A 72089-nucleotide genomic window follows, 5' to 3' on the forward strand; every position below is an offset into this window, starting at 1 on the left:
TCCCAACAACACATATTCTGAAAGGTGCACCTAGAACTTTCCAAATTAAAATAATTTGGTTCTGGATTGTAATTTCACCACTTTGAGTTTTTAGAAGAATGAGGACATGATATTGCTATTCCCAGTGAATAAACTGATAAATACTTATGTAGAGGATTGATGAGATTTTATCATGAAACAAATTAAATATGTCTAATTCTATACAAATAACTCCCATAGAAAGATTATCTTGTCTCTTCCTATGTAGGTAGCAAATAAAGTCACAGGTCATTAATTGGTATACTTTTTATTTTGTATTGAACTCATTATTTAATAGTAAAATTTAAGTAAACATAAGACTGCCATTGTTGAGAAGATAATGAGAATGTAAAGTGAGGTAGGATTTATGATTAGTCTAGTCTTCCTGACAATTTCAATTTAAAAAGACTAACTCCCAGCCTGCCAATGTTGCTCAGTGGTTGAGTGACGATCCATGAACCAGAAGGTCACTGCTTGATTCCAGGTCATGGCACATGTCGGGTTGAGCTTGATCCCCAGTGGGAAGGGGTATGCAGGAGGCAGCCAATCAATGATTCTCTCTGATCATTGCTTTTCTGTCTCCCAGTCCCTCTCCCTTACTCTGTCTGAAATCAATGAAAACCTATTAGAAATAATAAAAAGGCGAACTCTGTCTTCATTTTAAAATATAGGCTATTATTTTCCCTTTATAGAATGAATACCACTGATTTAATCATTTTCTGATGGTGAAGACCCCTGGCTGTCATTTCTGGGACCAAGGGGTATAAAGACCGATGTAAATAAACACCAGTTCTAATCATAGATGGGGTGCCCACAAAAGGATTTCCATAAAATAAATAGTTATATGATCTATGGAATTAAGGAATATCAGCCATGCACCCATGATTTGAATGTAGCATGAACTGACACTAATGATTAATTCTGACTCAGCCCCACTAAGGGTTATCAGGAAAGTGATGGGGGAGGCATTTCAGACTTTTTGAAAGCAGTTTAACTTCTCAAAGTTCTTGTCACATTTGCATCCCTTCACCTATAAAGATCTCAGTTGTTAAGTTGTTAAGTTGAGGCTAGATTCCCGTCCCAGATAGCAGCTGTCAGTTTTGTCATTTCTGGGCTAAGCTAACAGACAGGTCTGTGGTTATTGATTACACCAACTCCAATATATGGATAAATCTCGTGAGAGGGGCAGGTGGACACTAGTCCTAAGTAAGGATCTGGCCTGAAGGCGGGGCTGGCCAACCTCTGTGAATAGTGGTGGTCAATTTGCTGTATGTGGACAAGGGCAAGGAATAGATCTTGGTTGCATTTAAGGCTTTCGTTCTCACTTTTGTGTCATTAGAGTTCATTGATCATATAATTATTATTATTATTCATGAATCCATGGATGTATGAGCCAGTTAAAAGAGGCCTGAGTGAGAGAAGCAGTAGAAAGCTGTTCCTGGATCAATGATGAATATTGGTACAGGTATCTGAGTCAACACACCCCTTTCATTAAGTCTCCGACTCTGAGGTCCCTCATAGAAAAAGGAACTAGTCAATATTCCCTGTAGAAATTAGCTAAGAGTAGGAGTTAGGAAAATTCAATATACTTGAGTCCGGGCTTTTGTGACTCATGGGTGTCAGTTGTATTCTTTCCGGTAGAATCAATACATAAATAAGCACAGAAATGTATATATGAAAGACAAAGAGCCTTATTCATGGGACAATTGGGACATTGCAGTAAAATAACTTAATATAATTCTGAAGGAAAATGAACAGGTTTAGTCTATAATCCTCTTTCACATGGAACATATTAGCATCTGTAGTTAGGCAGTTTTTGAGTTTTAGCCATTTGCTGGGTATTTTTTCCCCCTAATATTAAAGAAAGGGAAAGGGTTTGAGTCAATCAGTAGTCCATTACATAACCACCTAATTAATAGACGTTCATATAGCGGGAGATTTGTGAACATTACACATCTTAATCTTGGACTAGGTGGCGGATGTAATAGTGTTTCTTATATTATTTAAAGCTAAGACTTTCATACTGGGTTAATTTTTGAGCCAAAATTGATTGTTACCCAGTTCTGCCCAAACGCCAGCCTTTGAACAGAATCTAAATCTAGTCTAAACCTGCTGTTTCCCCGCCGGAGTGAACAGCGGACAGCTGAATTGTCCTCGAGAGCACGGTGCACAAAGTAATATAAGTGAGTTCCCTTAGTTTACATTCTCTGTTTGGAGTGTTTGTTCATGGGCGTTATCTGAAGAAATTTAAAGTAAATCATTTCTGTACTACATACATGAAATAAATAAAACACTCCAAGTGCAGGCCCGCCATGGGAATGGATTATAATCCAAATGTTATGTTTCATCTAAATCAATACCACTGAGGCCATTTGAAAAGAGGGAGAAGTTATTGGATTCATTCTCGGTGCGGTTTAATATAGCCAGGGTTATGCAGAGAGCTGGTGGGTAGCTCTTTGGGGGCAGTGACTTGCAGGAGGTGGTTTCATTATTTTTAATGGAAACATCTTTTGACATATGGGCACATTAAATGAAAGAGGGCCATTCTTTAAACAGGAAGAATGCCGAATGTAAACGCAGGGATGCTGTCCCATCCCCACGTGCAGCTTGAGTCTGAGGCCCGTGACACAGAGATGGAGTTTATTAGTTCTTTGTGACAAGAGCCTGAAATTCAAGGATCTTGTTTTGGAATTTGTAATTATATTATTATTTGTGAACCACGAAGGTCATCACCATTTTTTTTTTCTTGCTTCAAAATTCCCAGCATGGGCCAGTGATGAATGTCATGGGGTTTCTGAAGCAAGAATTTTGATTAAAACCCTAAGGCTGAGGTCCGTTGCAATGACACACCTCATTATCTTCTAATGAGCCTACAGAACCTTTTTCTTGGGCTTTGGGGTGTGAATGCATTATTCTAATAAAATTAACACACACATAAAGAGATATGTCAGCTAATGAAAAGTAAGAGAGAGATGTGTACACTACCTTTTATCACATTTAATGAAACATGGAAAATTATTAAAAGGCAATTTTGAAATTCTCCATTCCAATGAATGAGTAGTCAAGGCTCTTATCACCTTAGTGACGAGCATATGGTCCTCTGTGGAGAGGCAATGTTTTGGTTCTGTGTTGAGGCAGATTGCCAATTGGTCATTTTATTAAGGAAAGGGAAATGCATTTACATAAATCCTTGATTGAATAAACTATGGAATTGAGGGAGGGAGCATGGAGCAATGATGAGACTGTTTTATACAAACACAGTAATGATTAATGCGACCTTTTAATGCAATTTTGTGTAAGCAAACCTTCCTTAAAGGAACCAGTGTGCTAATCTTTTGGCTAAGGACATAAGGACATATGTAAATATTATTGAGGTACTTATCCAGTGTGGGTGGTCTCACATACGTTGAAGTATAATTATAAGTGAGCAAATGTATACATTGGTATTTCAATCGGCCAACAATACATCAATGGAAAGCATGGAAATGGGTGTAAACATCATGCTTCATCATGTTTTATACAACTGGATACCCATAGGAAGACACAGGTTCTAGGGCTTTCCAATGGGGCATTAAACATTGGCAAATAGCAATGTTCCAGTTCTATGTAGATGGTTGTTTATACTTTTTGGAATTCTTTTAGGAAAATGTCTTCTTACCCCATAGTAATTAAGTAAAGCAAGTGACTGAATAAGGATATTCAGTAGGGTTAAACTTGGACCGTTGGTGAGATTGTGCCATGCATTTAATCATCCATATATCCCATTCTGCACACAGTTCAACATAAAAGAGGATCTTGGCTGTTATCTATGTGGTTTGCAAGTACAGACTGATATTCTTAATAATAATAGTTTGTTTCTTTTTAATGTTAGTAACACCAGTGCTCATTGTATTACTTAAAATATAAAGTTGCACATGTTGCCCAGACAGTGTTGCTCAGTGGTGGAGCCTTGACTTATGAACCAGGAGGTCACGGTTCCATTCTTGGTCAGGGCACAGGCCTGGTTTGCAGGCTGGATCCTCAGTGTGGGCCATGCAGGAAGCAGTCGATTAATGCCTCTCTCTCATTATTGATATTTCTCTCTCTCCCCCTCCTTTCCTTTCTCTGAAATCAGTAAGATACATAAAAAAAAAATAAATAAAATTGTACATGTTAATAAATATAAGGTAGTGGATGCTCTCTCTTTCCAAATGTTAGAATAGGATTTAAGTATTTGATTAATTGATTATTGATCCTTTAAAATAGCTCAAGGTAGATTGATTCTTTTGAAACTTTGTTGTTTACTCCTCAGAATGAACGCTATCAGATTGTATTATTATCTCGTGACGATGATCTTGCTTTCCCCCTCTTTGGAGGGAAGAGTGGAGATGAATGCTTTGTCCTCTCAGGATGATCGGTCCCTGCAGATGTAATCATCCTTTATGTCCAGAAGCTCCATGTGTTAGGAGCATGGCCACCCACGTGAGTATAATCAACGACTTTGTCTTGATTTGGGTAGATAGCAGACCATGGCCCAATGACACATGTGACATTCTCATGATGTCATAGTAACATATGCCAAGTGAACATTGGGCTGTAAAGATGTACTCAAGCTGACAAATGATCAAATGGCTATTATAGAAACTTAAATTTTTTTAAAAAAGTTTTTGTGACTTATCTATTTATTAGTGAAATGATAAATCATTTAACAAAGAAAATTAGAAAGGAATGGAGAAGAAAAGGGACAATTTTGGACCAATGATGAGCAATCTTGGATTATGAGTGAGGGACGATGAATGCTAGGTGTCAGGATTCTGAGGTCCAGCACAATAAGAAGCCTGGTCTGTCCCCTCTGTGGGACATGGCCGCAGTGATAGATGTTAGGAACATGCCAATCTGTCCTTCACTTTTTGTGTTCATGTCTCATGGTTCTATGAGCGAAAGAACTAAAAAAACAAACACAAGTAAATTAATATAAACATGTGAAGCAATGTAAGTTATGAAAAGGAGTAAATAATTTGCTGAGTAAATTAAATGTAAAAAGCAAAGTTAGTGCAGACAAAGTCTCACCTTTTCACTTCCCTCTGTGCTTGCAATTCACAGAATGGATGCACTGGACCTGAACTACAGATTCTCCCATGGTCTCAAGACGTCTGGCTGTGTGTTTGGTGCATAGAAACAAATGTGAGTTTTGTGACGAACATATATTCTGTATTTGCAAAGTGTGTATTCCTCAGAATGACGCACTTGAGCAGATGGAAGCATCATCCGTGGTCACATGTTCTATGGTTGCCTGTTTGTGTAGTGAGTAGAGATCAATGTGAGTAATACATTGGAACAGTTCATGTCTTTGAGATTTTTTTCTCTCAAATATTCATATGTCATCAGAATGTGAAATATAGTCCAAGATGCCAACTATCATGAATTATAAATATGGGATTGTTCTGAAGATTATCTTAATTATGTATGAAACATTGATGATAATTAAAGAGATATATCAATATGGCAAATGGTCCTATATGTAGAATATTTATTACTCTTATTCTTGTTTTATATGAATCATACAGTTTTAAATTTTAATGTTACTAAATCCAATGAATTAATGAATGAGCTTATGCAGATAAGAATGATAAAAACGATGAGCATTAAAAATACTGAAGTTCATTAAGTTGTCATCTTAGACTGCATTATTTGTTTAAGCATATTTATTGAGTTATTAAAAATATTAAACATTATAAAAAATTAACTATGGTCAAATGATAAGAAACATTATATTATTAATCACTAATGTCCAGTATTGTGGTTGATTAATGAAAAAGAATTTGTCTAATGGGAAATGATTCTATGGACAAATGGGAGAGACATTCAACAATCTTATCCTTGAATATTGTGAGTCATGTTTTCACTTAATTATTATTAATGAATTAATGACTTATTTGATACAGATATAGAAATGAATGGATTTTTATTATTTTGTTATAAGTGGATCAATCTCAGACTTAATGTACAAATTTTAAAAATCAGAGATGAATGACATACACTCTTTAAAAAATTTTTAAAATCGATTTCAGAGAGGATGGGAGAGAAAGATAGACACATCAATGATGAGAGAGAAAAATTAATTGGCTGCCTCCTGCATACCCCCCACTGGGGACTAAGCCCACAACCTGAGCATGTGCCCTGATCAGGAATCAAATCTCAGGCTCCTGATTCAGAGGTCAACGCCAACCACTGAGCCACACCAGGCACGCATCATACACTTTTAATCTCTGGTGAAGGAATAAAAATGTTTCCAGTTTATTTAAAATAGTGTATTCCGTAACCAAAAGAAAATGGTTCCAGTACCTCTGTCTTTGATAAAGTTCTTATTCTGGCCACTGAAAGTATGATATTAAGTGTTAGCCCACATCACTGTATTCTAAATGATTGACTAAATGTAAGATGCAGTAATGTTCCCGTCTTGTCATTGTCTGTCTCCTTTGCTTTGCACTTCTCAGAACGAAAGCACCTGAAGGAGCTTCGGCATCTGTCGTGTTCAGAAGCTCCATGGAGGGGCATGAAGGCCAGTGTGAGTAATAAGCAAAGTTTTTGTCTTGGTCAGGGAAGTGTGTTTATGATATCAGCGTAGTCACTTAAAAAGTGGAAAAAAGACCAGCCCACGGCCCCACGATTAAACTGGAAATGTACAAAACATTATGTTGATTAGTTTACCTTTGGAATAATGGGGATGATTAATGAAAAGAGGTATAATCCATAAGCCATTGGTCCTAAAGGAGTGTGACAACAATCTTGAGGCTCTTGTCCTTGCATTTCTGTGATTCACAGAATGTGTGTTTAATTAGCAGTAGATTGACCCCTTAGCAACTGTAGGTAAGAATGAGGAAGAAGAGGCCCATGCCTGGACCAATGATGATCACCGATGGCATATGAAGGAGGGACTATGATTGCTATGTGTCTGGAAGTCTGAGGTCCACATACCAAGCAAAGTCTAGTCTGTTTCCTCTCTCATTAGGAAGATGCAAGGAAACTGTTGTCATGTTGAGATTCATGGGTTTCTAGCATATTACTATTAATATCAATGAATCCATGATAGAACCCATGAACAAATATATCACTAAATGAAACTGGGATGAAGACTTATCAAGTGTATGTACAATATATAGTGATGCAAGAAATCCAATGAACATAAATTGAAAATCTGATGTGAAAAAATGGACCAAGGGCCTTACCTCTTTTCTAAGGATTATATAAACACTGACACTGAGAATTAATATACAGTTTTATTGGCCTGTGTCAGTCTTGAGTGGAGGATGCTAATTTTTAATATGTATATTTATATTTTCTATGTACATATAGTCTGAAGAAGTAGATACCTAAGTAACTGATAAAATGAAATGAAAAAGAATATGACTAATGGAGAAAAGGTTTCCATTTTTAATGATCTGCTCTGTCTTGTACTCCTCAGAATCAACATGCTCAAGCTGATTTAAGTGTTTTCCATGGCAACAAGATCTCTGCGTAAAGCCTTGAGATGAAATGTGAGTAAAGGTTACAGTTCTTGTGTTGGTTGAAGAATTTTTTAAAAGGGTATTCATTGTATTGCTCAAAGTGTAGAATGGAAGCCCCACATGATACATATGAGGTATTATGAAGCATTATATTTACTAATGCATATTTGAAGTATTGATGATAATTGACAAGAGAAAACAATGAAAATGAAGACGAACGGGGCGCAGTATGGACCGGTGATGACATGGCCTGGAATAAGAGTCACAGAGATGATGAATACGATGTCTGCAACTCTGAGGTCCACTAGAGAGAGAGAGACATAGTCTAGTTAGTGCCTTAGGGAATGAAAAAGGACCATTTTCTTGGTTCGTTTTCATGAGTTTTTGACTCTATTTTCATAAATGGTTCCAAAAGAACCCATGTACAAGAGTAAGATGAAGAGGGTGAGACAATAAACGTTTCTAATGCTTATTGAAAATACTGACACTCATTAAGAAGTGTGAATGCTTCCATTGTCTTCCCTCTTTGGCTAAGAATGACACAGACAGTAAATAATACTAGTCAAGGTTGTTCATTCTTGGTCTGTGTCAAGTTGGATATTGTTTGGTTTGTTCATGAGTACAGATTATATTCCTGAGGGACGGGCTAAAGGGAAGGTGATCGTGTGCCTCCGTAGACTGCCTCTCAATTTCGTTGTCCTCTCTCTGCTTTGTGTTCCGCAGCATGAGCACACTGTGGATGCCCCAGCCCTTGGCCATCACCAGGAGCTCCACTGGTCGGCGTTCTGTCGAGGTACCTGTAAGTCACCGCCTAATTCTTCTCTTGGCTCAGGTTGTTTGTTCCGAGCATCCACTGTAATGATATAAATTCCTATTACATATGTTCAGAGAAGGCTAGTCGTACTCGCATAGTAAATATGGCATTGACATGAAACTTGATGTCCTTTCATGGGTATTTGCACCCATGAAGCTGATAAGTAACATAGGCATACGCATTGAGGCAAATGCTTCTAGAGATCAAGATTAGAGACATTAAGAATCTTGTCCTCACGTATTTATTAGTCACAGATATTTTTGTTATTATTAGTGAATTGATAACTTGACCAGTAAACAGGTATAGATGAGAATGAAGAAAGTGATGACGACTGGTGGCATATGAGTCAAATATGCACAGTAAAAACAAATGTGTCTGGGACTCTGAGGTCTAACACAAAGAAACCTAGTCCCCTCTTGGTGTTAGAAGTGATTGTATAGACAGGTGTCAGGAATTTACAAAGCTCTGGTTCTTCGTTTTGTGTTCATTAATTTTGTAAAATATTATTATAAAAGAATAAATGACAAAATAAATATGAGGGTGAGGCATTGTTCATTGTTAAAATGTATAGAAGAAAAATAGTACTAATGTATATTGCAATCAATATTAAATGGATCAAGTGTATTACATCTTTGACTACGAATGAGATATATAATAAGTAAGAGTTACTGCTCTGAGTCATTTACAATTCTGATGTTTAATCTATTAAGAGAAGAACAAATAAATCTGATCATTAACCAACAAATAATGAAATGTAGAAGTCAGGGAGCAATGGAGATTTGGTCTCATCTTTCTGTGTTGTTTTGTGCTCTGTACTCTTTTGAGATTGGATGCTCTGCAGCTGACTCCAGCGTTTTCCCTGGTCAGGAGTTCCCTGAGTGCCCCTATTTGTAAGTAAGTTCTTGTCTCAGTTCCAGCATTATTTTTAATGGGCATTCCCTGTAACATTAAAAAGTGTGAAATATAATCAAATAAAGCCAACTTAGCCCCATGACAAATGTGGGATTTCTTTTATGCATTGATATAACATTGATTATATCGATGAATCTGTATATATTATATATACACGGAGAATATACATTCTTCAATGAGAAAGATTAATGTGAGAACGATTAGATGCAAAGATTAGGGATATTAAGACTTTTTTTTGGAGTTTTTATGAATAATAGGACCTTAAAATTGTTTTGCTAAATGAATAAATTACTCTGCACACGATATAGAAAATATTAGAGGAGAGGAGGGACAGTGACACCGTGGATCAACGATGACTCCTGGTGGTGTGTGAGTTAATACGCCGAGCACGGGTCTGGGTTCCAGCTCAAATGCATTCTCGTCCATTGCCGCCCCGTATGAATGGATCCCCTAGGCGATTCATGAATATGTGAGGATTTCTGAAAATTTACATTCATGTATTAGCTTTCTATTTACAACTGGATCAATGAAATAATCAATAAAACATATATATAAAGATGAATATTTTTATAATTTAAAATTGCCCAAATACAAAGATATGCAGTTAGATAAGAATTACAATGTATGTATGTAGAAAAAAAAACACTGCCCATTAGGAAATAATGGCCCCCAGGTTCCCCCTTTGGCTAAAGATTTTATAGTCAGTGTTGATTGACAGGGACAAGGCTCATATTCTGTGTCCTTGGCAAGGTCGCTATTATTTGGTCACGTGAGAATTTAGACATTTTTCCACATTGCTAGTTTTCTTAGATGACTAATAAGAAGTTAAATGCAAGGGTCAGTAGAGAAGAGGTCTCGACCTTTTTTAACCACCTACTGTGTTCTTCCCTTCAGAATGGACCTGCCCTAGCTGACTTCAGGCTTCTGTGGTGATGGTCTCCACCATGGATCTCGGTGTCAGTGAGTAATATTCACGTTCTTGGGTGTTTTAAGGGTATTTTCTCTATTATTAAGAAGTGTGAAATATAATCAGTGCATGCCAACCAAAATGCAATTAATGTGAAACACTATGCTAATTAATTTACATACAAAACATTGAAGTTATTTAATCAAGGGGATGAGTTGCTGAGGGAAATAATTCTATAGACAGATGGTAGAGATTAGTCCATGCCAATCATGGATTAATAATAAAGAGGTTACACTGGAGAAAGTACATTGGCTAATCCATATATTCAACACTTGAGATTCATTAGCAAAACGGACCTCGCCTATTTGCTTGTTAGAAAGTGATTTTGTATCATATGTTTAGGGATATTAAAGCTACTTTCATAAACTAATTTACTATATGTTTATGATTAGTGATTTAATTATTTCTCTCTTCACAACATGACACTGAATAAAGAACAAGAGGGTGAATCACGGGGTCAGTGCGGTAGCCTGGCGGCAGGTAAGCCAAGGGCCAATACTGCTTAACCTTGAAGTCCAAGGTACAATGAAAAACAGATTTGATTTCTTATTAAAAATTCATGCAATAATAACTACACAAACGTATGAACAAGTGAAGGATAGAGTCAAAGGTCAAAGCAAGATGGCATAATGAAACAAACATCACCCCCAATCCATTTCCGAAGAACTGAAGGCCATTAACCTTAAGGAGAGGCTTTTAGTTGAGCATAAGGGGCATATGTATTTGTCAGTGTTCATATTCTGTGCTGTAACTATGTAGCAGGTGTTTTTTTTAAAAACTTAACAAGTAGTAAAATGATTATATAATTTAATCAACTACCTTAAAGATGGCTGAGTATGTACCGGTGACAAAAATATGTCCGATGACAGTTAAGACCCCAATCCATTTGGCTTCGCGGTGCCCCATGGGTCATCATTCCACAATGGAAATCAAAGCATCATGCTGTGCACCTTAAAGATTTCCAACTTTACTTGTCAATTTTTATGCAGTGAATTTTGAAAAAGTATATTGTTCCCCAATACTCATGCCAGTGGGCACCTGCAGTGACTGTCCGTTAGTGTTATCATTTTGAGTTTGTACACAGACTTACTGATTTTCTTATCAGCAATGAACAAATAGCTTAATAATTTAATAAGATAAAGGGGTCAGATCACCTGACCAGTGAGGAGTATATGTTGAAACATCATCCTGCATCAGTTCTTCTCATGTTATGTTCCCCTATTGAAAAAAAAATTGCTCTTATCAGTTGGATTGAAGGGAATAGACAGAGATATACAATCACCATTTCTGTTCTGGGTTTCTGGGAAGTTAAATAGTTTTTGATTTTGTTTAAAAATTAATAGCTTCTGAGGTTTTTCATTAATTAAATGAAAGGAAGTTAAAGCTATTAATAAATAGCTATGTACTTAAATAAAATATGGATTTTTGATGAAGATATGCTATGTAGCACATTTTATGAAGTAGTTAGTTTCAGCACAATTTGTTTTATTATTATTTTTATTGTCTCACGTTTTACATATATCTCCCCCCCACCATTGACCCCTCCTTACTCCGACCACCCCAGTTTCTGTGTCCATTGGTTATGCTAATTTGCAGTACAATTTTTGTTTTTTTAAGTTTGAGACTTTTACACTTGCTTTCAAAGCTACTTAGTATTCCCTGTTTGGTGTGTACCTCCACTTTAATCATTCCTCTGGGGAAAGATCTAAGCTATTAATTCAGTGATGCAATCCACAGGAAGGCATAAGATACTGACAGTGTTTGGATGCCCAATGGGTAGTGGGATAATGGCTGTTGTTCTTTATATCTTTATAGAACAAGAACCCGTGATGCAAATGGAATGTATCCTGAACATGTCTCGTGATGAATTCATTTCTGCATTATTGATGTTCATTTCAAAAAAGGGTATGGTATTTTACACTTGGAATAAGTCTTGAGCTAGATTTTACTAATTTTTAAGAATCTAATTATGAGGTTTCAGTGGAACTTGGGTATTTATTGCATTAATCTTAGGGAACAAATGAAAGAATCAGGAAGTAGATGGGATAAATGATAGTTAGATAAATAGAAAATCTGGCCAGTGTAGCTCAGTGGTTGTATTGACCTATGAACTAGGAGGTCATGGTTTGATTCCTGGTCAGGGCACATGCCTGGGTTTTGGGCTCAATCCCCAGTAGAGGGCGTATGGGTGGCAGCTGATCAATGATTCTGTCTTACTTCCGCTTCCTCTCTGAAATCAAGAGAAATATTTTAAAAAATAGATAGAAAAGGAAAGCTGGTTTAATTCAGAAAAAAATGTTGTGAGACAGAAATTACTTTCATAAGTATAGGGTTAATTTGATATAGTAATGTTTAGGATGATTTTAAAAATAGTAATAGACCATGACACTAATTTTTATAGCTCTTTACATTTCTATTTTTATGTCTTCCCTAAAATGCCTTCATGGATGAAGATGTTCTGCATTTTCATTATGAGGAAGAAGCACGTAAGAGCTACAGGTACTGGCCAGTGTTCTATCTCTGATGCCTGGATCATTCTATACATATAGAGAGTGTGCAAATGAATGTAAAAGGCCAACCATGGTTAATGATGAGAGTAGAATGCATCTGAGTTCTTTTGAGGTCCACTACGAACTGACTGAGCCTATGGGTAGAGTTCAGTCATATTTAAGAATTATAACTCAGCATTTAGTGTTTCATGGTTTTTAATTTTATCATAAGTGAATAAATGAAAGAATAAATATCAGTATAAAAAGGGTAAAGCATATCACACTATTAGAATATGCTGTCAGACAAGAATTATTATTAACATAACTTGAAACCACTGATGTTTCAAGTTATATTAATAGTAGACCAAGGTGTTACATTTTGGGGTAAGAATGATAAAGATGGAGATGTATAGTAATCTGCATTCTTGCTTTGAGTCAATAGTAAGTTTAAGTGGTTCCTGTACTTTAGGAAAAATAAATTATCAGTCTGCAAATACCCAAATGACTAAGAAAATGAAATGAGAAAAGTATGTATTTATGGCAAGAATGTCTCAATATTTTATTATCTGTGTTGCTTATACTCAGAGGGAATGCACCTCGCTGATTGAATTCTCCCGCCATGGCCACGAACTCCGTGTGGGGAACATGGCCACCAATGTGAGTAACAGCCAGATCTCCTCTGGTTTGGGTGATTAGTTTAAGAACACTAGCTGCATTGTTCAGAAAATGTGTCAAGTCTAATGAAAGAAGTTAACCATGGCCCACCATGGGGTTCATGTGGAACATATGTTCCTTAATGGGTTTGAGCAACACCAACATTGATTAATGATAGGTTTGAGGGAAATTATTCTGTAGACAAATGTTAGGGAGACTTAAGAGCATTGTTCTTGAACTGTTGTGCTCATGTAAATTTATTTTGTTTTTATGAGCCCATTGAAAAGTTAATAAATCAAGAAACACGAGTGAGGGAAAAGAGGGGAAATCTTGGAACAATGATGGACAACTGGTAGGGTGTGTCATGGACAATGAATAGAATGTGCCTGCAACTCTCAGGGACAATAGGAAGTGCCTGAAACTCTGAGATACAGAACAATGCATAATCAGTCTCATTCCTCTTTGGAAATGATGCTATAGACAGATGTCAGAAATGCACAGAGGTCATGTTCTTATTTTGGTTTTGTAGATTTAGATTTATTATTATTAATGAATCATTAATAAGCTCATCAAATAAAACAATACTTCGATTAAGGAGAAAGTGGGTCATTGTCCAATTATGAACATATATTGTGATATAAGGCATATTGCATAAAAATAAAAAAATATTGATGCCCATTTAGATATATATTTATCAAAGGTTTTACTTCTTTTGCCAAGGATTATGTAGATGAGGATAATTAAGTCAATTTTATTCTTCTGGAGCAGTGTCAAGTTTGCAGTTGGTCCCTTTGTTAATAGTCAAAAATACATAATGAAGAATTAACATATACCTACTCAACTTAGTAAGTGAAATGTGGGAAGGAAGTAGCCATTTAGATGATTTTTTAAAAACTTTTATTGACCGCTCTGTTCTGCGCTCCTCAGAATGGACCCACTCAAGATGGTGTCAGTGTCTTCCCTGGCCTCCAGCCCTCTGATCGCCTCTAATGATACCACTGTGAGTGATTGTCACAGTTCTTGTGTTGGTTGGGTGATTTGTTTAATTCACTCTGATGAGTGTGAATTAATGAATTAATAAACAACTTGGACATGAACAAAGGGAATGTGTGCTCGTCCTGGACCAGTGATGAGGCTCCGGACTTTTGAGGTGAGGATGATAAATTTTCATGTGTCTGAAACTCTGAGATCCAGCACAGAGCAACCCAGTACCTTCTCTTCGTTCGAAAGGATCCCACAGACAGAACTTAGGAATAGGCAAGGATTGGTGTGGTCTTTGGGTTTATTTTTTCCTATTATTATAATTGGATAAATGTAATAATCAATAAGCAAATACGTAAGTAAAGATGAATGAAGTAATGTCCAATCATAAAAATACCTTGTGAGGCAAAGCATACTATTAATAAACTTTAAAAAAGTGAAGTCCAAAGGGGAGTAATTGGTGCCTGACTGTCAAGTCTTTGGCTAAGGATGACATAGACAACAATAAGTGCGAGTCAGCGTTCATTTTCTAGGAGAGAGACAAGTTCTAAGTTGTTCATTTAATGAGTGATGAAATCACTAAATTTTTTTTATCATTTGTTGTGTTCTATACTCCTCAGAAAGAACACACATTTGGGCTGATTTCAGCGTCTTATATGGCCGTCGTAGCAATGGTGCGGTGGGAGCGTGGAGAGCAACGTGAGTAACACTCAGTGTTCTTGTATTGGATTGATTGTTTTTTAAAAAAAATTATTTTGAGTATTAAAACTATTAAATATACTCAAAGAAGCCCAATCATGTCAATATCAAGCGTTATTTATATGAAACAATATGATGATTAATTTACATATGAAACGCTGAGTTCAATTAATGAAAGAGTTTGGTTACAGTGCAAATGATTCAATGGATGGGTGGTGGAAGGGGGTAATGGGGACACAATGGGAGACATTGGTAATACTGTCAACAATAAAAATAAATAAAAAGTAGATGGTTGTTAGGGATGTTCCAGGATATTATTTGTGATTTTCCCCCCTTCATTTATGTTTATTTTTATATTAGTGAATTTAACCAATTAAAAAACATAGATGACAGTAGATTAAAAGAACAAATTGAATGATGATGACTCCTTTCATATAACTCATGCAACGAGTACCACTGGAACTCTGAGGTCCAACAAAAAAAAAATGAATCCATTTCAGGTGGCTGAAATACTAGGATATTCAGGGTCCAATTTTGGTTTTCACTCATTTGTATGCTATAAATATAATTGACCCAATCACAAATCACCAACTGTGTACATGACTGACTGAATAATGGTGGGATTGGGGCTAATGGAGGAGATGTGTCGATTGCCTCTTTGGGTCTGTTTAGCATTGTCCTCCATAGAATGGAAGCACGCCATCCGATGTCAACATCTCCCCTGGGCAGGAGCTCGGGGACTGCGTCTGCATTAGGAGCATGGAGGCCACTGTGAGTAATAGGCAATGCTCTTTCTGCTTGTAATGTTCTTTCTGTTTTTTAAGATTTCCCCTGTGCAGTTAAGAAGTGTTACTATCTATATAATAAAAGCCTATGTGATCTTTACAGGGGAACTACCAGAACGACCAGTTGCTATGATGCACACTGACCATCAGGGGGCAGACACTCATGCCAGAGCTGCCCCCTGGGAGTCAGTGGGCTTAGCCAGAAGCCAGACTCAAGGCTGGTGATTGCAGTGACAGTGGCAGGAGCCTCTCCCGCCTCGCGGCAGCACTAAGGAGCAGTGAGCTGAGCGGTAAGGACCAGCGAGCAGGCGGGTGGTAAGGAATGAGGAGGTCCCAGACTGTGGCGGATGTCCTCCTCCTCCCTCTAGGGGTCCCGGACATCCCCTGAGGGGGTCTGGACTGTAAGCGGACACAGGCTGGGTTGCGGGACACCCCCTTCCCCTCTGGTTCACAAATTTTGTGCACCGGGCCTCTAGCAATCAAAGAAAATTAGACGTATGTCCCTGTTAAATATCCTATTAACATGAAACATTGTGTTGATTAACCCATAAATGAAACACTGAGTTGAGTTAATGATAGAAATCTGGTCTTAGTGGAAGTGATCGTAAAAGTGAATGTTCGAGAAACTTAAGAATCTCACTCTTGTGTTTTTGAGATTTATGTAGATGACAGTACAGAATGAAGGCCACCCCTGGACCAGCGATGATCACTGGTGCATTGTGGGGCATCTGAGCTGAATAGGTGTCTGGAAGTCTGACATCCCACACAAATGGAGTCCGGTGCGTTTCCCTTTTATGACAGGAACCTGTGGACAGATGTCAGGAATATAAAAGGATCTCGTTCTTGGTCTTTGACTTCATGAATTTTAAAAATATTATTATTAAAGATTTAATGGCAGCATAAATAGACAAATGTATAAATGAATAAAGATGAGGAGCATGAAGCTTTGTTCATGAATAAAATATGTAATAATGAAAATGAATATCTGTATAAGTGGGAAAGGTTAAGAAAGGGCCAAGGGTATTATGTATTTGACAAAGGCCGGCATACACACTGACAGGTAATAATTATTGCCCTCAGTCCGGAATTAGTTTGAAGTGCATGCTATTAAGAGCAAAATAAATAAATATTACCATTAATTAATAAACCTCAAATGACGGTAAATAAATAGTGAAAAATATGGTACAATAGAGAAAATGTCTCAATCTTTTTTGGGGGGGAGGGGAGTAAATATGTCGTTGAATTTAAAAAATATATTCTGATTATTTATGACATATCTGGATAATGTATTGCTTTACATTTTTGTGATGATCAATATTTTTGTATGTACTATTTATGTATTTCTATATTGACTTTTGTGCTTTTTCTTTATTATTTTTTTTCTGTTTGTTACACTGCCTTTTTGATTTATGTTTGATTAGTTATGTTTGTCTCCTAATTTAACTATTTTATACATATACATTCATTCTAATTATATTCCTATAGGCAGTATCTTTACATTTTAATGAGTATATTTACATTAAATTATAAAAGTGATATCTTTTATTCTTTTGTCTGCTTGTACTTTTCAGAATGAATGCACCAAGCTGATTGCAGCATCTGCTCTGATGGAGATGATGGTAGAAAAGAGACCAAGGTGAATAGTAGGTGAAGATTTTACCTTGGTTTGGATGATTTTTAAAAAAGTATTCATTGTATTAATATAAAGTAATAAATATAATAAAAAACTTAAGTGCAAAACCAGTATAGATATGTTATGAAATAAGTTGATTCACTGATAATGTGCAACATTTAATTCAATTAATGTAAAGATATAACTTATGTGGTACAGAAGCTAGTTTTAATCAAGGGTCTTTCTTGTGATTTTATGAATCATGTATTTGTTTCATTATCAATGAGTTAGTGCTTTAATAATCATAAATAGAGAAACCATTGAAGAAAAAGAGACCCAAAAATGGACCAATGACGATGACTGGTCTCACAGAGTCATATATGGTGAGTGCAAGGTGTCTGTAACTCTGTGTTCACAAGAAAAAGAATACTTTTTTCTTTTGTTAATGACCCCATGGGTCGATGTTAGGGATATACAAAGATTATATTCATGAGTTCATAGATTTACAATTATTATTATTAATGTATCAATAGTCAAACTATTAAGAATGTAATAAACAACTAAAGAGATAAGAGTGAGACATTGTCCAGCTAGGAACACATGTCAAATTGAAATCAGACTGAGGAAGCCGTGAGTGGAAGCAGCGTTTGCCTGTTTGCCTCAGAGCCATGTAGACAGTGATGAGTGAGACTCAATATTACTTTGCTCTTCATCAGCCTCAAGTTTAACATTATCTTTTGTTCAGAGAAAACATACTGCAATATGAACAATTAATCAATGTCTAAATGCATAAGTCAAATGCGGAAAACAAGGATCAGTGGAGATAAAGTTTCAATTTTTTTTATCTTCCTCTCTTCTTTGTACTCCATAGTGTGGACACACTCCAGCTGATGTAAGGATTCTTCCAAGGTCATGAGCAAGGTTGATGCTCAAACACTGAGTCACACCAGCAGGGCAAAGGTCAGTATATTTATATATTGCCTGAGGATGATCACAATGAAGTTTAATTTCACGTCAGTGACCATATATAATTATCAAATATTTTTTTGGTAAAGAAAACTTTTTTAAAAATTTCTTTATTGATTAAGGTATTATATATGTGCCCTTATGTGAAATGCAAATATCAATGGACAGAAGGTCTCAACCATTTATATCATCTGCTCTGCTTCATACTCCTCAGGACAAGCCCTGGACCGGGAGCCATGGAAGTGCACCTCTGCTTTAGGAGCCTGGAGACAAATGTGAGTTTGAACGCGAGTTCTCATTTTGGTTGGGTGGGCTGTGTTAATAAAAGCATGACATACTCAGAGATGGCCCGATTGCATCCTCGTGGCCAATATGGGATTAATGAGTAGCATTATATTGAATATTTCATATGTAAAAATGTTAATAAATATGACAGATATAATGATGTGATGATGTTTTCAGGTATAATTAGGGCTATCAAGACCCTTTTGGGTTCTTGTGAATAATAGAGTTTTAATTTCTTTATTTAGGGAATTAATGAATTAATCAATAAACAATATAGAAATGAGTAAAGAGAAAGTGTCCTTTTTTGGATCAATGATGCCAACTGCCAGAGTACGAGTCACGGATGATGAATAATATCTCTCTTCAACTCTGAGATCCAACACCGAAGGAATGGGTTCTTTCTCTGGATACAGTTTCATTCTTTAATTATAATTGGACCAATGATTTATCAATGATGATATATCTATGGTAGATGCATTGTCCAATTTCAAACATGTGGTAGGCAATAAATTCTATTCACATCATTGACAACAGTGGAAGCCCAAAGAGAAACAAATGGTCCATGACTCTAACCTCTTTGGTTTGGGGAGCTATAGACAGGGTAACATATAGACAATATTTATGTTTTGTGTCAGTGGGAAGTTCCCAATAGTTTTCCTGGTGGCCAGTAACATAAATATACTCCAAATCATGAATGCCTCAATGACTGGTTGCATGAAAGTTGTGCGGTAAGGATCTATGGAAGGAAGTCTGAACCTTTTTGTCTCCCTCTCTGTTTTTGACTCTTCAGAACAGATGCTCTGGATGATTTCAGATCTGCCCTGGTCAAGTTTGCTCTGTTGCCTTTACATTAGGAGAGAGATCAAGGTGAGTAGTAATCAAGGGTTTTGTCTTGGTTGGGTTAATTTGTTTAAGGGCATCATTCATGGTATTATTACAATTTAATGAGAGCAGCATTATTTATAATAGCTAAGATCGGGAAGCAGCTGAAGTGCCCATCAGGAAAGGGATAGATAAAAAAAAGGTGTGGCATATTTACACAATGGAATACTATACAGCTGTCAAAAAGAAGGGTCTCTTACCCTTTGAAACAGCATGGAGGGACCTGGAGCTTATTATGCTAAGTGAAACAAATCAGTGATAGAAAGACAGGCATCACATGATCTCACTTATCTGTGAAATCTAATAAACAAAATAAATTGATGAATGAAATAGGTCCAGAGATATGGAATCATGAAACAGACTGACTAATCACACAGGGAAGGGGCGGGGGGTGGCAAGAGATTAAGCAAAGAACTCATGCATAACCCATGGACCAAGAAAATAGTATGGTTAAGGCTTGGGGTGGGGCAGGAGCCAGGTGGAGAGAGGGGCAAGGAGTAAAATGGGGGACGCCTGTAATATTCTCAACAACAAAGAATAATAAATTTAATAAGAATTAATTTATTATTCCATGATAAATACGACATGAAATATTACTTTGATTAATTGAAATTATGGAACATTGAGATTGATTAATGAGAAAGATGCAATCTATGTTGGCAGTTATTCTGTAGTCACTAGTTAGGTATGCTCAGAATTGTTGGTTTTTCAGTTTTTGTTTATCATGTATTTATTTTATCATTGTCAATGATAAAATGTAAAGAACACAAATGTAGAAATTAATGAGGAGAAAGTTGGCCCCTATGGACCAACGATAATGATTGTGGCAGAGGAGTTATGAAGATTGAATAATCTGGAATTGTGAGGTGCAAGTATCTACATTATAAAACGTGAACATTTTAAGTTTTAAAACATTTTTATTGTATTTTTGTGATGCCATTGGTTAATAAAATTATATATGATTCAAGTGTACAATCCTATAATACATAATCTATACATTGGATTGTCTGCCACCACCCACAGTCAAATCCTCTTAAGTAACTGCAAATATGAAATGTGGAAAGCAAGACTCAGTGGGGGTTAAAGGCTTATTTATTTATTTATTATTGATTGTGCTTTGTCCTTCTCAGAATGGACACATGTTAGGTGGTTAAGGATTGTTCGGCGCTGCTGAGCTGTATGATGACTCCTCGGACCGATGTGAGTGATAGCCACAGTTCCCGTCTTGAGTTTAGCGATTGATTTTTGTTGAGAGTAGTCAATGTGTCATTAAAAAGTTTCATATAGGATTTCAGAAGGCCAGGTATAGCTCAGTGATAAATATTGTATTTTATGAAAAATTAAAGTGATTAATGCATACATGCAAAACAACATAATTTTTAAAAGATACATTAAATTCAGTTTATAGGCTAGGAACATCATGGCTCTTCCTGCTGTTTTTTTTGTTTTGTTTTGTTTTTTGTGTGTGTGTGTGTGTGAGTGTGTGTGTGTGTGTGAGTGTGAGTGTTTGAGAGTAATTAGTATTTTAAAATTATTATTAGCAAATTATGAACTTGAAACAAATAGGGGTAGTATTGCATCAGTGATGACTACTGGTTGCGTATGAGTCTTATAGGATGACTACATGTTGAACTCTGAGGTCCAACATGAAATGGAGTCCATGCCCATTGTTTGAAGGGATCCCTAGAAAGTTGTCAGGAATATAGGAGGATCTTGTTTTTAATTTTTATATTTATGCATTTTCTGTTTGTATAATTGGATCTATAAAATAATTAATAAATAAACATAAATAAATAAATATTGAGGTGGCAAAATATTGTCCAATTATAAAAGTAAGTGTTTAGTCAAGAAATAGTATTGATGTATATTTAAAACACTGATGTTGATAAGGGATTATATGGTATTAGGTCATTATCTGTTTGTATAATTGGATCTTAAAATAATTAATAAGCAAACATAAATAAATAAATATGGAGGTGGCAAAATATTGTCCAATTATAAAAGTAAGTGTTTAGTTAAGAAATAGTATTGATATATATTTAAATCACTAATGTTGATAAGGGATTATATGGTATTAGGTCATTATTCTTTGACTAAAGATATATAGATATTAATAATTGGTAGTTAATATTCATATCTGTCAGTGGTCAGATCAATATTGTTCATTGACTCAAGGGAAATTAAAATATATATAATGTATAGTACACGAATGAGTGACTCAATGAAAGGTGAAATGCAATGACTAATGACATAATATCTCAAACCTTTTTTTTTTTTTTTTAAATTATCTGTTCTGTCTTGTACTTAGCTTGATCACAGATGATTTCAGCATCTTTTATGATGAGAAGCTCCATGGTTCTATCTTGTTAAATGCCTGGGGACCAATGTGAGTAATAGTCAAAGTACTTTTCTTGGTTTTGTGTTTTTGTTCAAAAAGGTTTTCACTGCATTATTAAAAGTGTCATATAAAATAAAAAATCAGAACCATGGCCTATCAAGCATTATATTAAGTAATCTATATAAAGAGACATTGAAGTTAATTAATGAAAGATTATAATCGGTAGGAAGCTTTGTTTTACTTTTTGTGACCTTTGGTTTTTGTTAACTAATAAATTGACCTGTAAAAGCATTAATGAATGTAATAGGAAGTAACCTGTCCAATAATGGTAATTGGTCAAGTACAAGTTTTGGATGATGAATACGATAGGTCTGAAACTGAGGTCCAACATGGAACATCAATCTAGTCTTTCAGTTGGAATTGCTTCCATAGAGAGATGTCAAGAATGTATAGTGATTATATTCTTGTGAGAATTTCCTAGATGTCGATTTGTTATTAATGCTACTGGTATATTGGTGGGACCATTCAACAAATATAAATAAAAATGAGGCATCATCTAACTTTTAAAGTGTATGGTAATGCCTCTTAAGAAATAAATGGAAAGAAATAGGCCTCACCTCTTTGACTGAGTCATAAATATTCATAACAGTAAGAATCTATTGTATTCTTCTTGGTCTTGAAGACTGAGTTTTTCCTTTTGAAAAATTTTATATATGGAAAGCAAGCATTAGTGATGATAGGCTCTTTCTCTCTTTATTTATCCCCATCTATTCGGTACTCCCGAGAATGAAAACACTCAAGCTGAGTAGAGCATCTTTCATGGTCATTTGCTGTGTGGTTGTCTCTACATAAGAAGACAGAGGTAACGTGAGTAACAGTAAAATGCATCTTAGTGATAAGTATGGGATATATGAAACTTTATATTGATTATTCCAGTGGAAAACTGAGGATAATTAACGAAAGTGACACATTGGTGTTAGGATAACCAGTGTATAGAAAAGGATATGAAGGCTCCTCTAGGGTTTTTGTTTATCAGTGTTTAGAAATTAATAGTAGTAAATTAAGGATTAATCAATGAACCTACAGGAATGACTGAAGAAAAGGAGAGACAAGATTGGATCAATAATGAGCAGGGGTGGCTATGTGAGACATACACGATGGATACTAGGATGTGTAGCTCTCTGAGGTCTAACACAAAAGAACTGAAGTTCATCCCCATTGGGAATGCGATAGATATATGTCAGGAATAAACAAGGATCTTGCTTCTGGTGTTAGTCTTCATTCATTTTTATTCTATTATTTTAATTGAATAAATGGGAGGATCTCTAAATTTATAAGTAAATAAAGATGAATTTAATGATGCATTGATCAATTATAAAAATATATGTTCATATAAGAAATACTATTGATATATTATGAAAATACTAAAGTTCCTTTAGAAATAAATGCTTCATGACTACTACCTGTATAAAGATGACAAACAGTATAAGTCATATACATAAAAATTATGGGCGTAATAGGAAGCATTATCTTGATTAAAAGCACATAAGAAAGCAACATAATGACAGATATTAGTGTAGGAATGATTGTTGATACATATTAGAGATCTTAAGATCTTGTTAAGCTTTAGATTGTCATAGAGATTTAAAATTTTAATTAGTGAATTAATCAGTGAATCAATAAACGTAGAAATGAATGAAGATAAAGTGGTCCTTAGATCAACGATGATACCAGCTGGTGTATGAGTCACGAATAACAAATGATATGTGTCTGAAAATGAGTTATTTCCCTATAAGCATTTTCATTCTTTATTATAATTGGATCAATGACTTACCAATGAAGAAATATATAAAAAATAAAGCTGAATGGTACTTGTGTTGTCCAGTTTAAAACATATATGGAGAGGCAATAAATTCTATCCATATAATTTGAAAAGAGCAATGAATTGTACATGATTGTAACCTCTTTGGCTAAGGGTGATGTAGACAGGGTAAATTATTGACTGTTTATATTCTTTGTCAGTGGGAAGTTTAAAGTAGCTTGTTTTCACAAAAGACAATGAGTTAAATATACTTAATAACTAATGTCTAAACGCTTCCATAAAAGATCTGTTGGAAGGAAGTCTGTTGTTGTTATCTGCTCTGCTCTCATCTCCCCAGAATGACGCACTGCCGCTGATTGTCGCATTCCTCCGTGGAGACCATGTGAGTAGTAATTAAAGTTATTGTCTTAGTGGGAATGGCTTCTTGAAGGGTATTCACTGTATTGTTCCGAAGTATTAATGATGATCAAAGAAGATGAAATAGGCTATGCTAAATATCTAATTGATAGGAAACATTTAATTGACTAATCCATAAATGTAATCCTGAAGTAGCTAATAAAAGATATTTAGTCAACGTGGAAATGATTTTACAGATAGATGTTAGGGATGTCAAAGGATATTAGCATTGCTTTAAAAATTAATGTTTATTTTTATAATGAATTAATAAACACTAGTTTATTAGAATGAAAAGAAAGAGGGACAGTCATGGATCCATGATGGCTGGTGGACAAAATACTACCTGTCCCACAGGAACGGTACTAGTCCACTTCCCATGTGGCAATGGATCCTCTAGACCAGGGTGTGGGAGATTTTTCCTACAAAGGGCCATTTGGATATTTATAATATCATTTGCTTAATATAATTCACTTACTATACATTTATATTGCTATGAAGAAGCTCCTAAGTTTATAGCATTTTGAGTCCCACCTGCAGTTGCCTTGGCAGGGCCAAGCCAAATGACTCTGCAGGTCTTATATATATGGCCCACCAGCCAGATATTCCCCTCCCCTGAGCTAGACAAATGGGAAGCATATACATTTGTGTTGGTCTTTGGGGTCATGATTTTAATATTAACACAGTATCAATGGCAGAATAAATAATGAGTATATAAATGAAAAAAGTTGAAGAGGGTGAAGCATTATTCTCTGATAAATATCAAGGTAAAAGAATATTCATATGCATTAGAATGAATAATAATTGGACCAAGTGTGGCAACTCTAAGGTTGATAAAAACAATGAAATGTAAGTTAGTCATTGCCTGAGTCAGTTGTAGATTTGAAGTTTATTAAGTTAAAAATAAAAAAATAAGTATTATCATAAATTAATAAATGCCTAAATGAATATGTAAATCATTGGTGAAAAGTCTGAGTCAATGAAGAGAAAGTCCCAATGCTGTTATCAATTCTTTGCTTGGCACTTTTCAAAGGAGGTGATCAAGTTAATTTGTCTACTGACATGATCAAGATTGCTATGTTGCCTTTATCTTAGGAAAGAGAGTTAAGTGAGTAAAAGCTTAAGGTCTTATTTTGGTTTGGGTTATTGTTGAAGGATATTTATAGTATTACCAATAGTAATGTTATCAAAAGGAACCTATTGCCCAATAATAAATCTTATACAAAACATTATCTTGATTAATTAATAACATGTATCATTGACAATGATAAATGAATAACATAAACCTAAGTTGATAATGATTTTTAAGGTAGAAATAAGGAAATTTAAGTATCTTATTCTTAAGTTTTTGTGAATATTTTTATTTTCAGTGAATGAATGAATAAATCAATACAAAAATAGAAATGAATGAAGAAAAAGTAGATTTGTAATGGACCATGATGGTGGTTACAATTAGAAAATATGTGTATGAAACTCTAAGGTCCAACACAATGCCTCGTGTATCCTCGCTGTTATATTCGATCTTGTAGACAGATGCTAAGAATATACAAAGAGCATGTTCTTATTTTGGCCCCTTAGATTTATACTTTTTATTATTAATGGACCGATGGAACCAGTAAAGAAATGTGAATAATAGCGAAAGAAAAAAGGGTGAAGCCTTGTGTGACTTGAATATATGTCGTGAGTAAAGAAATAATATTTAAAAAATGAAAACATTGTGTTCATTAAGAAATACTGAAAGTAAATGAACAAACAAGAAAAACAAACAAAAACTCATAGACACAGAATGGTGCTTTCCAGAGGGAAGGGGTTGGGAGAGGAGTAAATGGGAAAGGGGGTCAAATATGTAGTGATGGAAGATGATTTGACTGTGGGTGGTGGTCATACAATGCAATGTATAGATGATGTGTCAGAATTATACACTTGAAACTTACATGATTTATTAACCAATGTCACCCCAATAGGTTTAATAAAAAACATAAATAATCGAATAGATCCATTGTTTTGGGTTGGTCTCAAGTTTGAGACAGTTCCTTTTGTTAAGAGAAGATAATATATTCAGAGAAATTTTAATTACCTATATAACACTTTCATATTTTCTTCTGTCTGACTGTCCTGAGAATTTCTCAGAATGGACCATTCGAGCTAATTAAGCCTCATTCCATGGGGGCAGCTCCATGCTACCATCTCCATGTTAACAGCACAGAGAGCAATGTGAGTAATAAATAGCCTGAGTTCCTGTCTGGGTTTTAATGATTTTTTAGAGTACTTAGTGTATTTCTAAAAAGTGCCATAGGGAATCAAAGTAATCCAGCTGTTAATTAATTCAATGATAAATATTGAATTAACAGGAAACAGTATACTGATTAATACTGCAATGAAATTTGGGATTATTAATGGAGGCATATTGATATTAGAATGATTCTAGATACATAATAGGGGTATCAGTGTCTCCTTGGTTTGTGAATCATCTAGATTTAAAATTACAATTAGTGCTTAATTAGATCAGTGATGACTACTGGTGGCATTTGAGTCACACATGATGAATATGTGTCTGGAACTCATGATAGATGTCAAGATAGATGTCATGATAAATGTCAAGATCAATACAGAGGCCATGTTTTTGTTCTGATTTCATTGACATACCAGTAGGTATGCTATTAATAGACTGATAGAAATATTAAACAAATAGTTAAGTATTTGAAGAATTAGGGTGAACAAATACATAACCATGAATGATATCAACCAAATTGAAAGGACATATTAATTAAGGAACCAGTGTAGCTGTGAATTTCATCTGTGATTAAGAATCATATAGACATTGATGAGTATGAATTCATTTTGTTGTTCTGGGTCAGTGTCAAGATTGAGTTTTTCATCATGTTAAGATACATTTACAAGGTGTCCCCAAAAATGTGTACATACAATTTGAATAATTGACAAAGGCAGTGTTTATTAAAACACATTTCATTTTCTAAATTGTGCTATCAGCTGTTAAAGTATGGTTACATTTTTGGGGATACCCAGTATATACATTTCGATAAAAGAAGAAATATTGAAACCCTGTGTCTATGAAACCCTGTGGTCAGCAGGACTCAATGTCCATGAGGTCTTACATGAAATATCTAGAGATATTTAGGACTGCTTCAGTGCCTTCCCTGGGCACCTGCTCTCTGGTTGAATCTGAATAATAGGAGGATGGAGATTAATGTGATCATAGTCTAGGTGTTATTTTCTGTGTTAAGTGTTTTTTTTTATAAGGTAATTCACCGCAGTATTAAAAATTATAAAATATAAATAAAGAAGGACTGCATTTCAGTGATAAATAGCAGATATATGTGAGCCATTATATTGATTAATGCATGTATGAAAAGCAGGATAATTAATCAGAGAAGTACACAGATATGAAAATAATATATGTACAGGTTAAGGGTGTAATAACTCTTCTTTGGTTAGGGTGAGTCATAGTGTTTAGATATTATTATTAGTGAATTGCTGATTTAATCAATATACAATTAAAAAGGAAAAAAATGAGTTCCAATAGGATCAGTGATGAGGACTGATGGTGAACCAGCCACATAGATGACTACATGTCTGGAACGCTGAGGTCTGCCATAAAAGAAACCTAGTTTGGTCTAAGTGTTCACACAGTTACATTCTATCATCATTGGATAGATGAGAGAATCAGTAAACAAATATGTAAGTAAAGATAAATGCAGTGAATTCTTACAATGTCTCATTGTAAAAATAAGTGATTATGCAAGAAATTCCTATTGATACATTATGAAAACCCTAAGGTTTAATTAGAAGTAGAGAAGTAGATAGTCCATGGCTAGGGGTGCCTTGGATAGTATGATTCACACAGAATATTCAGATTCTGGGTCAGTGGCAAGATCACATGTCCTTTGTTTTCTTAAGAGAGAAAAGAATTTATACCAAATTAGCTTCTGTCTAAGTGCCTTGCGAACTCAAAGGTAGAGAGGAACAATGAACGGGGAGATTTTCATACGGGGAGATTTTCTCTCTCTCTCTTTTTGCTAATCATTTGCTCTACCATTTATTCCTTAGAATGGACAAAGTCCACCAGCCTGAGGGGGTCTTCCTTCACCATGAGCCATAGGAGGGCATCTCTGTTTTGGGAGATGGGAGAACGATGTGAGTAATGATGAGAGTTCTTCATAGGAAGTGTTTTTTGATTAATTCATATATGAAAAACAGAATAATTAATAATGAAAATATCTGGTGAGAACGAGTCTCGTTAAATTCTAAGAATATCTAGTTACATTCTAAGGCCTTCTTAATTTATAATTTATAATCAGTGGATTCATGAATTAATCAATAAACAACGTAAAAATGAATGAAGACAACACCGTCTTCTGGATCTATGATGATGAACGGGGGCGGCAGTTTGAGTCACCATGATGAATCTAAAGTGTGTTTTCCACACTGAGGTCCACCTCAGAAGAAATGTGGCCTCTCTCTCTCTGAGAAGCATGCCTCATTCTCCTCTCCTCTGCTTTGCTCTTTACGCCTCAGAGTGGACGCCCGCGACCTGACTTAGTCCTGAGTGTTCTGGGCGCATCTACGCTGTAGGAGCATGGAGACCCATGTGAGTGATATCAATTTATTAGATTGAATGGTTGGTGAATTTATTAGATTGAATGGTTGAATTTCCATAGGGAATTCACTGTATTATTCCAAATATTACATGTAATTAAATGATATGTGCATGCCTATGTTCATAATAGTGTTCTTTACCAAAGCTGAGATCTGGAAACAGCCCAAGTGCCCATCAGCAGATGAGTGTATAAAAACACAGGGTACATCTACACAGGGAATACTATGCAGTTCTAAAAATAAAAGATCTATTACCCTCTGAGACTGCATGCAGTGACCTGGAGATTATTGTGCTAAGCAAAATAGGTGAATCAGAAAAAGACAATCTCTCATGAAATCACTTATATGTGAAATCTAATGAACAAAATAAACTGAGCAATAAAGTACAACCAGTGACATGGAAAGAGGGGACAGACTGACAAATCTCAGAGGAAAGGGGGCATTCACAGAAATAGTAAACACATAAAGAAATACAGGGTGTCTCCCCAAAATGTATACACACTTTAAAATGGACGTACTTTTAAAAACACTGCCTTTATAATTAATCAAAGTTCATGTATCCATTTTTAGGTGGATACTCTGTAAATGTAAATAGGAAGCTGGTGAAACTTTGTCCAATTATAAAAACATGTGGTTTGGTAAAAAGCTGTTAATATATATATTAGAAACAAACATGTATTATGATATAGGTACAAAGTGTTATTCTTTGATTAAGTTTGATATAGTTATTGATAAGTAATTATCAATTTATCATCTTTCCATTGCAAAATTGATTTTCTTCATTTACTTATGAGACAATAAACCATTCTTTACCCCAATTCATTACTTACTAAATGGCTGACTAGTAGGTGATATTCAAGAATCAATAATTAATGCCTCAACTTTATAAATTATTGTTTTCTTTTATACTCCTTAACATCATTGCATGTGGGTGGTTTAAGCCTGCTGCCATGACCATAAATTCTGAGGCTGAATCTATGCATTGAAATCATGTGTCACCCAAAAATGTATACACAGTTCGTAGGAAATTAATTAACCTTTGAGGTCATTAATAAAACATATATATTGTTTATAGAAAGTAATTTCAAGACACATGCCAGGATATTTTAGAATCTTGTTTCAAGATTTTTTGACTCCCCAAGGTATTTATTTTATTCTTAGCTAACTGATGATTTAATCAATTCAGATGTATAGACATTAATGAAGACAGTGAGGCTGAATCCTGGATGAGTGTTGATCATTGGTGTGCGTAGGAGTCCTTTTCTTCCCCCCTCTCCTTCCCCCCACTTGAGGTGATCCTATAGGAGAGGCTAAGTATATAAAGGATCATGTTCTTGGGCTTTGTGTACATGAATATTTAAAAATAGAAATGAAATGCCGAGGTAAATAAACGAATAGATAGTCAATACATTTGAATAGGTGAAACCCTCATCATTGTTAAAAATATCAAGTGGGTTGGAAAATAACACCACCCCGTGTGTATATCCTTGAGCAAACATGAAAAATTTTTCATTGATTCATATATGAAAAACAATAATTAACTATGAAAATATCTTGTGAGAACGAGTCTCTTTAAATTCTGAAAATATCTAGTTACATGCTAAGGCCTTATAATTCATAATTGATAATCAGTGAATCCATGAATTAATCAAAAATAACATAGAAATGAATGAAGACAACACCGTCTTGTGGATCTATGATGATGAACGGAGCATCGGTTTGAGTCGCCATGATGTGTTTTCCACACTGAGGTCCACCTCAGAAGAAATGTGGCCTCTCTCTCTCTGAGAAGCATGCCTCATTCTCCTCTCCTCTGCTTTGCTCTTTATGCCTCAGAGTGGACGCCCGCGACCTGACTTAGTCCTGAGTGTTCTGGGCGCATCTACGTTGTAGGAGCATGGAGACCCATGTGAGTGATATCAATTTATTAGATTGAATGGTTGGTTCTATGGAATTCACTGTATTATTCCAAATATTACATGTAATTAAAAGATATGTGCAGGCCTATGTTCATAGCAGTGTTCTTTACCAAAGCTGAGATCTGGAAACAGCCCAAGTGCCCATCAGCAGATGAGTGTATAGGTACATCTACACAGGGAATACTATGCAGCTCTAAAAATAAAAGATCTATCACCTTCTGAGACTGCATGCAGTGACCTGGAGATTATTGTGCTAAGCCAAATAAGTGAATCAGAAAAAGACAATCTCTCATGAAATCACTTATATGTGAAAACTAATGAACAAAATAAACTGAGCAATAAAGTAGAACCCGTGACATGGATAGAGGGGACAGACTGACCAATCTCAGAGGAAAGGGGGCATTCACAGCAATAGTAAACACATATATATACAGGGTGTCTTTCCAAAATGTATACACACTTTAAAATAAAGCATAGTTTTAAAAACACTGCCTTTATAATTTATCAAAGTACATGTATCCATTTTTGGGTGGATACTCTGTAAACGTAAATAGGAAGATGGTGAAACTTTGTCCAATTATAACAATATGTGGTTAGGTAGAAAGCTGTTAATATATATATTAGAAACAAACATGTATTATGATATAGGTACAAAGTGTTATTCTTTGATTAAGTTTGATAGTTATTGATAAGTAATTATCAATTTATCATCTTTCCATTGCAAAATTGATTTTGTTCATTTACTTATGAGACAATAAACCATACTTTACCCCAATTCATTACTTACTAAATGGCTGACTAGTAGGTGATATTCAAGAATCAATAATTAACGCCTTAACTTTATAAATTATTGTTTTCTTTTGTACTCCTTAGCATCATTGCATGTGGGTGATTTAAGCCTGCTGCCATGACCATAAATTCTGAGGCTGAATCTATGCATTGAAATCATGTGTCACCCAAAAATGTATACACAGTTCGTAGGAAATTAATTAACCTTTGAGGTCATTAATGAAAGATATATATTGTTTATACAAAGTAATTTCAAGACACATGCTAGGATATTTAAGAATCTTGTTTCAAGATTTTTTGACTCCCCAAGGTATTTATTTTATTCTTAGCTAATTGGTGATTTAATCAATACAGATGTATAGACATGAATGAAGACAGTGAGGTTGAATCCTGGATGAGTGTTGATCATTGGTGTGCGTAGGAGTCCTTTTCTTCCTCCCTCTCCTTCCCCCCATTTGAGGTGATCCTATAGGAGAGGCTGAGTATATAAAGGATCATGTTCTTGGGCTTTGTGTACATGAACATTTAAAAATAGAAATGAAATGCCAAGGTAAATAAACGAATAGATAGTCAATACATTTGAATAGGTGAAACCCTCATCATTGTTAAAAATATCTAGTGGGATGGAAAATAACACCACCCCGTGTGTACATCCTTGAGCAAGCATGAAAAATTTTTCATTAATTCATATATGAAAAACAGAATAATGAACAATGAAAATATCTTGTGAGAACGAGTCTCTTTAAATTTTGAAAATATCTAGTTACCTGCTAAGGCCTTATTAATTCATAATTTACGATCAGTGAATCCATGAATTAATCAAAAACAACATAGAAGTGAATGAAGACAACACCGTCTTGTGGATCTATGATGATGAACGGAGCATCGGTTTGAGTCGCATGATGAATCTAAAGTGTGTTTTCCACACTGAGGTCCACCTCAGAAGAAATGTGGCCTCTCTCTCTCTGAGAAGCATGCCTCATTCTCCTCTCCTCTGCTTTGCTCTTTATGCCTCAGAGTGGACGCCCGCGACCTGACTTAGTCCTGAGTGTTCTGGGCGCATCTACGCTGTAGGAGCATGGAGACCCATGTGAGTGATATCAATTTATTAGATTGAATGGTTGGTGAATTTATTAGATTGAATGGTTGGTTCTATGGAATTCACTGTATTATTCCAAATATTACATGTAATTAAATGATATGTGCAGGCCTATGTTCAAAGCAGTGTTTTTTACCAAAGCTGAGATCTGGAAACAGCCCAAGTGCCCATCAGCAGATGAGTGTATAAAAACACAGGGTACATCTACACAGGGAATACTATGCAGCTCTAAAAATAAAAGATCTATCACCCTCTGAGACTGCATGCAGTGACCTGGAGATTATTGTGCTAAGCAAAATAAGTGAATCAGAAAAAGACAATCTCTCATGAAATCACTTATATGTGAAAACTAATGAACAAAATAAACTGAGCAATAAAGTAGAACCAGTGACATGGAAAGAAGGGACAGACTGACGAATCTCAGAGGGAAGGGGGCATTCACAGCAATAGTAAACACATATATATACTGGGTGTCTCCGCAAAATGTATACACACTTTAAAAGGGACATACTTTTAAAAACACTGCCTTTATAATTTATCAAAGTACATGTATCCATTTTTGGGTGGATACTCTGTAAACGTAAATAGGAAGATGGTGAAACTTTGTCCAATTATAAAAATATGTGGTTAGGTAGAAATCTGTTAATATATATATATTAGAAACAAACATGTATTATGATATAGGTACATAGTGTTATTCTTTGATTAGGTTTGATATAGTTATTGATAAGTAATTATCAATATATCATCTTTCTATTGCAAAATTGATTTTGTTCATTTACTTATGAGACAATAAACCATACTTTACCCCAATTCATTACTTACTAAATGGCTGACTGGTAGGTGATATACAAGAATCAATAATTAATGCTTGAACTTTATAAATTATTGTTTTCTTTTGTACTCCTTAGCATCATTGCATGTGGGTGATTTAAGCCTGCTGCCATGACCATAAATTCTGAGGCTGAATCTATGCATTGAAATCATGTGTCACCGAAAAATGTATACACACTTTGGAAGAAATTAATTATCCTTTGAGGTCATTAATAAAACATATATATTGTTTATAGAAAGTAATTTCAAGACGCATGCTAGAGATATTTAAGAATCTTGTTTCAAGATTCTATGACTCCCCAAGGTATTTATTTTATTCTTAGCAAATTGGTGATTTAATCAATGCAGATGTATAGACATGAATGAAGACAGTGAGTCTCAGCCCTAGATGAGTGTTGATGATTAATATGCTTAGGAGTCCTTTTCTCTCTTTCTGTGTCCCTCTCCCCCATTTGAGGTGATATGTAGGGGAGGCTAAGTATACAAAGGATCATGTTCCTCGTCTTTGTGTACATGAATATTTAAAAATATAAATAGAAATGGCAAGGTAAATAAATGAATACATAGTCAATACATTTGAGTAGGTGAAACCCTCATCATTGTTCGAAATATCTAGTGGGATGGAAAATAACACCACCCCGTGTGTACATCCTTCAGCAAGCATGAAAAATTTTTCATTAATTCATATATGAAAAACAGAATAATGAACAATGAAAATATCTTGTGAGAACGAGTCTCGTTAAATTCTGAAAATATCTAGTTACATTCTAAGGCCTTATTAATTCATTATTTATAATCAGTGAATCCATGAATTAATCAATATACAACATAGAAATGAATGAAGACAACACCGTCTTGTGGATCTATGATGATGAACGGGGCATCGGTTTGAGTCGCCATGATGAATCTAAAGTGTGTTTTTCACACTGAGGTCCACCTCAGAAGTTTTGTGGCCTCTCTCTCTCTGAGAAGCATGCCTCATTCTCCTCTCCTCTGATTTGCTCTTTACGCCTCAGAGTGAACGCCCGCAACCTGACTTAGTCCTGAGTGTTCTGGGCGCATCTACGCTGTAGGAGCATGGAGACCCATGTGAGTGATATCAGTTTATTAGATTGAATGGTTGGTTCTATGGAATTCACTGTATTATTCCAAATATTACATGTAATTAAATGATATGTGCAGGCCTATGTTCATAGCAGTGTTCTTTACCAAAGCTGAGATCTGGAAACATCCCAAGTGCCCATCAGCAGATGAGTGTATAAAAACACAGGGTACATCTACACAGGGAATACTATGTAGCTGTAAAAATAAAAGATCTATCACCCTCTGAGACTGCATGCAGTGACCTGGAGATTATTGTGCTAAGCAAAATAGGTGAATCAGAAAAAGACAATATCTTTAGAAATCGCTTATATGTGAAATCTAATGAACAAAATTAACTGAGCAATAAAGTAGAACCAGTGACATGGAAAGAAGGGACAGACTGACGAATCTCAGAGGATAGGGGGCATTCACAGCAATGGTAAACACATAGAGGAATACAGGGTGTCTCCCCAAAATGTATACACACTTTAAAATGGACGTACTTTTAAAAAAACTGCCTTTATAATTAATCAAAGTTCATGTATCCATTTTTGGGTGGATACTCTGTAAACGTAAATAGGAAGATGGTGAAACTTTGTCCAATTATAAAAATATGTGGTTAGGTAGAAATCTGTTAATATATATATATTAGAAACAAACATGTATTATGATATAGGTACAAAGTGTTATTCTTTGATTAGGTTTGATATAGTTATTGATAAGTAATTATCAATATATCATCTTTCTATTGCAAAATTGATTTTGTTCATTTACTTATGAGACAATAAACCATACTTTACCCCAATACATTACTTACTAAATGGCTGACTGGTAGGTGATATTGAAGAATCAATAATTAATGCTTGAACTGTATAAATTATTGTTTTCTTTTATACTCCTTAGCAACATTGCATGTGGGTGATTTAAGCCTGCTGCCATGACCATAAATTCTGAGGCTGAATCTATGCATTGAAATCATGTGTCACCAAAAAATGTATACACACTTTGTAGGAAATTAATTATCCTTTGAGGTCATTAATGAAACATATATATTGTTTATAGAAAGTAATTTCAAGACGCATGCTAGAGATATTAAAGAATCTTGTTTCAAGATTCTATGACTCCCCAAGGTATTTATTTATTCTTAGCAAATTTGTGATTTAATCAATGCAGATGTATAGACATGAATGAAGACAGTGAGTCTCAGCCAGTTGATGATTAATATGCTTAGGAGTCCTTTTCTCTCTCTCCGTGTCCCTCTCCCCCATTTGAGGTGATATGTAGGGGAGGCTAAGTATACAAAGGATCATGTCCCTCATCTTTGTGGACATGAATATTTAAAAATATAAATAGAAATGGCAAGGTAAATAAATGAATACATAGTCAATACATTTGAGTAGGTGAAACCCTCATCATTGTTCGAACTATCTAGTGGGATTGAAAATAACACCACCCCGTGTGTACATCCTTCAGCAAGCATGAAAAATTTTTCATTAATTCATATATGAAAAACAGAATAATGAACAATGAAAATATCTTGTGAGAACGAGTCTCTTTAAATTCTGAAAATATCTAGTTACATGCTAAGGCCTAATAATTCATAATTGATAATCAGTGAATCCATGAATTAATCAATATACAACATAGAAATGAATGAAGACAACACCGTCTTGTGGATCTATGATGATGAACGGGGCATCGGTTTGAGTCGCCATGATGAATCTAAAGTGTGTTTTCCACACTGAGGTCCACCTGAGAAGAAATGTGGCCTCTCTCTCTCTGAGAAGCATGCCTCATTCTCCTCTCCTCTGCTTTGCTCTTTATGCCTCAGAGTGGACGCCCGCGACCTGACTTAGACCTGAGTGTTCTGGGCGCATCTACGTTGTAGGAGCATGGAGACCCATGTGAGTGATATCAATTTATAAGATTGAATGGTTGGTGAATTTATTAGATTGAATGGTTGAATTTCCATAGGGAATTCACTGTATTATTCCAAATATTACATGTAATTAAATGATATGTGCATGCCTATGTTCATAATAGTGTTCTTTACCAAAGCTGAGATCAAGCCCAAGTGCCCATCAGCAGATGAGTGTATAAAAACACAGGGTACATCTACACAGGGAATACTATGAAGCTGTAAAAATAAAAGATCTATTACCCTCTGAGACTGCATGCAGTGACCTGGAGATTATTGTGCTAAGCAAAATAGGTGAATTAGAAAAAGACAATATCTTTAGAAATCACTTATATGTGAAATCTAATGAACAAAATAAACTGAGCAATAAAGTGGAACCAGTGACATGGAAAGAGGGGACAGACTGACGAATCTCAGAGGGAAGGGGGCTTTCACAGCAATGGTAAACACATAGAGGAATACAGGGTGTCTCCCCAAAATGTATACACACTTTAAAATGGACGTACTTTTAAAAACACTGCCTTTATAATTAATCAAAGTTCATGTATCCATTTTTGGGTGGATACTCTGTAATTGTAAATAGGAAGACAGTGAAACTTTGTCCAATTATATTATAAAAATATGTGGTTATGTAGAAAGCTGTTAATATATATATTAGAAACAACATATATTAGGATATAGGTACAAAGTGTTATTCTTTGATTAAGTATGTAAAGTTACAGATAAGTAATTATCAATATATCATCTTTTCCTTGCAAAATTGATTTTGTTCATTTACTTATGAGAAAATAAAGCATACTATACCCCAATTCATTATTTACTAAATGGCTGACTAGTAGGTGATATTCAAGAATCAAGAATTAATGCCTGAACTTTATAAATTATTGTTTTCTCTTATACTCCTTAGCATCATTGCATGTGGGTGATTTAAGCCTGCTGCCATGATAATGAATTCTGAGGCTGAATCTATGCATTGAAATCATGTTTCCCCCAAAAATGTATACACACTTTGTAGGAAATTAATTAACCTTTGAGGTCATTAATGAAAAATATATATTGTTTATAGAAAGTAATTTCAAGACGCATGCTAGAGATCTATAAGAATCTTGTTTCAAGATTTTTTGACTCCCCAAGGTATTTATTTTATTCTTAGCAAATTGGTGATTTAATCAATGCAGTTGTATAGACATGAGTGAAGACAGTGAGGCTGAATCCTGGATAAGTGATGATGATTGGTGTGCATAGGAGTTCCCCCACCCCCACACCCCCATTTGAGGTGATCCTGCAGGGGAGGCCATGTATACAAAGGATCATGTTCTTGGTCTTTGTGTACATGAACATTTAAAAATATAAATAGAAATGGCAAGGTAAATAAACAAATACATAGTCAATACATTTGAATAGGTGAAACCCTCATCATTGTTCAAAATATCTAGTGGGATGGAAAATAACACCACCCCGTGTGTATATCCTTGAGCAAGTATGAAAAAATTTTCATTAATTAATATATGCAAAACAGAATAATGAACAATGAAAATATCTTGTGAGAACGAGTCTCGTTAAATTCTGAAAATATCTAGTTACATTCTAAGGCATTATTAATTTATAATTTATAATCAGTGAATTCATGAATTAATCAATAAACAACATAGAAATGAATGAAGACAACACCGTCTTGTGGATCTATGATGATGAACGGGACATCAGTTTGAGTCGCCATGATGTGTTTTCCACACTGAGGTCCACCTCAGAAGAAATGTGGCCTCTCTCTCTCTGAGAAGCATGCCTCATTCTCCTCTCCTCTGCTTTGCTCTTTACGCCTCAGAGTGGATGCCCGCGACCTGACTTAGTCCTGAGTGTTCTGGGCGCATCTACGCTGTAGGAGCATGGAGACCCATGTGAGTGATATCAATTTATTAGATTGAATGGTTGGTTCTATGGAATTCACTGTATTATTCCAAATATTACATGTAATTAAATGATATGTGCAGGCCTATGTTCATAGCAGTGTTCTTTACCAAAGCTGAGATCTGGAAACAGCCCAAGTGCCCATCAGCAGATGAGTGTATAAAAACACAGGGTACATCTACACAGGGAATACTATGCAGCTCTAAAAATAGAAGATCTATCACCTTCTGAGACTGCATGCAGTGACCTGGAGATTATTGTGCTAAGCAAAATAAGTGAATCAGAAAAAGACAATATCTTTAGAAATCACTTATATGTGAAATCTAATGAACAAAATAAACTGAGCAATAAAGTAGAACCAGTGACATGCAAAGAGGGGACAGACTGACGAATCTCAGAGGAAAGGGGGCATTCACAGCCATAGTAAACACATATTTAAATTCAGTGTGTCTCCCCAAAATGTGTACACACTTTAAAAGGGACGTACTATTAAAAACACTGCCTTTATAATTAATCAAAGTTCATGTATCCATTTTTGGGTCGATACTCTATAAATGTAAATTGGAAGATGGTGAAACTTTGTCCAATTATAAAAACATGTGGTTACGTAAAAAGCTGTTAATATATATATTAGAAGCAAACATGTATTAGGATATAGGTACAAAGTGTTATTCTTTTATTAAGTTTGATGGAGTTATTGATAAGTAATTATCAATTTATCATCTTTCCATTGCAAAATTGATTTTGTTCATTTACTTATGAGACAATAAACCATACTTTACCCCAATTCATTACTTACTAAATGGCTGACTAGTAGGTGATATTCAAGAATCAATAATTAATGCCTCAACTTTATAAATTATTGTTTTCTCTTATACTCCTTAGCATCATTGCATGTGGGTGATTTAAGCCTGCTGCCATGACAATACATTCTGAGGCTGAATCTATGCATTGAAATCATGTGTCACCGAAAAGTGTGTACACACTTTGTAGGAAATTAATTAACCTTTGAGGTCATTAATGAAAAATATATATTGTTTATAGAAAGTAATTTCAAGACGCATGCTAGAGATCTTTAAGAATCTTGTTTCAAGATTTTCTGACTCCCCAAGGTATTTATTTTATTCTTAGCAAATTGGTGATTTAATCAATGCAGTTGTATAGACATGAGTGAAGACAGTGAGGCTGAATCCTGGATAAGTGATGATGATTGGTGTGCATAAGAGTTCCCCCACCCCCACACCCCCATTTGAGGTGATCCTGTAGGGGAGGCCATGTATACAAAGGATCATGTTCTTGGTCTTTGTGTACATGAACATTTAAAAATATAAATAGAAATGGCAAGGTAAATAAACAAATACATAGTCAATACATTTGAATAGGTGAAACCCTCATCATTGTTCAAAATATCTAATGGGATGGAAAATAACACCACCCCGTGTGTATATCCTTGAGCAAGTATGAAAAAATTTTCATTAATTAATATATGCAAAACAGAATAATGAACAATGAAAATATCTTGTGAGAACGAGTCTCGTTAAATTCTGAAAATATCTAGTTACATTCTAAGGCCTTATTAATTCATTATTTATAATCAGTGAATCCATGAATTAATCAATAAACAACATAGAAATGAATGAAGACAACACCGTCTTGTGGATCTATGATGATGAACGGGACATCAGTTTGAGTTGCCATGATGTGTTTTCCACACTGAGGTCCACCTCAGAAGAAATGTGGCCTCTCTCTCTCTGAGAAGCATGCCTCATTCTCCTCTCCTCTGCTTTGCTCTTTACGCCTCAGAGTGGACGCCCGCGACCTGACTTAGTCCTGAGTGTTCTGGGCGCATCTACGTTGTAGGAGCATGGAGACCCATGTGAGTGATATCAATTTATTAGATTGAATGGTTGGTTCTATGGATTTCACTGTATTATTCCAAATATTACATGTAATTAAATGATATGTGCAGGCCTATGTTCATAGCAGTGTTCTTTACCAAAGCTGAGATCTGGAAACAGCCCAAGTGCCCATCAGCAGATGAGTGTATAAAAACACAGGGTACATCTACACAGGGAATACTATGCAGCTCTAAAAATAAAAGATCTATCACCTTCTGAGACTGCATGCAGTGACCTGGAGATTATTGTGCTAAGCAAAATAAGTGAATCAGAAAAAGACAATATCTTTAGAAATCACTTATATGTGAAATCTAATGAACAAAATAAACTGAGCAATAAAGTAGAACCAGTGACATGCAAAGAGGGGACAGACTGACGAATCTCAGAGGAAAGGGGGCATTCACAGCCATGGTAAACACATATTTAAATTCAGTGTGTCTCCCCAAAATGTGTACACACTTTAAAAGGGACGTACTATTAAAAACACTGCCTTTATAATTAATCAAAGTTCATGTATCCATTTTTGGGTCGATACTCTATAAATGTAAATTGGAAGATGGTGAAACTTTGTCCAATTATAAAAACATGTGGTTACGTAAAAAGCTGTTAATATATATATTAGAAGCAAACATGTATTAGGATGTAGGTACAAAGTGTTATTCTTTTATTAAGTTTGATGGAGTTATTGATAAGTAATTATCAATTTATCATCTTTCCATTGCAAAATTGATTTTGTTCATTTACTTATGAGACAATAAACCATACTTTACCCCAATTCATTACTTACTAAATGGCTGACTAGTAGGTGATATTCAAGAATCAATAATTAATGCCTCAACTTTATAAATTATTGTTTTCTCTTATACTCCTTAGCATCATTGCATGTGGGTGATTTAAGCCTGCTGCCATGACAATACATTCTGAGGCTGAATCTATGCATTGAAATCATGTGTCACCGAAAAGTGTGTACACACTTTGTAGGAAATTAATTAACCTTTGAGGTCATTAATGAAAAATATATATTGTTTATAGAAAGTAATTTCAAGACGCATGCTAGAGATCTTTAAGAATCTTGTTTCAAGATTTTCTGACTCCCCAAGGTATTTATTTTATTCTTAGCAAATTGGTGATTTAATCAATGCAGTTGTATAGACATGAGTGAAGACAGTGAGGCTGAATCCTGGATAAGTGATGATGATTGGTGTGCATAAGAGTTCCCCCACCCCCACACCCCCATTTGAGGTGATCCTGTAGGGGAGGCCATGTATACAAAGGATCATGTTCTTGGTCTTTGTGTACATGAACATTTAAAAATATAAATAGAAATGGCAAGGTAAATAAACAAATACATAGTCAATACATTTGAATAGGTGAAACCCTCATCATTGTTCAAAATATCTAATGGGATGGAAAATAACACCACCCCGTGTGTATATCCTTGAGCAAGTATGAAAAAATTTTCATTAATTAATATATGCAAAACAGAATAATGAACAATGAAAATATCTTGTGAGAACGAGTCTCGTTAAATTCTGAAAATATCTAGTTACATTCTAAGGCCTTATTAATTCATTATTTATAATCAGTGAATCCATGAATTAATCAATAAACAACATAGAAATGAATGAAGACAACACCGTCTTGTGGATCTATGATGATGAACGGGACATCAGTTTGAGTTGCCATGATGTGTTTTCCACACTGAGGTCCACCTCAGAAGAAATGTGGCCTCTCTCTCTCTGAGAAGCATGCCTCATTCTCCTCTCCTCTGCTTTGCTCTTTACGCCTCAGAGTGGACGCCCGCGACCTGACTTAGTCCTGAGTGTTCTGGGCGCATCTACGTTGTAGGAGCATGGAGACCCATGTGAGTGATATCAATTTATTAGATTGAATGGTTGGTTCTATGGATTTCACTGTATTATTCCAAATATTACATGTAATTAAATGATATGTGCAGGCCTATGTTCATAGCAGTGTTCTTTACCAAAGCTGAGATCTGGAAACAGCCCAAGTGCCCATCAGCAGATGAGTGTATAAAAACACAGGGTACATCTACACAGGGAATACTATGCAGCTCTAAAAATAAAAGATCTATCACCTTCTGAGACTGCATGCAGTGACCTGGAGATTATTGTGCTAAGCAAAATAAGTGAATCAGAAAAAGATAATATCTTTAGAAATCACTTATATGTGAAATCTAATGAACAAAATAAACTGAGCAATAAAGTAGAACCAGTGACATGCAAAGAGGGGACAGACTGACGAATCTCAGAGGAAAGGGGGCATTCACAGCCATGGTAAACACATATTTAAATTCAGTGTGTCTCCCCAAAATGTGTACACACTTTAAAAGGGACGTACTATTAAAAACACTGCCTTTATAATTAATCAAAGTTCATGTATCCATTTTTGGGTCGATACTCTATAAATGTAAATTGGAAGATGGTGAAACTTTGTCCAATTATAAAAACATGTGGTTACGTAAAAAGCTGTTAATATATATATTAGAAGCAAACATGTATTAGGATGTAGGTACAAAGTGTTATTCTTTTATTAAGTTTGATGGAGTTATTGATAAGTAATTATCAATTTATCATCTTTCCATTGCAAAATTGATTTTGTTCATTTACTTATGAGACAATAAACCATACTTTACCCCAATTCATTACTTACTAAATGGCTGACTAGTAGGTGATATTCAAGAATCAATAATTAATGCCTCAACTTTATAAATTATTGTTTTCTCTTATACTCCTTAGCATCATTGCATGTGGGTGATTTAAGCCTGCTGCCATGACAATACATTCTGAGGCTGAATCTATGCATTGAAATCATGTGTCACCGAAAAGTGTGTACACACTTTGTAGGAAATTAATTAACCTTTGAGGTCATTAATGAAAAATATATATTGTTTATAGAAAGTAATTTCAAGACGCATGCTAGAGATCTTTAAGAATCTTGTTTCAAGATTTTCTGACTCCCCAAGGTATTTATTTTATTCTTAGCAAATTGGTGATTTAATCAATGCAGTTGTATAGACATGAGTGAAGACAGTGAGGCTGAATCCTGGATAAGTGATGATGATTGGTGTGCATAAGAGTTCCCCCACCCCCACACCCCCATTTGAGGTGATCCTGTAGGGGAGGCCATGTATACAAAGGATCATGTTCTTGGTCTTTGTGTACATGAACATTTAAAAATATAAATAGAAATGGCAAGGTAAATAAACAAATACATAGTCAATACATTTGAATAGGTGAAACCCTCATCATTGTTCAAAATATCTAATGGGATGGAAAATAACACCACCCCGTGTGTATATCCTTGAGCAAGTATGAAAAAATTTTCATTAATTAATATATGCAAAACAGAATAATGAACAATGAAAATATCTTGTGAGAACGAGTCTCGTTAAATTCTGAAAATATCTAGTTACATTCTAAGGCCTTATTAATTCATTATTTATAATCAGTGAATCCATGAATTAATCAATAAACAACATAGAAATGAATGAAGACAACACCGTCTTGTGGATCTATGATGATGAACGGGACATCAGTTTGAGTTGCCATGATGTGTTTTCCACACTGAGGTCCACCTCAGAAGAAATGTGGCCTCTCTCTCTCTGAGAAGCATGCCTCATTCTCCTCTCCTCTGCTTTGCTCTTTACGCCTCAGAGTGGACGCCCGCGACCTGACTTAGTCCTGAGTGTTCTGGGCGCATCTACGTTGTAGGAGCATGGAGACCCATGTGAGTGATATCAATTTATTAGATTGAATGGTTGGTTCTATGGATTTCACTGTATTATTCCAAATATTACATGTAATTAAATGATATGTGCAGGCCTATGTTCATAGCAGTGTTCTTTACCAAAGCTGAGATCTGGAAACAGCCCAAGTGCCCATCAGCAGATGAGTGTATAAAAACACAGGGTACATCTACACAGGGAATACTATGCAGCTCTAAAAATAAAAGATCTATCACCTTCTGAGACTGCATGCAGTGACCTGGAGATTATTGTGCTAAGCAAAATAAGTGAATCAGAAAAAGACAATATCTTTAGAAATCACTTATATGTGAAATCTAATGAACAAAATAAACTGAGCAATAAAGTAGAACCAGTGACATGCAAAGAGGGGACAGACTGACGAATCTCAGAGGAAAGGGGGCATTCACAGCCATGGTAAACACATATTTAAATTCAGTGTGTCTCCCCAAAATGTGTACACACTTTAAAAGGGACGTACTATTAAAAACACTGCCTTTATAATTAATCAAAGTTCATGTATCCATTTTTGGGTCGATACTCTATAAATGTAAATTGGAAGATGGTGAAACTTTGTCCAATTATAAAAACATGTGGTTACGTAAAAAGCTGTTAATATATATATTAGAAGCAAACATGTATTAGGATGTAGGTACAAAGTGTTATTCTTTTATTAAGTTTGATGGAGTTATTGATAAGTAATTATCAATTTATCATCTTTCCATTGCAAAATTGATTTTGTTCATTTACTTATGAGACAATAAACCATACTTTACCCCAATTCATTACTTACTAAATGGCTGACTAGTAGGTGATATTCAAGAATCAATAATTAATGCCTCAACTTTATAAATTATTGTTTTCTCTTATACTCCTTAGCATCATTGCATGTGGGTGATTTAAGCCTGCTGCCATGACAATACATTCTGAGGCTGAATCTATGCATTGAAATCATGTGTCACCGAAAAGTGTGTACACACTTTGTAGGAAATTAATTAACCTTTGAGGTCATTAATGAAAAATATATATTGTTTATAGAAAGTAATTTCAAGACGCATGCTAGAGATCTTTAAGAATCTTGTTTCAAGATTTTCTGACTCCCCAAGGTATTTATTTTATTCTTAGCAAATTGGTGATTTAATCAATGCAGTTGTATAGACATGAGTGAAGACAGTGAGGCTGAATCCTGGATAAGTGATGATGATTGGTGTGCATAAGAGTTCCCCCACCCCCACACCCCCATTTGAGGTGATCCTGTAGGGGAGGCCATGTATACAAAGGATCATGTTCTTGGTCTTTGTGTACATGAACATTTAAAAATATAAATAGAAATGGCAAGGTAAATAAACAAATACATAGTCAATACATTTGAATAGGTGAAACCCTCATCATTGTTCAAAATATCTAATGGGATGGAAAATAACACCACCCCGTGTGTATATCCTTGAGCAAGTATGAAAAAATTTTCATTAATTAATATATGCAAAACAGAATAATGAACAATGAAAATATCTTGTGAGAACGAGTCTCGTTAAATTCTGAAAATATCTAGTTACATTCTAAGGCCTTATTAATTCATTATTTATAATCAGTGAATCCATGAATTAATCAATAAACAACATAGAAATGAATGAAGACAACACCGTCTTGTGGATCTATGATGATGAACGGGACATCAGTTTGAGTTGCCATGATGTGTTTTCCACACTGAGGTCCACCTCAGAAGAAATGTGGCCTCTCTCTCTCTGAGAAGCATGCCTCATTCTCCTCTCCTCTGCTTTGCTCTTTACGCCTCAGAGTGGACGCCCGCGACCTGACTTAGTCCTGAGTGTTCTGGGCGCATCTACGTTGTAGGAGCATGGAGACCCATGTGAGTGATATCAATTTATTAGATTGAATGGTTGGTTCTATGGATTTCACTGTATTATTCCAAATATTACATGTAATTAAATGATATGTGCAGGCCTATGTTCATAGCAGTGTTCTTTACCAAAGCTGAGATCTGGAAACAGCCCAAGTGCCCATCAGCAGATGAGTGTATAAAAACACAGGGTACATCTACACAGGGAATACTATGCAGCTCTAAAAATAAAAGATCTATCACCTTCTGAGACTGCATGCAGTGACCTGGAGATTATTGTGCTAAGCAAAATAAGTGAATCAGAAAAAGACAATATCTTTAGAAATCACTTATATGTGAAATCTAATGAACAAAATAAACTGAGCAATAAAGTAGAACCAGTGACATGCAAAGAGGGGACAGACTGACGAATCTCAGAGGAAAGGGGGCATTCACAGCCATGGTAAACACATATTTAAATTCAGTGTGTCTCCCCAAAATGTGTACACACTTTAAAAGGGACGTACTATTAAAAACACTGCCTTTATAATTAATCAAAGTTCATGTATCCATTTTTGGGTCGATACTCTATAAATGTAAATTGGAAGATGGTGAAACTTTGTCCAATTATAAAAACATGTGGTTACGTAAAAAGCTGTTAATATATATATTAGAAGCAAACATGTATTAGGATGTAGGTACAAAGTGTTATTCTTTTATTAAGTTTGATGGAGTTATTGATAAGTAATTATCAATTTATCATCTTTCCATTGCAAAATTGATTTTGTTCATTTACTTATGAGACAATAAACCATACTTTACCCCAATTCATTACTTACTAAATGGCTGACTAGTAGGTGATATTCAAGAATCAATAATTAATGCCTCAACTTTATAAATTATTGTTTTCTCTTATACTCCTTAGCATCATTGCATGTGGGTGATTTAAGCCTGCTGCCATGACAATACATTCTGAGGCTGAATCTATGCATTGAAATCATGTGTCACCGAAAAGTGTGTACACACTTTGTAGGAAATTAATTAACCTTTGAGGTCATTAATGAAAAATATATATTGTTTATAGAAAGTAATTTCAAGACGCATGCTAGAGATCTTTAAGAATCTTGTTTCAAGATTTTCTGACTCCCCAAGGTATTTATTTTATTCTTAGCAAATTGGTGATTTAATCAATGCAGTTGTATAGACATGAGTGAAGACAGTGAGGCTGAATCCTGGATAAGTGATGATGATTGGTGTGCATAAGAGTTCCCCCACCCCCACACCCCCATTTGAGGTGATCCTGTAGGGGAGGCCATGTATACAAAGGATCATGTTCTTGGTCTTTGTGTACATGAACATTTAAAAATATAAATAGAAATGGCAAGGTAAATAAACAAATACATAGTCAATACATTTGAATAGGTGAAACCCTCATCATTGTTCAAAATATCTAATGGGATGGAAAATAACACCACCCCGTGTGTATATCCTTGAGCAAGTATGAAAAAATTTTCATTAATTAATATATGCAAAACAGAATAATGAACAATGAAAATATCTTGTGAGAACGAGTCTCGTTAAATTCTGAAAATATCTAGTTACATTCTAAGGCCTTATTAATTCATTATTTATAATCAGTGAATCCATGAATTAATCAATAAACAACATAGAAATGAATGAAGACAACACCGTCTTGTGGATCTATGATGATGAACGGGACATCAGTTTGAGTTGCCATGATGTGTTTTCCACACTGAGGTCCACCTCAGAAGAAATGTGGCCTCTCTCTCTCTGAGAAGCATGCCTCATTCTCCTCTCCTCTGCTTTGCTCTTTACGCCTCAGAGTGGACGCCCGCGACCTGACTTAGTCCTGAGTGTTCTGGGCGCATCTACGTTGTAGGAGCATGGAGACCCATGTGAGTGATATCAATTTATTAGATTGAATGGTTGGTTCTATGGATTTCACTGTATTATTCCAAATATTACATGTAATTAAATGATATGTGCAGGCCTATGTTCATAGCAGTGTTCTTTACCAAAGCTGAGATCTGGAAACAGCCCAAGTGCCCATCAGCAGATGAGTGTATAAAAACACAGGGTACATCTACACAGGGAATACTATGCAGCTCTAAAAATAAAAGATCTATCACCTTCTGAGACTGCATGCAGTGACCTGGAGATTATTGTGCTAAGCAAAATAAGTGAATCAGAAAAAGACAATATCTTTAGAAATCACTTATATGTGAAATCTAATGAACAAAATAAACTGAGCAATAAAGTAGAACCAGTGACATGCAAAGAGGGGACAGACTGACGAATCTCAGAGGAAAGGGGGCATTCACAGCCATGGTAAACACATATTTAAATTCAGTGTGTCTCCCCAAAATGTGTACACACTTTAAAAGGGACGTACTATTAAAAACACTGCCTTTATAATTAATCAAAGTTCATGTATCCATTTTTGGGTCGATACTCTATAAATGTAAATTGGAAGATGGTGAAACTTTGTCCAATTATAAAAACATGTGGTTACGTAAAAAGCTGTTAATATATATATTAGAAGCAAACATGTATTAGGATGTAGGTACAAAGTGTTATTCTTTTATTAAGTTTGATGGAGTTATTGATAAGTAATTATCAATTTATCATCTTTCCATTGCAAAATTGATTTTGTTCATTTACTTATGAGACAATAAACCATACTTTACCCCAATTCATTACTTACTAAATGGCTGACTAGTAGGTGATATTCAAGAATCAATAATTAATGCCTCAACTTTATAAATTATTGTTTTCTCTTATACTCCTTAGCATCATTGCATGTGGGTGATTTAAGCCTGCTGCCATGACAATACATTCTGAGGCTGAATCTATGCATTGAAATCATGTGTCACCGAAAAGTGTGTACACACTTTGTAGGAAATTAATTAACCTTTGAGGTCATTAATGAAAAATATATATTGTTTATAGAAAGTAATTTCAAGACGCATGCTAGAGATCTTTAAGAATCTTGTTTCAAGATTTTCTGACTCCCCAAGGTATTTATTTTATTCTTAGCAAATTGGTGATTTAATCAATGCAGTTGTATAGACATGAGTGAAGACAGTGAGGCTGAATCCTGGATAAGTGATGATGATTGGTGTGCATAAGAGTTCCCCCACCCCCACACCCCCATTTGAGGTGATCCTGTAGGGGAGGCCATGTATACAAAGGATCATGTTCTTGGTCTTTGTGTACATGAACATTTAAAAATATAAATAGAAATGGCAAGGTAAATAAACAAATACATAGTCAATACATTTGAATAGGTGAAACCCTCATCATTGTTCAAAATATCTAATGGGATGGAAAATAACACCACCCCGTGTGTATATCCTTGAGCAAGTATGAAAAAATTTTCATTAATTAATATATGCAAAACAGAATAATGAACAATGAAAATATCTTGTGAGAACGAGTCTCGTTAAATTCTGAAAATATCTAGTTACATTCTAAGGCCTTATTAATTCATTATTTATAATCAGTGAATCCATGAATTAATCAATAAACAACATAGAAATGAATGAAGACAACACCGTCTTGTGGATCTATGATGATGAACGGGACATCAGTTTGAGTTGCCATGATGTGTTTTCCACACTGAGGTCCACCTCAGAAGAAATGTGGCCTCTCTCTCTCTGAGAAGCATGCCTCATTCTCCTCTCCTCTGCTTTGCTCTTTACGCCTCAGAGTGGACGCCCGCGACCTGACTTAGTCCTGAGTGTTCTGGGCGCATCTACGCTGTAGGAGCATGGAGACCCATGTGAGTGATATCAATTTATTAGATTGAATGGTTGGTTCTATGGAATTCACTGTATTATTCCAAATATTACATGTAATTAAATGATATGTGCAGGCCTATGTTCATAGCAGTGTTCTTTACCAAAGCTGAGATCTGGAAACAGCCCAAGTGCCCATCAGCAGATGAGTGTATAAAAACACAGGGTACATCTACACAGGGAATACTATGCAGCTCTAAAAATAGAAGATCTATCACCCTCTGAGACTGCATGCAGTGACCTGGAGATTATTGTGCTAAGCAAAATAAGTGAATCAGAAAAAGACAATATCTTTAGAAATCACTTATATGTGAAATCTAATGAACAAAATAAACTGAGCAATAAAGTAGAACCAGTGACATGCAAAGAGGGGACAGACTGACGAATCTCAGAGGAAAGGGGGCATTCACAGCCATAGTAAACACATATTTAAATTCAGTGTGTCTCCCCAAAATGTGTACACACTTTAAAAGGGACGTACTATTAAAAACACTGCCTTTATAATTAATCAAAGTTCATGTATCCATTTTTGGGTCGATACTCTATAAATGTAAATTGGAAGATGGTGAAACTTTGTCCAATTATAAAAACATGTGGTTACGTAAAAAGCTGTTAATATATATATTAGAAGCAAACATGTATTAGGATATAGGTACAAAGTGTTATTCTTTTATTAAGTTTGATGGAGTTATTGATAAGTAATTATCAATTTATCATCTTTCCATTGCAAAATTGATTTTGTTCATTTACTTATGAGACAATAAACCATACTTTACCCCAATTCATTACTTACTAAATGGCTGACTAGTAGGTGATATTCAAGAATCAATAATTAATGCCTCAACTTTATAAATTATTGTTTTCTCTTATACTCCTTAGCATCATTGCATGTGGGTGATTTAAGCCTGCTGCCATGACAATACATTCTGAGGCTGAATCTATGCATTGAAATCATGTGTCACCGAAAAGTGTGTACACACTTTGTAGGAAATTAATTAACCTTTGAGGTCACTAATGAAACATATATATTGTTTATAGAAAGTAATTTCAAGACACATGCTAGAGATCTTTAAGAATCTTGTTTCAAGATTTTTTGACTCCCCAAGGTATTTATTTTATTCTTAGCAAATTGGTGATTTAATCAATGCAGATGTATAGACATGAGTGAAGACAGTGAGGCTGAATCCTGGATAAGTGATGATGATTGGTGTGCATAAGAGTCCTTTCCCCCACCCCCACACCCCCATTTGAGGTGATCCTGGAGGGGAGGCCATGTATACAAAGGATCATGTTCTTGGTCTTTGTGTACATGAACATTTAAAAATATAAATAGAAATGGCAAGGTAAATAAACAAATACATAGTCAATACATTTGAATAGGTGAAACTTTCATCATTGTTCAAAATATCTAATGGGATGGAAAATAACACCACCCCGTGTGTATATCCTTGAGCAAGTATGAAAAAATTTTCATTAATTAATATATGCAAAACAGAATAATGAACAATGAAAATATCTTCTGAGAACGAGTCTCGTTAAATTCTAAGAATATCTAGTTACATTCTAAGGCCTTATTAATTAATAATTTATGATCAGTGAATCCATGAATTAATCAATAAACAACATAGAAATGAATGAAGACAACACCGTCTTGTGGATCTATGATGATGAACGGGGCATCGGTTTGAGTCGCCATGATGAATCTAAAGTGTGTTTTCCACACTGAGGTCCACCTCAGAAGAAATGTGGCCTCTCTCTCTCTGAGAAGCATGCCTCATTCTCCTCTCCTCTGCTTTGCTCTTTACGCCTCAGAGTGGACGCCCGCGACCTGACTTAGTCCTGAGTGTTCTGGGCGCATCTACGCTGTAGGGGCATGGAGACCCATGTGAGTGATATCAATTTATTAGATTGAATGGTTATTTCTATGGAATTCACTCTATTTTTCCAAATCTGTCATGTAATTAAAGGATATGTTGCATGCCTATGTTCATAGCAGTGTTCTTTACCATAGCTGAGATCTGGAAATATACCAAGTGCCCATCAGCAGATGAGTGTATAAAAACACAGGGTACATGTATACATGGGAATACTATGCAGCTCTAAAAATAAAAGATCTATCACCCTCTGAGACTGCATGCAGTGACCTGGAGATTATTGTGCTAAGCAAAATAAGTGAATCAGAAAAAGACAATATTTCATGAAATCACTTATATGTGAAATCCAATGAACAAAATAAACTGAGCAATAAAATAGGACCAGTGACATGGAAAGAGCGGACAGACTGAGGAATCTTAGAGGAATGGGGACATTCACAGCAATAGTAAACAAATACATAAATACAGGGTGTCTCCCCAAAATGTATACACACTTTAAAATGGAACATACTTTTAAAAACACTGCCTTTATAATTAATCAAAGTTCATGTATCCATTTTTGGGTGGATACTCTGTAAATGTAAATAGGAAGATGGTGAAACTTTGTCCAATTATAAAAATATGTGGTTAGGTAAAAAGCTGTTAATATATATATTATTGTAGAAACAAACATGTATTAGGATATAGGTACAAAGTGTTATTCTTTTATTAAGTATGATATAGTTATTGATAAGAAATTATCAATATATCATCTTTCCATTGCAAAATTGATTTTGTTCATTTACTTATGAGAAAATAAAGCATATTTTAGCCTAATTCATTACTTACTAAATGGCTGACTAGTAGGTGATATTCAAGAATTTAGAATTAATGCCTCAACTTTATAAATTATTGTTTTCTCTTATACTCCTTAGCATCATTGCATGTGGGTGATTTAAGCATGTTGCCATGATCATAAATTCTGAGGCTGAATCTATGCATTGAAATCATGTGTCACCGAAAAGTGTATACACACTTTGTAGGAAATTAATTAACCTTTGAGGTCATTAATGGAACATCTATATATTGTTTATAGAAACTAAGTTCAAGACACATGCTAGAGGTATTGAAGAATCTTGTTTCACGATTTTGTGACTGCCCAAAGTATTTAATTTATTCTTAGCCAATTGATGATTTTTTTTTAATTTAAATTTTTTTTTTTTTTTTGGTTTTTCACAGAGAGGAAGAGAGAGGGATAGAGAGCAGAAATGTCGATGAGAGAGAATCATCGACCAGCTGCCTCTTGAACACCCCCCACTGGATGTGCCCGCAAGCAAGGTACATGCAGTTGACCGGAATCAAACCCGGGACCTTTCAGTACACAGGCTGATGCTCTATCCACTGAGCCAAACCGGTGCTGGCGCAAATTGGTGATTTAATCAATGCAGATGTATAGACAGGAATGAAGACAGTGAGGCTCAACCCCAGATGAGTGATGATGATTAATTTGTGTTGGAGGCCTTTCTTCCTCCCCATTTGAGGTGATCTTGTAGGAGAGGCTAAGTATACAAAGGATCTTGTTCTTGGTCTTTCTGTATATGAATAATTAAAAATATAATTAGAGCCGACACCGGTTTGGCTCAGTGGATAGAGCGTCGGCCTGGGGACTGAAAGGTCCCAGGTTGGATTCCGGTCAAAGGCATGTACCTTGGTTGCAGGCACATCCCCAGTAGGGAGTGTTCAGGAGGCAGCTGATCGATGTTTCTCTCTCATCGATGTTTTTAACTCTCTATTTCTCTCTTTTCCTCTCTGTAAAACATTCAATAAAATATATTTAAAAGAATTTATATATAATTATCAATAGAAATGGCAAGATAAATAAGCAAATAGATAGTCAGTACATTTGAATAGGTGAAACCTTCATTGTTAAAAATATTAATATATAGTGGGATGGAAAATAATACCACCCTGTGTTTATAACCTTGGGCAAGTATGAAAAACAGTGATAAATAGTAGTCAGTTACTGATGGAGTCAGTTTCAACTTTGACATTTGATTTATCGAGAGAAAAAATAAATAATTATGACCATAAAATAATAAATGCTTAAATATCTATGCAAATAAATAGTGGAAACTCTGTATCCATGGAGACAAAGTCTCACCATTCTTATCATGTTTCTTTTGTCATTTGTCTCCCGAATGGACCCCGGAACTGATTTCTGCTTCTGAGGTCTGTAATGTTCCCTCTGTGCCTGAGAAGCGATCAAGGTACCTAATGGTCCTGTGGTTACCATAGAGTTGGCCATTTGTTGAAGGATATTTACAGTATTATTTAAAGGCATTACATTCATAAAAAGTTAGCCATGTCTCATTGATAAATATGAAACTTTACGTTGATCAATTGATAATGTGTAGGATTGGGGTCTAATGAATGAAGTATAGTCTATGTGGGAATTGATTCTGTAAAATTGATCTTAGGGATATTTAAGAATCTCCTTGTTAAGTTTTTATAATCCATGAATTGTTTTTATTATGAATGAATTAATCATGTTATCGATACAAATGTAGTAACAGATGATGAAAAATAGACCCAAGTCATGGATCAATAATGATTCCTGGTGGTGTAGCACTCATGGTAATGAAAAGACATGTGTGAGACTCTGAAATCTAGAACATAGTCTGTTTCTTCTGTTGAAATGATTTCTATAATGAGATGTCAGGAATATAGAGATCATATTAGTGTATTGATTTCACAGAAATAGATTTGTATTTATTAATGGAATAGTATACAAATATTAAATATAAATAAACAAAGAATGAGGTGAAGTATTGTTCAATTATGAAGATTTTGTAGTGAGGTAAAAGGTAATAATGCCATTGAAAATATTGATTCCCATTAAGAAATTAATGGCTCAATCGATCACCACTGTGAGTAAGGATTATATAGATATTGATAAGGAAGTCTATTTTATTCTTCGGGGTCAATCTAAAGATTAAGTTTTTACTTTTCTTAAGATAAAGAATGTATATTAATAAAAATTAATACATACCTAAATACTCAGTTAGTGAAATATGTGCAAAGCTAGTATCAATGACAGTTTAATTTTATTTTTCATCTGCTCTGTGCTGTCTTCCTCAGACACTCTTGAGCTGATTTATGTATCATCCATGGTCACCAGCTTTCTAGTTGCCTTTAGTAGGAGGTCAGAGATTAATGTGCATAATAGCTCAAGTTTTTTTCTTGGTTTCAGTGTGTGTGTGTGTGTGTATTTTTTTTTTTAAGTTATTCATTAGGAAGTGCAAAAGATATTTAAGAGGGCAACTTAAATATCAACGGCGATAAATATGGGAAGTTTATTTTATAAAGATAAAAATAAATAACTCTTACCATAAATGAATAAATACCAAAATAATTATGGAAATTATAGATCAATAGAGACAATGTCTCAATCTTTTTATCATCTGTTCTGCTTGATACTCTGCAAAATCAAGGCACCCAGCTGACTAAAGCTTTTCTTCCATCATCAAAATAAGATGTCACTTCTGTTTTCAGAGAGACAGCAAGGTGAGTAGTCATCAAAGTTCTTGTCTTGGTTTTGGTCATTTGTTTAAGGTAATAATTACCTTAACCAAATTCCCACTATTATTAAAAAGTATTAAATATAACAAAAAATGTTAGCTATGGCCCATTGAGTAATATAATATGACACATTATGCTGATTCATTGATAATGTTCAACATTAAAGTTGCTTAATGCAAAAGATATACTGTATTGGGAAAGATTTCCATAAATAGATTTTAGGGATACTCAGGGATTTTGTTCTTGCATTTTTGTGAATCGTATGTATTTTATTATTATCAACGAATTAATGATTTAATCGATACAAATTTAGGAAGAAAAGATGGCCTCACGTGGACCAATCATGATGACTGGCTCAATGAGTTATGAATAACAAATAATATCAACCTAGAATTCCGAGGTTAACACAGAATGTAATTATTGTATTCCTTCTGTTAAGAATCCTATCAATAGAAATATATTAAGATAATGTTCTTATTTTGGATTCTTAGATTTAGATTTATTATTACTAACATGAATGATTGAACAATTAAACAAATAAAAATAAATAAAGAAAAGGAAAAGGGTTAATCATTGTCCAACTAAGAACATATGTGATGAGGCAAAAAATATTAATAAAAATTGAGGCTATTGATGCCCATTAAGACATCAATGAATTGAAAATTTTACCTCTTTGTTTAAAGATCATCCAGACTCTGATAAATAAGTCAGTTTTATTGTACTGGATCAGTTCCACATTTGAGGCTGTCCTTAATTTAAAAAATTAAATTTATTGGGGTAACATTGGTTAATAAAATTATATAGGTTTCAAGTGTATAATTCCATGATACATCATCTGTATATTGCATTCATTCTATGGCCCTCCCCGCCCCAATCAAAGCTTCTGTTGTCAGATATTTGACCCTTTACCTTTTACTACCTCCACATCCTCTTCCCTTTGGGAAACACCATAGTGTTGTCTGTTATCCTTTTGTTAAGAGAAAAAATATGTACATTATGAAAATACAGTAATTACCTATATGACTGAATAAATGAAATGCAGAAAGCAGAAACCATAGAGGATATCATCTCAATTTAAAAAAATCATTCACTTTGTTTTGTTTGAGAAGATTTTATTGACACATGTCAGGAATACACAAAGATGCTTTATTAAATTTTTGATTTTTGTGAATTTTTATTCCATAACTAGAAGCCCACTGCATAAAGATTTGTGCAAGAATGGGCCTTCTTTTCCTTGACTGCTGGCACTGCCTTTCTGCTCTGACCCTGGAGCTGCCTCTTTCTGCTCCAGCCCTGCCTTCCCACACTGTCCAAAGGCCCTGAGCTGCTAGAGTGGTGTAGAACTGTTTATGCAAATTAGCCCACCAACTTTGTTGGGTTAATTTGCATACCCACTCCTGATTGGCTGGTAGGCATAGAGAAGGTATGGTTAATTTGCATCTTTCTCTTTTATTAGTGTAGATTATAATTGGGCAATTACAAGAAACCATCAATAAATATACAAAGAAATAAAGATGAATGGAGCAAAGCTTTATCCAATTGTGAAAGTATGTGATTAGGCAGGAAATGGTCTGATGTATTGAATACTTTGATATTATTGAGGAAGTAAAAGGTTAAAGGGTGTTTGCTCTTTGGCTGAGTATAACACAGACACTGTTAAATAACAGTCCATGTTCTGTATAAGGGGCAAGGATGATACTGCTTATTTACTTCCAAGAAGATAAAATGTTAACCCAAATCACTACCTCCCTGAATGACTGAATGACTGAAAGGTGGGGTGCCTAAACCAGTACAAACAGTATCTCACTCTTTTAAAAATCATTTCCTCTGCTCTGTACCCCACAGTCTGGACATGCATGAGCTGATTTAAGATCGGGAGCTCCATAGTTGTATCTGTGCATTACTAACATGGAGACCAATGTGAGTAATAGTTACAGTTCTTGTCTTGGTGTCATTGTTTTATGTTGTTTTTTTAAAAAATATTCACTGCATTATTTTAAAATTGTGAAGTGTAATTATTGAAGGAGGGCTCTGGCCCAGTCATAAATATGGGGCTCATAGGAAGCATTGCTTTGATTAATCCCTAAATGCAACATGGAAGTTGAGTAATGAAAGAGCTTTATTGCCATGAGTAATAATTCTACAACACAAGTTTTATGTGTTATCTTACTCTCAAGTTTTGTGACTTTAGGTATATATTTTATTATTATTGGTGACCTGATTAATTAATAAAATTCATGTAGACATGAATTTAAAAATGGAAGACCATGTCTGGATCAGAGGTGACCCCTGGTGGCATGGTGGCATGGATGATGGCTGCTACGTGTCTGGAACTCTGGGGACCAACACAATACAAATCTCATCTATTCTCATGTTGGAAAAAATCCTATAGATAGATGTTAGAGATATTTAAGCTTCTAATTTTATGGTTCATGGATGATGATTATGTTATTATAAAAGAGCCAATATCAAATAATTAATGATCGAGATAGTGAGGCATAATCAGTTATTAAATATGTGGTAAGAAAGAAATTAATATAATTTGGAATGGATAATAAGGGGACCAAGTGTGATACTCCTTTGGCTAAGGATTACAGAGCTATTGATAAGTAATAATCAGTGCCTTGTTTTGAATCAATTGCAAATTCAACATTTGTTTTACGAGAAAATACCCTAATAGTACCATAAATTAAGAAATGCTAAATTACTGAGTAAGTGAAAGGGCACTCCTGTGCTGATTTTGACATTCACTAACATACAGAGTTAGAAACATCGATGAAAGAGAGTCATCGATCAGCTGCCTCCTGCACACCCCCCACTGGGGATATGCCCGCAACCAAGGCACATGCCCTTGACCGGAATCGAACCCGGGACCTTTCAGTCCCCAAGCCAACACTCTATCCATTGAGCCAAACCGGTTTCGGCTCCATGCATTATTAATAAGTAGACAATATAATAAAAAAAGACTAAACATGCCCCATAATGAACATGAGATTAATAGGAATGGTTATATTGAGGAAGCCATATTGGAAACACTGATATCTTTCTTAAAACATCCATTCAAGAACCATAATCTAGAGTCTATGGGAAATGACTTTATAAACATTCGGGGTGTTAGGGCTCTTATTCTGAGCTTCAGATTCATGTATATGTATTTCTTAGTAAATGAATGAATAGATCAATAGACAAATAATAATTGATGACAGTGATTCATGTGCTTGGACCATTGGTAACATCTGGTGGTGGATGTCCAGGATGATGAATAACATGTGTCTGGATGTCTGAGATCTGACACAAAAAGAAATCTAGGCTGCTGCTCCTTTAGATATGATTCCCATAGATAGAAATGTTCAGTTATTCCATTCTTGTGCTTTTGTAGCTCATGGATAATTATATCATTATAGTGAACTGATAGGTGAAGGGTTTGACAAATAGAATTGAATAAAAACCCTGCCACACCAGTGCCAACTGTAGCATATGTAATGAACAAGTGTCAGGACCAATCTTTCATTGAGGACCTGGGATTCATGTTTCCATAAATTTCAGAATGCATCACATATATACAGATGTATGAATTCTGGGATGTCTTTGGTCTACTGGTTGTTTATTTTATTACTGCATATAAATTATTTATAAAATTAAAGATTAAGCACTACTTAAATTAAAGAAGGCCAGTGATACGTTTTCTTATATAACTAGAGCTGTTGTGCCCACTAAGTTCCACTGTGAAGTGGCATACTAGTATTCAGGTAATGAGCAGCAACTGCACTTGCATTACTGTTACTCAATGCAGTTGTACTGAGTGTTTGCAAAGATCTTGGCTTTTATCGTTGTGGTGAATAAATAAATTCCCAGCTATTAGTAGCTCAGGGGGACAAAGGAATAATGTTTATAATTTAACCAGTCCCACACAGATGATAACCCTCTTAATTAAATAAAACAGTTGGGCTCCTTTTAGTTCTGTGGGTGAGGGACAGAGTTCTCATGTTGGGCAGCTTATTAAAGGGTGTTTGTTATATTAATAAATGGATAACTAAATACTTTAATACAATTGTGGTCTATTCATGAGTCAGAGATAAGAATATGACAGACATCATGGTTTATGATTAATTTCTTTCACGTTTGCCATGTTAAAACCCCAATCTAGCTTTTTCATTTACCAGCATTCTTTTGACATCCCACAGGATGGAAGCACCAGAGCTAATTAAATTATTCTGTAGCCATGAAGATCTTCACCTTATCCCTCTGGGGAAGGAGCGTACTGTGCTAGGTAAGTAACAAAGTTCTTGGTTTGAGTGGTTGGTTTTTAGGTTCCCATTACACCATTAAAAAAGCTCAGAAGTGGGCCCTCAGCTTAAGTACCAGGCACTTTATGGGAGAGATGATGCCTGAGCCAGTGACAAGCTCATAGGGCTCTAAACTCCATAAAGTCAGGAACCATACTCATATGCCCATTGTGCCTTGCATGTATATCACATGTAATAAACATTAATTGGATGAGTAGCTGAGTAAATAATGATTGAGATAAAGAATGAATGAAGCAGTGAGTTAGTGAACGAATGAGTCTTTGTGTTAACAAAGGAGGAAAAAATGAATGAATGAAAAAATGAAGGAGCACACTAATGGGAGAATGAATTGGCAATGAGTTGAGTAACTAAATTAATAAGTGCATACATGTGTGATGAATTAGTAAATGGCCCTGTAAGAAAAATTTTCCAAAAGGGAATGAGGGAATGAATAAAGTAGGTCAATGAGTCGTAAGTGAAAGATGAGGGTTCAAATGGATGAGTGAATAAATAAGTGAATCTCTGAATGAATTTATGAGCTGATGGATTAGTGAAAATTAATTAGTAATGAGGGAATAAATGAACCAGTGAGTCAATCAGTGAATGAGTCAATGAATAACCAAATGACTCGATTAATAACTCCAAAAATGAGTGACTGAATAAATGAATAAATCAATGAAAGAGGAAAAAGTTGAATAATTTAACTAATGAGTAAGTCAATGAGTGAAACAAATTAATGAGGGAATGAATCAGCAAATGGATAGAGGAATGACTACATTAGAGTGAAAGAATAAAAGAATGAATTAGTGAGTGAGTCAATGAGTGTGTAATCCAAGAATAAATTAACTCCTCTGTGAATGGATGGTTGAATATGCAAATTAATAAATGATTGGATAAGTCTGTGATCCATGTGTGAGGCAACTAGTGAATGACCTCACCATGGGCCTCCTTTCCTGTCCACTGCAGAGGGTTAGCCCTGCCCCAACCTCACGGCACATGGCAGCTACCTCACTCAGACCACCAGTCTTACCCCATCAGGAACATTTGTTTAATTTCATCACTGAGCTGTTGTGCCCTGAGAGCCAGAAACTGGGTCACATTTTTCTCCGTGTCCCCAGTGCCTTCCCAGACCTGAGCCTCGGAAGTGCCAGCACATTATTGCCGAATGAATGAATGAATGAATGAATGAATGAAAATTAAAAATACATGTGCTTTTGTGGAACCAGGATAACCCTTCTCAGAAGGCCTGGGAGCCATTTTGTGGGGGAAGCGTGTTGCGTATGAGATGGTCGGTGTCTCCCATCCAAGTTCAGATTCTCCCCAGAGTCCAGCACCAGACAGTGAGGCAGGATACTGGCAGTTCTGCCTGCCCTGGCTGTTGGCCCGTCCTTGGGCAACATTGGCTTGGCACGGTGGAATGGGAGCCCTGGGTCTTCCCGAAAGCTGCCCGGGCGCCTGCCAAGGCAAGAAATTAAAAATAACCCAGTCCTGTTTTTATGCCTCCGGTGAGCAGGCTCGCTCCCTGCCTCCTGGTTCTGGTTGTGGGACTTGGGGTTACTTGTGAAGTAGCCTCAGTGTCATCCATTCGATGGGGACACTGACGCCCTCCAGCTGAGTGGTTGCCAGAGTTAAGTTTGCCGAACAAAAGCTCAGTTTACGGCCCTTACATGGCATAGGCTCCTGGGGTCAGGTCAGAGGGGACCCCCTTGGAGGAGAGAGATGAGCAGATTTGGGAGTTCGGCAGTTGCCTGGCGGTGGAGAAGCCGGGTGCTGGGTTTCCCTCCGCAGCAGCTCATCAAGGAAGCTGTTAGTGTCCAGCTTTGATCTGCCGAGCCCACCTTCAAGTGTTGCTCTTAGATTTGCCGCTAACTCAGTCCTTCCCCTTTAGCATCATATCAGTCTTCCGGAGGGTCTCCCTGTCTTTGCTCTAGTCTGTTCTCCTCACTGCACTCAGTGTGATCTTTCTAGAATGAATGAGGATGAGTCCCATGCTTTTTAAAGCCTTCTTGTGAGTTCTGGAAACTCCAGGCCGAAGTCCAAGTCCCTTGGTTTCCCAGTCAAGGATCTTCATGGTTTGGCCTCTAACCACACCTCCCACCACACGCTCCCTGGCCTTGTACACCAGCCAGTAGCCGCTTCCCAAGTCTGTGTGTGTCTGTGTCTCTGGGCCTTTGCACAAGCTCATCTTAACCCCACTCTTACAACCGATACACAGTTGTGAACTTGTCCTCCATTCAAGTTGCTCGGTCATGGCCTATATAGGTATCTACCTTCCCAATCAGACATTGAGCTCCCCAAGTGTGGATGCTCAGTCTTGAGGGGCCTCAGAGCCCCTACTGTCCAGTGCAGGTGGATCTCCGGCTTGGTGACAGTAGCCATACTGGAGTTATTATTCTTCCTGCTCAGTGTCTGGGACAAACCCCCAGACCCATTTAGTGCTGTGAGGGCTGATGGATCCATCCGCCAGAATGCTGGTTGGATGACAGGGAATGAATGCACCAAAGAATGATCGTGAGGTTGCCATCCTGGCGCAGAACGGGGTCCATGGTGCCGAGGAGAAGCACCCCCTCTTTACCGAGGTCTGCCCTCCCGATCCTGCCCACTCCACTTTGCCTCCGCCTGCGACTCATTAAGAAATATGCAACCTTAATCCTTGAAATTGCCTGGGATGGAGCGTGTTGGCCGTGCATGGCACAGGCATGGGGATTTTATTCCTTCCTTAAATAAATCTCACTCCCCAGGAAGTTTGGACAGGATGTGGGCAGTTGGACCAGGGCTTGAAACTGAACATTTTGCAAAAGGCCCGTTTCAAAATTTGAAACCCCGTGGCCACTGGCCAGAGCTGGGCCTGGCCTGCGAGATCGCTGGGCCTCCTCTCAGAGAAGGGAAGGAAAGGAAGATGGAAAACAAACGTCCGCGTTATTGAGCGGGCGGACGGTTTGCAGGGAGAATCCCGACGTTTAGTTGCTTCCTTGAGGGAACTTGAGTGAGCTCAGTCACGGTCGCCCTCATTGGCTCTTCTCTCAAGCTTTCGGCTCAGGCCTCATACCTTTCCGGAGCCAGAGGAGTCTGAGTTGGTCCTTCAAATGATGGGACAAGTGTACGAGCACTAAATGGGATTGGGGTTTTGTCCAGACGTTAAGGAGGAAGAATAATATCTACATTATGGCTTTTGTCACCAAGTTGGAGATGGGTGACATCAAGCCCTCATTGAGGAAATAAGGAAACAGGCCTTGGGAAGGCAGTGCCATGCTTCTGGTCCGTCAGAAGCTTCTGGTCCCCTTGGCCTGCCTGAGCTTGCCCCTTTCCACTTGCTCCCAGTCTCCTGCTTTCATGACTTCGGGGAGAACCTCCGGTGGGTGCTGGGCTGTCTGTATGTCCTTCAGACCAGCCATTTCTTCACCTGGCCGAGCTGAGCTCCCAAGCATGGCTGGGACTGTATGGATGGGAAATCCCAAACCCAGATCAGGGGCGTGGCCACGGTGGGTCTCAGCCATGTTCGGCCGGGGTGACAGGGAGCTGCAGGACCACGCACCCCAGGGTGGGCAAGTCACAGTTAGTGTTTGTTTATGAATGGGCATTTAATCCTTAACATGTTCAATAAAGATCAAAATACAAAACAACCTTCATGGAAGAGTGATGGCTGGTGCCATGGAACAATGATGGCTGGCAAGCCAAAGTACACATAGAATTTGGTTAAATTCTATGTGTACCTGGGGTTGCAGGCAATAATAGTTACAATAGCAGGAACTCAATGAGTTTAAATCTGAGAGCCCCCTATTCTGTGCTCTTCACTATCTCCAAGAGTCCTTGGCTGGACCTGACACCAGCTCCCTGCTCCTTGCTTCATACTTTAGTGTTTGCTAATTCCCCCATTTTCACCTCCTATAAGGTCTGCCCCTCAGGGAGAGTCTCCCTGACACCCCGGCCCCACTGGATCTGCTCAGGGTCTTCTCCATACTGAGGTGTTTAACACCGTCTCTATGGAATTTTGAGTATCTTGTCCCCTGTGCAGAACCTCCCTGTGTCCAGAGTCCCCCAACCAGGAGTGGTTACCTGCTCCCTGTACCCCGAGCGTCAGACATTGGGTTTTGTGACACTGCCTTCTTGTCTCGAGGGTCATCTGCAAAGATCCTGGAGGCCTGAGCACAAGCCCTCCTGAGAGGACGCCTCTGACGGTTGAGCCCTCGCTTCCTGGGTGAGTTCTGTGTCTCCTGCTTACACGCCTACTTACATGCATGCCTGTGGGAAAGGGCCGGACAGTCTAGGTCATTGTTTTACAATGTGCAGGGGCGGGGGGATTTGATTTTTAAGAGGGGCAATTTGAGTATAAGTTATTAACAGTGAAGTTATTGCATCTCTTATGGTTCCAGGGGCCTCATATACAGTATATAAGTATATATTGTGACACTTGTGCATCTGAGTTCTCTATTAAGTGTTTTGAAACTTTATTTGCTATTTTTCATATCACTTCATATTATTATTATTATTATTATTTAACAATTTCTTAGTGATTTCTTGCTCCGTACTTCAGCTGTCCTTTCGTTCTTTTATTTCTCTCTCTCATGGATGCCGTGTTCTTTGAAGCTTGTTTAGACTAAGTCAGTGGCCTTTTAGGCTTCCTCCACCTGAATAGGAGTTTGCTTTTTGAATAATAAGAATTCTATGTCCCTGGAGGGGAGGGGAGGTATCAGGATTTTAGAGCTGCTTAAGTGGGGTGTGACCAAAGAAACATGCCGGTCACCACCATCTGTGAACTGTCATGCAGATTCAGTAAGCGCCATGTGAGACTTCCCATAAAGGACTCTCAGCCCATAACCAAAACATCTCGAACATAATTCTAAAAAGTAACATTTTTCTGATTAAGAAGGAAGAAAAAAAATACACCTCGCTTGTAAAATGCTAAAAAAGAACAAGCTGGTCCCACCATTCAAAAATGACCACTGCCCTCATTGGGTGACCTCCTTGTCTTATGTTTGCTCCATCCATTTCATAAGTGTGTGTGTGTGTGTGTGTGTGTGTGTGTGTGTGTGTGTGTATGTGTACACATATGTGTATGTATCTCTTTAATTGGGGATCATCACGGTCATCTTAACTTTTTCACCCAACTCTGAATGTTTTCCCATGCCATTAAGTAATTTCCTGTTTGTTTGTGTTGTAGTTTTGTTTTGTTTTGATGGTGACATAGTGTCTCAGCAAATGACTCTATCATAATTGGTTTAATTGGTTCACTCACATCAGATATTTAGATAATTGGTTTAATTGGTTCCCTCGAATCAGATAGTTAGATAAGTCTCCAGGCTGGTGAGAGCACGTTGGGGTGAGCATCCCTGTCCTTCATCTTCACGCATGCCTGCCTTGTTCCCTCAGCTCCTTTTAAAAGTGAAATGACCGCCTCGAGAGGCATGAACTTTTTATGGTCAGGTTGACCTCAGACTTTGTACCAACTGACATTCTTAGAATTAGTTTAAGAAGCGCCTGCTTCGCTGCTAATTATGGAGGTTTCTCACATTGGCTAGTGTGTCAGAACATGGTATTGTGTTCTCTGGTTTCCAGTCCTTTTATTGCCTTGGCTCAGAGCATATCCCCATATTTTTAGTGGTTCTTTGTGAGATCTGAGGACCAGTTCAGGTCCTTTGCATTTTTTAACTCAGTTTATTTTAGATGAAGTCATGCATGTGCATCATTTTGAGTCGAATAGTTCTGCTACTTGTTTTAGAAGCCTCAGTCCTCCAGCCTCCCAACTCTTTTCAATATCCTGCCCCATAGCACAACAGCTTTGAACTTTTTAAATGAATTCTCTTGACATTTATATCCATATTTCTAAGTAATATTCTTATTTTTCTTCATTTTTTGGGGGGGAGGGTCATTATCTTGACTCTTTACCTACAGAAGGTATGACTTTAATTCTCCCAAATGCCCTTGGCTTCACCACATATAAGCACATCTCTGCTCAAAGATGTTGGCTTCAGTTTTGGTTTGATCAGTACTCAGTATTTACGTGATCATAACATTGTCAACACTCCTGACATTGGGACAGTGAAATATAGGATTCTTTATCTCTTCAAACTTTTGTTTCTTCTGGAGTTGATAATTGCCCTGTGTCTTTTTTACTTATTTATTTTTTGAATGGAATTTAATGAACATCACAAATTTATCCTAACCTTATCAATATATTTAAACACATTAGTGTTATTTTTTTTTTTCATGCTTTATCATGTGAAGTAATCTCTTCCTGGAGTCTCTTGCCTGTTCTGTCCTGGATTGTTGATCTTTGGGCTTCCTGCCTGTATCTTGGGCTCTTCCCTCATTTTCTTCCTAGGAATTCCCTTGATCCTTTCTCCTTGGTTGAATGGCCTGGTGTCATCAACCCTATGTTATCCTCTCTTTTTGGTTAACTCCCCTGATTTACCAGGGTGCACAATCTAGCAAAGTGTAAAAGGATTCATGGGAGATAAACTTTTGGAGAACTTCCACATGTGAAAAGGCAAATGTCTAGTTCTCACTGACGGTGATAGTTTGTCTGGGTATTGAATTCTAATGGTCATTTTTTTCTCCTCTGAGATTTTTGAAAGCATAAATAATTGTCTTCTGACTTCTAGCCTTGTTGAGAAGTCTGAAACCTTTGGGATTATCCCTTTTATGTGATCCTACCCTTTCCTTCCTGATACATAAAGGATTTTCTCTTTGTCTTCTAGTGTTTTAAATTTCATTTGTATGTGACTGAATGTGGAGCTACATTCATCTATTTTGCCAGATCCGTTTGATCTGAAATATTGTGTCCTTTAGTTATGGAAATTTTTCTTGAACAATTCCTTGGATAATGACCTCCCATTTGTTTTTCTAGAACTTTCATTGTTCGAGTGTTGGATTTCTTTGACTAGTTCTCTAATATTTTCATATTTTCCCCTCTAATTGTCCACTCTTAATGTCTTCCCATCCTGAGATAATTTTTTTATTTATCTCCTGACCTATTTTCATTTCTATAGTCTCTAATTCTCAAGATTTTATATTACATTCTAAATATTGTTTTATAACATTTTGTTTCATATGTGCCATTGCTTCTTTGATATTCTTGATAATATTAATAGATTTTCTTAAAATTTCTTCTCCCTATAGAACCTTTAAGCTTTTTCTCCAAGTGTATTTCTCACGTCCATGTTAGATGCTTTTCTTAACTATATGTAAATACAGATGAAATAGATATGTGTCAGTTCTAGTTATCTCCACTTTCTTGTCTCTATGTAACACACTTTTAGTCTTCTCTCAGGGTTAAGGAAGGCTTCTGCACAGTGGGTGAGGCTTTGGGCAGCTGACTTCTTAAACAGGAGTTCAGCCATTTCTTATCATTTAGGCCCAGATTTTCCTGCCACACTGGGATACATGGTGCTCTCAATTCCCAAGGCTTGTGTGGGTTCCTAGAAATCACCGGGCATTATTTCTGTTTTCCTCGGAGCCAGTGTAGGATTCCCAGCTTCGAGTCAGTTACATCTCCTACCTTCTTGGTCTCCTCCCCGTGTACTTATGCTCAGAATGAGTCTCTTCACTCTCATTTAGCAGGTTCAAGGCGTGCCAGGGGCAGGTGAACATCTCTATTCCATTCACCACATTACACTGAAAGTTATGCATCCATTTTTTTCTCTTGGTGTGTTCATCTGTTATTTTTATTTTATAAAACATTTTAAAATCAGAATGGCAACTACTTTTCCATCATGTATTACCAATGTTTTTTGTTTTTTTTTTCTGTTCATGAAATTTGTAACGTAAACATTTTATGTTCTAAAAATCTATCACACAATTTTCTTAATAGTTCCTTCTTGTGTAGAAAGATCTTTCCCATCCTGAGCTCATAGAGTCACTTTATTTTTTCTAGTTTTTCCACGATTTCATCTTTTATATTTGCATCTTCAATCTATTCATTTAATTATTGTGAGAAATAAGTATATGTCCCATTTCCACCTTTGCCTCATGCTAGATCTTTTTATAAATTTTGTTTCTTGTTGTAGCTTTCTGTTATTCCATTAATCTGCCTATTCTTACACCAGTGTTGCTTTGTTTTAATATATGGTGTTGTTATAATGTGTGTTATTTGATAGCAATAATCTGCCTTAATTCTTATTTTTTAAGATTATCTTGATTAGTCTCACTTGTTGATACTTCCAAATGAATGTGAAGTTAAAAAAATTTGTTAGAGCTTTTTTGTGAAATTTTACAAAATTGTAAATTAAAGAGAATTGATATTTTTGATACTTGGGCTTTGCATGATAATTTGCAGTTTAATGTATATATACACATTTTGTCAGATTTTATAAATTTATCACTTGTCATTAACTTATTTCAAGGAATTAAGTATTGCTTGTATTACTCCTTTTTCTTATATTTCCTAACTGCTTATTACTGGTGTGTTGGGAAGAGATTATATATTTATTGTTATTGGCTGTCTCACTGATTTCTCTCATTTGGTCTACAAGATTTTAGTTGAACGTTTTGGAATTTCTAGGTAAAGAACCATTAATTTCTATATAATGCAAATTTAGCCTTTCTCAGTGTTTTTTCTCTTTATTGCTCTTTCTTGTCTTATTGCATTGGCTAGATCTTCTAAAATATTGAATTGTTGATAATAGAAATTTTTATCTTGCTTCTGGTTCAGTATTTCATAATGCTATTGAAGTATTTATTTCTACTTAATATGTGACTAAAATCAGGAATGAATTTAGAATTTTATTAAATGGTCTTTTGATATCTATGGAGATACTTAGGTTGTTTTTCTCTGTTGACTTATTGATGCAATGGGTTATAATAATGTTTCATGACTTTGAAACATTTTTGGATTAATTTACTGTTTGGGGCATATTGTTCTTTTAACGGATAATTGGATTTGCTCTGCTGTTGTTTCATGTAGGACTTTTCAAATTTATCTTTTGTTGGTTTTGCTGTCAAAGTTATGCTGGCTTTGTAAAATGAATTAGGAAATATTCCATCTTTTTCTATATTCTGTACCATGTATACATCATTTAAATTATCTATTCCATGAAGACTTGAAATAATTCACTCATATAACTTTCCTGAGATGATTCTTCGAGATGTTTCCTATTTCTTCTGTATTTCTTGGGTTCATTATATTTTCTACATCTTTAGAATTTTTTATTCTTTTTCTAATATAGTTCAGTGTTAAATGTGCAGACATTTGAAATTAAATGTGCAGACAATTTGAGTTCAAATTTGTTCTCTGTCATTTTCCATGTGACCTCAGGAAAAAAGTCTTCCTCCTTATTCTTAGTTTTCTTGTTTGTTAAATGGTAAAATGAGAGTCTATAGTTAATAGGGCTACTGTGAGGGTTAAAGAGATAAAGTAACTTGCACTGTGTCTGGCACAGTAACTGCCTAATGCCTTTTTAAAAATCTAATATTAATCTTAGGGAATAATTTATTTTTCTGTGATATAAAAATTCTTAGTGCAGAGTTTCAAATATTACTTTTATAATACATTTTAACCTATTTCTATGGTTATATAATATTTTTAATTCTTAATTTTGTGTATGTGTACTTTATCTCTTTTTTTTTTATTCTATGAGCTTGAATAGTGTCTATTTAAGAAGTTTTTCATAGAATCAGATCTTGGAATAATTTATCAACTCAACTGTTTTTGTGTATGTGTTCAAATTCAACAATATCTGCCTTTTGGTTACTTCTTTCTGCTGTCCTTAAGCTTGTTTATGGGTTGGTCTATATATCTCTTGTTATCCTTCTTTAATAATGAAAACATTTCATGGTATGAATTTGCCTCTGGGTGCAATTTTGACTGCATATTAAAAGTTTTAATATGTAGTCATTTCAGTATTTAAAAATATTTGTAATTATGCTTTTCACTTCTTATTTTTCTTAGAAGAAATGGTTACCTAAATTAAATGTGCAAAAGTTAGGGCTTATTTGAAATTAATTGCTAATTTATCTGGATTGTGTGTTGTTGCTTATCCCTTTTTATTGAATTATAGTTATATTTCATTGTGGGTTGAAAAGGTGGACATAAAAAATTCTACTTTGGGGAATTATTGATGTCTTTGTGCTTTTTACAATCAGTTTTGCAAATGTTTCATGGGCCTGTAAAATAAGGTATACATCTTGTTTATAAGTTACCAATTTTAATATGAAGGCAATTAGTTTTATAGGTTTACATTTTATTCTTTTGGATTTTCTTAGTAAAGAATTAAGAATTCTACAAATATTCATAATTTTAATCTCATTCAAGTAGTTTATAAAATTTATCTAACTTTTGTTATGTCATATCGGTTAGAGCTTTGGGGACAGTGTAACCTAATACTCATGCCTTATGCTTCTTTTCTTTGTTTCTCAATTTCTGTGAAATATAATGTGACCTGCCTCTGAGATTGTTATTTCCTGTTTGCCTATTTGATGTCTTATCTATGGCAAGGTCTTTGGGAACTGTTTTTACCATTTCCTCCCGTTTGGGGTGCTGTTTGATTCCTCATGAAAATGTTTCTTACTGTTATATCCTTGTGGTTGTACCTTTTGACTCTGAGAGGTGATTTTCATCGGCCTGCTTAATGATTTTGCTCTGGGGTACTTGAAATTGTTGACCTACCTCTGCTTTATTCTCATTTTTGTATCTGAGTTGGATAAATTGACTTTCTCATGTAATTGTTTCTGGAAGCCTGTTTTCAAGACAGAGTGTTGTTTGAAAGCTGAGACAGACAATTGCATGCTCCAAAGGATTCCGCTCCTCGAGAGCTCACTGTTCCGCACATTTGCAGACCATTTCTAGCATTTTCTTCTTTCCAAACACGTAGCTGACTGCCTTAAATTCAATTTCCGAGGCTAATCATTGGCCACAATGGGTTCACCTAATGATTTCCATCTTGGTCTTAATTTTTAAAGTACAGATGACCTCTAGGTTCTTACCGCAGATATCAGCAATTATATATATATTTTTTCATTTTCCGCTCATTTTTAGAAAACAATATGAGCAAAATGTAATTCAATATTGGGGTTACAATGCCAATTCCTTTATTCGAACCAAATATTACCCAAAAGTCCAATAAAGGAGGTCAAATCAAGGCTGCCCTATTTAGAGCTGGGCAGTGACCTCAAGCGGTAGGCATCATTTTGCCAGAGACATGGTGGGGGTGGGGGCTGGCAGGGGAAGCAGGAACCCCTCAGATCGCCCTATGAAAGCCTCGGCAATGAGATATTTAAGCAGTTGCGCACTGAAAACGGAACCAGTTGCTATATGTGCAGAACTGGGAGGCCATCGGTAGGGAGTCGATTGCTGGCGGTCAGCTGGTGTATGCATTCCGTGGGTTTTGACATGTCAGTGCATGAGTGTGTGGTTGCCTGATTATCACATGCATGAAATCGGAGGTCTTCCTTTTTCTCTGTGCCCCTACCTTCTGTGTGAATTTCTGGAATGTACTTAAAGCGTGTCTCAAATAAACAATCTATAGTTTAGATTTGAGGCTGTTGACTTGAATTGAAATATTCCCTTCTCGGGAGCGTATAACCCATTTACATTTTCCCCTTGATTCTCTTGTTTGGACTTAAAAATTGCACTTAATGCTTGTTTTTTAATTCTCCCTTTCCTGCTGTCTTTTGTGATATAGACTACGTTTTTCTTTTCTTTAAAAAAAAAAATATATATATATATATACCCTGGGGATTTCAGAAAGTACTCGAGCAGCTTCTAATGGTAGGGCTTACATTGTAGGTGTTTGGTTCCTTTAAAAAAAACAAAAACAAACCATGCATCTATATCTCTTAATGGTAAAAAAAAAAAAAAAAGAACTAGTATTCTCTTGACTTTGCCCTGTGAGTAATTATTAAGCTAAGTATGTAACTGTTTCTGCCCATCCCCCCTGCGTGGCCCCTTCCCAATGATAAGGTGTAAATGGGTTTTACCACCAACTTCTGTACTCACCTCCCACCCGGCCCCTCCTCCGGGAATCGCCTGTCTTGGTTTTCTCTGGTCTGGCCCCTCTGCAGGAGCCCGAGCTCCTTACTGATCCTGGACTGTAGATTGGAAGCCTGGAATCCCACCACGTTGTACACTTCCACACCCTCCCATCAACATGAACATCCGTCTTTCTCCTACTAGACTGTGAGCTCCTGGGAGACAGGGGCACTGAGGCAGGGCCGGCGCGCCCTCCGCGCATGCCTGTGTGTCTGAGAGGACACACGGGCAAGTCAGGGCAGGGATGAGGAAGTGGGGCGTAAATGAGTGCCCCAAGGTGTGAATTTGAAGGCGTGAACTTGGGATGGAGAAGAGTATAGAGCCAGGGGGGGACTAGTGTGCTGTTGAGAGAATGGCAGGGCAGATGGACAGGTGAGGCAGTGAGCAATGACCGGGGTCCCAGGAAGAGCCGGCAGCTAGCGGTGAGGAGCCGTTCAGCCCAGGCTGGGGGGCTGGGTGGGGAAGGCAGGTCTGCCCACCTCTGTAAACACCCAGGAAGCTATTGGGGACACACGTCACTATTTGGGAGGACTAGGACGATTTATTCGGGATTCTCCTTTCTTGCATTCCTCACTGCTTGCAGAATGCCTGGTCCCGGTGACTGGGTACCCAGGAGAGGCTGGTCTGACCCCTTCTTGCCCCAGAGGCATTCCGATACCAAGGGGACAGATGAGCAACTTCCTCTTCAGTCATGGACACAGAAAAAATAAAAACCACCAGTATGAACTCCCACCATTAGCCTTGTCCCACTGTGTCTCCCCAGCGGCCAGGGGAGGCCCCGCCTGCACTAGCCCAGCGGCCACCGCCATCCGT

The 72089-nt window shown here is 36.1% G+C and overlaps 5 long non-coding RNA genes across 5 annotated transcripts; all 5 read left to right on the forward strand.

Moving 5' to 3' along the window:
* The first annotated feature begins 4310 nt into the window (after positions 1–4310).
* On the forward strand, positions 4311–9213 carry LOC311611681. Its single transcript, XR_014793138.1, has 6 exons — positions 4311–4479; positions 5101–5181; positions 6495–6565; positions 7463–7535; positions 8229–8304; positions 9145–9213. It is a non-coding gene; the product is annotated as an uncharacterized lncRNA (long non-coding RNA).
* Positions 9214–11884: 2671 nt separating this feature from the next.
* Positions 11885–14418, forward strand: LOC311630186. The gene is made up of 4 exons (XR_014796341.1): positions 11885–12103; positions 12652–12697; positions 13273–13344; positions 14269–14418. It is a non-coding gene; the product is annotated as an uncharacterized lncRNA (long non-coding RNA).
* Positions 14419–15700: 1282 nt separating this feature from the next.
* On the forward strand, positions 15701–18364 carry LOC311613577. Its single transcript, XR_014793480.1, has 5 exons — positions 15701–15792; positions 15910–16096; positions 16472–16585; positions 17378–17442; positions 18290–18364. It is a non-coding gene; the product is annotated as an uncharacterized lncRNA (long non-coding RNA).
* A 241-nt stretch (positions 18365–18605) lies between these two features.
* On the forward strand, positions 18606–24547 carry LOC311613580. Its single transcript, XR_014793481.1, has 4 exons — positions 18606–18659; positions 19460–19536; positions 21860–22756; positions 24049–24547. It is a non-coding gene; the product is annotated as an uncharacterized lncRNA (long non-coding RNA).
* Positions 24548–54931: 30384 nt separating this feature from the next.
* LOC311613598 lies at positions 54932–59296 on the forward strand. The gene is made up of 3 exons (XR_014793486.1): positions 54932–55010; positions 56871–56945; positions 59210–59296. It is a non-coding gene; the product is annotated as an uncharacterized lncRNA (long non-coding RNA).
* Positions 59297–72089: the final 12793 nt, after the last annotated feature.

Source organism: Pipistrellus hanaki (genome assembly GCF_964339955.1).
Source record: "Pipistrellus hanaki genome assembly, chromosome: 1".
Classification (NCBI taxonomy): Eukaryota; Metazoa; Chordata; class Mammalia; order Chiroptera; family Vespertilionidae; genus Pipistrellus; species Pipistrellus hanaki.